This window comes from Salmo trutta, chromosome 1 (assembly GCF_901001165.1).
Source record: "Salmo trutta chromosome 1, fSalTru1.1, whole genome shotgun sequence".
Taxonomy (NCBI): Eukaryota; Metazoa; Chordata; class Actinopteri; order Salmoniformes; family Salmonidae; genus Salmo; species Salmo trutta.
In genome coordinates, this window is record NC_042957.1 from 19,454,213 (window position 1) to 19,515,160 (window position 60,948).

At 42.3% G+C, this 60,948-nt stretch overlaps 2 protein-coding genes across 2 annotated transcripts in view; one reads left to right on the plus strand and one right to left on the minus strand.

Moving 5' to 3' along the window:
* The window catches only part of LOC115177424 (wiskott-Aldrich syndrome protein family member 1), a 132,696-nt gene extending 125,207 nt beyond the window's left edge, over positions 1-7,489 (minus strand). The window contains exon 1 of the mRNA XM_029738214.1: positions 7,092-7,489. The gene's annotated coding sequence lies outside the window, so the exon portion shown is untranslated. The remainder of the gene's footprint in view (positions 1-7,091) is intronic.
* A 6,273-nt stretch (positions 7,490-13,762) lies between these two features.
* On the plus strand, positions 13,763-60,655 carry LOC115177485 (pre-mRNA-processing factor 17). Its single transcript, XM_029738337.1, has 15 exons — positions 13,763-13,969; positions 27,070-27,156; positions 27,290-27,419; positions 27,677-27,766; positions 27,931-28,070; positions 28,218-28,314; positions 31,335-31,474; positions 34,799-34,873; positions 36,995-37,040; positions 40,895-40,996; positions 41,951-42,066; positions 42,633-42,766; positions 54,926-55,002; positions 56,242-56,386; positions 60,116-60,655. The coding sequence occupies exons 1-15, from the start codon at positions 13,787-13,789 to the stop codon at positions 60,291-60,293; spliced, it is 1,740 nt and encodes a 579-aa protein (XP_029594197.1). The 5' UTR covers positions 13,763-13,786; the 3' UTR covers positions 60,294-60,655.
* The last annotated feature ends 293 nt before the right edge of the window (positions 60,656-60,948 follow it).

Below are 60,948 nucleotides of genomic sequence, written 5' to 3' on the forward strand. Positions count from 1 at the left end.
CTCTGTGTCTCTATCTCTCTGTCTCCCCCCCTCTCTGTCTCTCTCTCCCTCTCTGTCTCTCTCTCTCCCCCTCTGTCTCTGTGTCTCTATCTCTCTGTCTCTCTCTCTGTCTCTCTATGCCTTTCTCTCCCTCTCTCTGTCTCTCTCTCCCGCTCTCTGTCTCTCTCTCTCTCCCCCCTCTCTGTCTCTCTCTCTCTCCCCCTCTGTCTCTGTGTCTCTATCTCTCTCTCTCTCTGTCTCTGTCACTCTGTCTCTCTGTCTTTCTCTCTCTCTGTCTCTCTCTCCCCCCCTCTCTGTCTCTCTCTCCCCCCTCTCTTTCTCTCTCTCTGTCTCTCCGTGCCATACATCCCTTGCCTCTCTCCACTTCTTCTACAGGCAGCAGAGAGAGATAGATTCACCAGGCAGGCAGCAGAGAGAGATAGATTCACCAGGCAGGCAGCAGAGAGAGATAGATTCACCAGGCAGGCAGCAGAGAGAGATAGATTCACCAGGCAGGCAGCAGAGAGAGATAGATTCACCAGGCAGGCAGCAGAGAGAGATAGATTCACCAGGCAGGCAGAAGAGAGAGATAGATTCACCAGGCAGGCAGCAGAGAGAGATAGATTCACCAGGCAGGCAGCAGAGAGAGATAGATTCACCAGGCAGGCAGCAGAGAGAGATAGATTCACCAGGCAGGCAGAAGAGAGAGATAGATTCACCAGGCAGGCAGCAGAGAGAGATAGATTCACCAGGCAGGCAGCAGAGAGAGATAGATTCACCAGGCAGGCAGAAGAGAGAGATAGATTCACCAGGCAGGCAGAAGAGAGAGATAGATTCACCAGGCAGGCAGCAGAGAGAGATAGATTCACCAGGCAGGCAGCAGAGAGAGATAGATTCACCAGGCAGGCAGCAGAGAGAGATAGATTCACCAGGCAGGCAGCAGAGAGAGATAGATTCACCAGGCAGGCAGCAGAGAGAGATAGATTCACCAGGCAGGCAGCAGAGAGAGATAGATTCACCAGGCAGGCAGCAGAGAGAGATAGATTCACCAGGCAGGCAGCAGAGAGAGATAGATTCACCAGGCAGGCAGAAGAGAGAGATAGATTCACCAGGCAGGCAGCAGAGAGATATAGATTCACCAGGCAGGCAGCAGAGAGAGATAGATTCACCAGGCAGGCAGCAGAGAGAGATAGATTCACCAGGCAGGCAGCAGAGAGAGATAGATTCACCAGGCAGGCAGCAGAGAGAGATAGATTCACCAGGCAGGCAGCAGAGAAGGCTACAGGCTGGCAACAGATCAAAGCAACCACAACAAACAGAAGAGAGAGGAAAGGAGAGAAGAAAGCCTCTGGATGAGACTGAGTGATGCCAAAGCACTTTTACAAGTGAACATCTCACAAGAGAGGAATAAGAAATGCAGCTATTACTTTATTACTATCCTAACTGAGCAAGACTGCAGACATGACTCTTCTACTGACATTATTTCTATAATATAAAGAATATACTACTGTAATGTTTACAGTAATGTACTGTTAAACCAAAGTATCTTTGGAATTGAAGTTACATACTGTACCTTTTTCTTTACAGTAACAGGTAACTAACTGGCTGTAGTAACTTACCGTAAAAACAGTGTAGGCTTAGGTAGAACTTACACAAAGGGAAGTATAGGGAAAAAAGACCTGGAAGACTGGGCAATAGGCTATTTATGTCCACCTTCTCCTCTCCCCCATCTGATCTGTGATTCTCTCCACTGGGCCTGTTTCGGTTCACAGCAAGTGTGTAAAGGGAAGATAACACAAATCCAGAAGATAACGAAATCCCACTAGGGCGATAAGTCCACACTTCAAAGATAACAAGGACAGACTTCTAAAGTGGTTTGGGACAGGGCCATGGGTGGACTGGACCACAGCTAGCAGAGCGTCTGTAGGTGTGTTTGTATGTGTGTGTGTGTGTGTGTGTGTGTGTGTGTGTGTGTGTGTGTGTGTGTGTGTGTGTGTGTGTGTGTGTGTGTGTGTGTGTGTGTGTGTGTGTGTGTGTGTGTGTGTGTGTGTGTGTGTGTGTGTGTGTGTGTGTGTGACTGAGAGAGAGAGAGAGAGAGAGAGAGAGAGAGAGAGAGAGAGAGAGAGAGAGAGAGAGAGAAAGAAAGAAAGCCCCTACATTTATCTCCTAAATGCTTTAACGGAGTGATTTTGAGTTTATGTGTCCATGTGTGATGGCGTGAAATATGTGTCTGTCCTGTCCCATCTAACTCCTCTACACTACATAGGAACTTAAAAGCCCCATGTATGGCAAATGGCCAGTCATGCAATGTTTTCAATGCCTTTGCTTAGGACTGATAAACTCAACAACTGCAAGACGCCGAGGTCAGCCTAGTTGATGAACCCACTCCAGATATGTTAATGGAGGGTCGCGACGTGTCAGAGTAAATTTATAATTATTTAATGAATTACAGGAATTGATTTGGCCAAGTGCATCTGCGCTCTCTGTTGAGTGCCCTCTCTGTTCAGTGCCCTCTCTGTTCAGTGCTGTTCAGTGCCCTCTCTGTTCAGTGCTGTTCAGTGCCCTCTCTGTTCAGTGCTGTTCAGTGCCCTCTCTGTTCAGTGCTGTTCAGTGCGCTCTGTTCAGTGCCCTCTCTGTTCAGTGCCCTCTCTGTTCAGTGCCCTCTCTGTTCAGTGCCCTCTCTGTTCAGTGCCCTCTCTGTTCAGTGCGCTCTCTGTTCAGTGCCCTCACTGTTCAGTGCTGTTCAGTGCCCTCTCTGTTCAGTGCGCTCTCTGTTCAGTGCACTCTCTGTTCAGTGCCCTCTCTGTTCAGTGCCCTCTCTGTTCAGTGCCCTCTCTGTTCAGTGCCCTCTCTGTTCAGTGTGCTCTCTGTTCAGTGCCCTCTCTGTTCAGTGCCCTCTCTGTTCAGTGCCCCCTCTGTTCAGTGCCCTCTCTGTTCAGTGCCCTCTCTGTTCAGTGCGCTCTCTGTTCAGTGCGCTCTCTGTTCAGTGCCCTCTCTGTTCAGTGCCCTCTCTGTTCAGTGCCCCCTCTGTTCAGTGCCCTCTCTGTTCAGTGCCCCCTCTGTTCAGTGCCCCCTCTGTTCAGTGCCCTCTCTGTTCAGTGTGCTCTGTTTAACAGCGGTATCTCTGCTCATGGCAGCAGCGCGAGTGGGAGGGAAATGCAGATATTTTTTCTGCAGTTTTCTTGAAGATCACTCCGTGGCCCAAATTTTGCAGCGCCGTCGTTCAGCAGATGATGCACTGTCATGCCACGTTCAAAACAACTGGGAACTCGAAAAAATACAAGGTCAAATCATGACGTCAGTGATCTTCAGGTTGGAAAGTCTGAGCTCTAGAGAGAGGCCAGAGTTCCCAGTTGGGTTTGAACGTGGCATCTGCCACTGACCCACTCGCCACCACTCACCGCTGTCATCAAATGGACTCAAGCTGGCCACAAGTTCTGACTGAGTTCAATCATCAAGCAACGAGTTTCTCTCTCTTGGTTTCATACAACCTTAGAGAAATAACGAGGAGCGCCCACAACGTGTTTTGTGCGGAGAAGTGCTTAGTGATTCGTCTCTCAAAATGAAGAAATGTCGACCAAACATCCACAGCATGTAAACCCAGGGTCAGGGAGTTCTTTCAGAACAGGGCAGAATGATTCAGAAAACAATGCTTCGACAGTGGAAAAGTAAGTTGTCATTTTATAACAGGTGATGATGATAAGTAGAAATAAGGAGTACTATCTCTCATAGAAGTAGATGTGAGTTTCTCTTTCAAACAATCCCCTTGTAAACAGCTAATAGCTAGCTAGCTAATGTTAGCCAAAACACACTAGCTAGCTACTGCTAGTGCAGCCCTATGTAACAGTACATATGAGGATGAAAAATGATCAGGCCTACTGTCTATCTTACTGTAGAAATGATTGTTGAAAACTAGTCTAGGTTGGAACTGTTGCTGTTAAAATACAAGTAGTCATTTCTTTCTGAACTGGAATAAACTGAGTTGCTCTTCTGGGTTGCTCATTTACAGCAGGAAGCAGTCTCCTGCATGCCGGAGAAAGCAGTAGATGTTCTGATCCAGTTTGGCACCACATACCTATGTGAGTCAGGGTTCTCAACTCTGGAATACTTAACAACAAGTACAGAAACAGACTGAATGCTGAGCATGACCTCAGTGTTGTACTGTTAAAAACTGATCCCAGAATAGACCTGCTTGTTGAATCTTCAACCAGTCACACACCTCTCATTTGGACTGTGTGTGTGTGTGTGTGTGTGTGTGTGTGTGTGTGTTTTCTGGTCTACATCTGTGTTAGGTGAGCAATCAGTTTATTCCAGTTCAGAATAAAAAAATATGTATTTTTTAACAGCAACAGTTCCGACCTAGACCTTCTATCAACAATAATTTATACAGTAAGATGTACAGTAGGCCTGATCGTTTTTCATCTGTACTGTTACTTAGGGTTGCTCTATCAAAAACTGAGGCTGTGTGTGTGTGTGTGTGTGTGTGTGTGTGTGTGTGTGTGTGTGTGTGTGTGTGTGTGTGTGTGTGTGTGTGTGTGTGTGTGTGTGTGTGTGTGTGTGTGTGTTTTGTTATTCATCTGTGTGATGTGATCAATCAGTTTATTCCAGTTCAGAATGAAAATGATCTATTGTATTTCAACAACAACCTAGACAGATGTGTAAGAGTTTTTAATGGGGAAAAATAAACATGAATTGCTATTTATATGGGTATTTCATTGTTATTGTTTTTATTTACATATAGTTGCATGTTTTCATAAGCTTGGGTCCCAGGCTGAAAAGGTTGAGGACCCCTGCTATAGTAGCTGAGCGTCCTGCCTGACCAACACTGCTACTCATACAAAACAACAATAATGACAACAACACCAACAACAAGGCATATCCATGCAGTGATTCATAGACAGTCTGCTTCTAGAGATAGGATAGACTTTTATGAGATCATTTTTATCAGAAAACCATTAGTCTGCTTCCGGCAATGTACCATAGTACCAGTTTTCTAGCTTAGGGTCGGGTTGCCCAGACTAGATAACCATTGCTATCACGATCTATTATCTAGAGGTTATCTGAACCTAACAGTGGGTTTTGATCAGAGGCGTCTCCTCTTGACAATACTTCGCTCCAAAGCTTTGCTTTGCTTTAGCATAAAGTACAGCAGAACTCAAGTTTACCTTCCGCTCCACTAGGAGGGTTCTAGCCGCTCACCTTCCCACAATCCCCTGCACATTTCTGAGCATTTAAAATAAATGGGGCAGAACTTCTCCTTCTGAATTTGTTGTTGTTTAAAACCCACTGTAAGCAAAGGAAACTTTTCATTTCAGGGGCTTCTTTTCAAAAAGCTAACCAGTGGAAATGTTTGCAATATGGCATATCATGAAAATAGAGGGTTCAGGTATAATCTAACCTTTTACTGTATTATAAACACTAGATTAAGCTTTTCCTTTAAGCATTGACAGATTTGATTGACAGATTTAAATGACAAGCAAGTGCTCGCTGACAAATGCAGGACCTGGCGCTCCTTGCCACCTTGGGGTATACACACAGATGCTGAACAGGCATCAAATAGGACTGTCGTTCTATGTCATGTCATGTTGGCTGATATTATGGTACGAGAGACATAAATAAATGACCTGACAATCCATCATAATAAAAGGCTTATAAATCCTTAAATGTACAGCTTGCCAAAAACCATACATATTTGTATAATTAAAAAAGATATATTATTTAACCTTTATTTAACTAGGCAAGTCATAATAACTTCAAGCGGTAGTTCAGCTCCTTTTCACCTCATTTAACAACTGATTTACTTAACAAAAGGCACATCTCAATAGGTGGTCCAGGTAAGTCATGACATAGTGGGGGTGGGCCTTTCCTCTTTTGTTCTCTATTGTTCCTCAAGCAAGGTAGAAGGCCGATGACATCACGATTCCCTTCAGACCAACTCCTCGAATGCCCTACTCCTAAGTTTGCAGTTGTATCTAAAAAACACTATTTTGCTGAAAACGTTTTTTACCCTTTAGTGTGTGTACTTTACTGTAGTTGTACTTGGGATATCGCTTTTCAACAGTAAAAGTTCAAAAAGCTCTGGAGGTTGTCTTTAAAAACGGTAAGAAAAGAAAAAAAACACCCAAACCACAGCTATCTCATTCTCAAAACTCGAGTTGTGATTCAGGTTCGTGTTTAGTCACTGTAAAATAAAGATGCTTTTTCCACCAAATGAACTCAAGACGATCGAGAAAAACATTCCGATTTCACTAAGCTTCTTGCAAGATGATTTTCCCTGGATGTGGCTTTCCCTTCCCCCATGCCCCATAGACAACTTCATTGGAAACGAATTGAAGCTAGATCGAAGACTACTCCAACCCTTCTTCACCGAAAAGTCAATGCATTCTTCGTGGGGAAATTAAATCACAGCCATGCCCGTGCTTGCTCGCGCACAACCGGTGTTATCGCCGTTATCGTGCTCTTGTTGAAAAAATGGTCCACTAAATTGTCCATTAGCTATCTAGCAAATAAATAAGGACAATGTTAACCTGGGTATGATCCAGATGTAAATACAGGGTTGTGATAATGCATTGACAAGATGCCCGATGTGTATTTTCACCCCAACCCTTCAAAATGACAATGTGGTGTGATAGTTAGCATGCAGCTTGCTAACCATTTCGCCTAATTTACCACGCGAGTTCGTGCAGATGTGAAACCTTGATCCCTTACCCCCGGTCTAATTTCAAAACACGACCATAGACAAGTAACGTTAGCTAGCTAGGTGTTCTTTCTCTGCGGTGTGTACAGTATGCATAATGTCACCAATAAAACCCCATTTGTACAACAAACTGACAAGTTAAAAACACTGAATGATATTTTCCTCACACCTGTCACCTGGCTAGATGGTTACAAATGTTAGTTAGGACAGACATCGATGGTTTATCATGTATTCAATTAGTATTACCACGCAGATAGTCGTTGACCAGCCGTTGCGCATGGACTGTTGCTTATTTTAACAGTTAATTGTGCAAAGTAAATGGTAGCAACTTTACTACATTTCACAATCCTCAAATGTTCTTGTTGTTAGGCATAAGTTTGGAATGAAACAATTCAGTCATGAGAAAATGTCCTACCTTAAATGTTTGTTCAATTCCTCCTATGTTCTTGTCATCTCTACTGCAGTACAGTGCAATTCGCTGTTTCAATCAATTCAAATATCCAGCCTCATTCCACGCTGTGGTTATCATAGCCGGGGCAAAATGAATCCCGTTACAAAGGTAGCAGCGAAGGATCAAGGCACAATTCCCCTTCAAAAAGAGATCCCGGACGCACAATCTAATGCAACGGACAGTACAACGGGCGAAGTTGAGTTGACGATAGGTTTTCAGATGAATTCATCCACACATATTGATCCACACGCGAAGAAACTGTGTTTTATAAATGCAACGTAGAAAAGATCATGTTGACTTCGTAGGGAAATGTACCTATCGTAGAGACCATGATGGTACATACCACTTTCTATTGTTTGAGAGCCAACCCACGCATCTGAGCGAGGAGCCACAAAACTGACCCGGACAAAATCTGACTACCTGATTGGCCCATTTCCTCCAAACCACTCCCGGTCTTGACTGTAATGGCCAATCGATAGCAAGGAGGTGGGTAACAAATTGATTAGTTCTGACTGCCCCTACTGTACTGTTTAAATTGATTCATTTTTTTATTACATGCTTATTATCTAGTTATTACATAACTGTATCACAGTTACACATACAGCTGTTAAGGAGCCTTTTGGTCCTAGACGTGGCGCTCCGGTACCGCTTACCGTGCGGTAGCAGAGAGAACAGTCACACAAGTCATTGATTGTTCTCTCTGCTACCGCAAGTCTAGGACCAAAAGGCTCCTTAACAGCTTCTACCCCCAAGCCATGAGACTGCTGAACAACGAATCAAATGGCCACCCGGACTATCTACACTGCTGCTACTCCCTGTTTATTATCTATGCATAGTCACTACAAATGACCTGGACTAACCTGTACCCCCGCGCATTGACTCGGTACATCCAGTATATAGCCTCGTTACTGTTATCTACTTTTCTTGTGTTACTTTTTTTGTTCGTTTTTGTTTTAGTTTTTCACTTTAGTTTATTTATTCAATATTTCCTTAACTATTTCTTAAACTGCATTGTTGGTTAAGGGCTTGTATGTAAGCATTTCACAGTAATGTTGTATTCCGCACATGTGATTAATACAATTTGATTTGATTTGATAATATATTTATTTCACTGTTCAAAATCAGCTGATTGATATAGGTAACCAATGTAATTAATTTATAAAGGGTTTAATGATTATCAAATAATCATCCTGTGGGTTATAATCATATTGCTCATCCGATTGATTTTCACGCACTCAACACAAGCTAGTCTTATTGGCAAACTGATTTAAATCCCAAAGAATATTGGCCAATCATGGTCTTGCACAACCATGAGAATTCATAGACATTAATGTCAGGCATACACTACACGATTTTGCAACGAATTCGCCAGCTTTTTTGCCGTCCAAGAGAATATTCATGATAGGGGTGAATGCCTATGAACTTGGGCTAGGATCAGTACGTCGGATGACGTTGTCAAGGACCCACAGATGATGGCTGTTGCGTTCTCCAGGGGCGCGCCTTAATTATAGCCTAACTGTTGCATTGTCACAATACATTTCTGACTCTGCCATTTCTGAAAACTCTGCGCATGTACAACAAATATTGACATACAGTTCCAGTCAAAGTTTGGACACACCTACTCATTCAAGGGTTTTTCTTTATTTTACTATTTTCTACATTGTAGAACAAAAGTGAAGACATCAAAACTATGAAATAACACATATGGAAGCATGGAGTACCCAAAAAAGTGTTAACCTGTTGGGGCTAGGGGGCAATATTTGCACGGCCGGATAAAAAACGTACCCGATTTAATCTGGTTACTACTCCTGCCCAGTAACTAGAATATGCATATAATTGTTTGATTTGGATAGAAAACACCCTAAAGTTTCTAAAACTGTTTGAATGGTGTCTGTGAGTATAACAGAACTCATTTGGCAGGCCAAAACCTGAGAAGATTCCAAACAGGAAGCGCTCTCTCTGACCATTTCATGGCCTTATTGATCATCTCTAACAAAAACAGGAGATCTCTGGCATGACGTGACATTTTCTAACGCTCCCATAGGCTCTCAGAAGGCGTCAGAAAGCTGAATCGTGGCTTTGCAGCCCATGGCTGAAAAACAGTAGCGCATTTTGATAGTGGTCGATCTGAGGACAATGGGAGGGGGCGCGCGTGCCCGAGTCGACTCCATGTTTACTTTCTCTCTCTTTGAACGAAAACCACCACTCCCGGTCGGAAAATTATCGCTTTTTTACGAGAAAAATGGCATAAAAATTTATTTTAAACAGCGGTTGACATGCTTCGAAGTACGGTAATGGAATATTTAGATTTTTTTTGTCACGAAACGCGTCGGGCGCGTGACCCTTATTTACCCTTCGGATAGTGTCTTGAAAGCACGAACAAAACGCCGCTATTTGGATATAACTATGGATTATTTGGGACCAAACCAACATTTGTTATTGAAGTAGAAGTCCTGGGAGTGCATTCTGACGAAGAACACCAAAGGTAATCAAACTTTTCTAATAGTAAATCGGAGTTTGGTGAGTACCACACTTGGTTGGTGTCAAAATAGCTAGCCTGTGATGGCTGGGCCATCTACTTAGAATATTGCAAAATGTGCTTTCACCGAAAAGCGGACATAGCGAGTGCATATAGGAGTTCTGTATCTATAAGCGTCCCACCTAGCCCATAGAGGTTAAACAAATCAAAATATATTTTATATTTGAGATTCTTCAAAGTAGCCACCCTTTGCCTAGATGACAGCTTTGCACACTCTTGGCATTCTCTCAACACGCTTCACCTGGAATGCTTTTCCAACAGTCATCGAAGGAGTTCCCACATATGCTGAGCACTTGTTGGCTGCTTTTCCTTCACTCTGCGGTCCAACTCATCCCAAACCATTTCAATTGGGGGTGATTGTGGAGGCCAGGTCATCTGATGCAGCACTCCATCACTCTCCTTCTTGGTCAAATAGCCCTTACACAGCCTGGAGGTTTGTTTTGGGTCATTGTCCTGTTGAAAAACAAATGACAGTCCCACTAAGCGCAAACCAGATGGGATGGCGTATTGCTGCAGAATGCTGTGGTAGCCATGCTGGTTACGTGTGCCTGGAATTCTAAATAAATCACAGACAGTGTCACCAGCAAAGCACCCCCACACCATCACACCTCCTCCTCCGTGCTTCATGGTGGGAACCACACAAGCAGAGATAATCCGTTCACCTACTCTGCGTCTCACAAAGACACGGCGGTTGGAACCAAAATTCTCAATTTTGGACTCATCAGACCAAAGGACAGATTTCCACCGGTCTAATCTCCCTTGCTTGTGTTTCTTGGTCCAATCAAGTCTCTTCTTATTATTGGTGTCCTTTAGTAGTGGTTTCTTTGCAAGAATTCAACCATGAAGGCCTGATTCGCACAGTCTCCTCTGAACAGTTGATGTTGAAATGTGTCTGTTACTTGAACTCTGTGAAGCATTTATTTGGGGTGCAATTTCTGAGGCTGGTAACTCTAATGAACTTATCCTCTGCAGCAGAGGTAACTCTGGTTCTTCCTTTCCTGTGGCGGTCCTCATAAGAGCCAGTTTCATCATATCGCTTGATGGTTTTTGTGACTGCACATTAAAAAACTTTCAAAGTTCTTGAAATTTTCAAGATCGACTGACCTTCATGTTTTAAAGTAATGATGGACTGTCATTTCTCTTTGCTTATTTGAGATGTTCTTGCCATAATATGGACTTGGTCTTTTACTAAATATGACTATCTTATGTATACCAACCCTACATTGTCACAACACAACTGATTGTCTTTAATCCATTAAGGAAATAAATTCCACAAATTAACTTTTAACAAGGCACACCTGTTAATTGAAATTCATTCCAGATGACTACTTTCTGAAGCTGGTTGAGAGAATGCCAAGAGTGTGCAAACCTGTCATCAAGGCAAAGGGTGGCTACTTTGAGGAATTTCAAATATCAAATATATTTTGGATTTGTTTAACACTTTTTGGTTACTACATGATTCCATATGTTATTTCATAGTTTGGATGTCTTCAATATTACTCTACAATATAGAAAATAGTAAAAATAAAGAAAAACCCTTGAATGAGTAGGTGTGTTCAAACTTGACTGGTACTGTATGTTTCCCATTATAAACCAGACCTGTCATAAAACTGTGCACGCGTTAGTTAACAAGCTTTGAAACTCCGCATGGAAAACTCCTCCATTCACATTTCATGGTGAAAATAATGCCCTTATTTGCCATATAAATTGGAACTATTAGCATTATTAGGCTATGGCATGCAAAAGACAAATTGTTGTTCAATATTTAGTTTACCAATAGATTATTGGGTTTATATGCCTTTCCTTGGTATTGGCTTTGAGATCAAATAGGCAATGATGTTGTGCTCCTATCGCACGCACAGCAATACTGTAGCTTACCCATAATGTCAAATATTTTACATAAACTACCGGTCTTTTTAGTGTGTTGGCAAAACGTTTTAATCGTTAGCAGTAATTTATGCTGTATCTGGGAAATGAACAAAAAAACTATGGCAAGTAGTTGTGGACCTGTCAGCAGAACGTTTGAATTCAACAATGTTTTATATAGATTTTCCTCCAACCTAAATATGGACTGCCTGCGAATTCTGAAACATTGTAGGGCAGGCTACTCAAAAAAATGCAATGATAGTACAGTTCTATTTCTCTGGTGCTTTTGTTCTACTTGGCTTTTTTGTTTAGTAGGCCTACTACTAATATTCATTACTGAGTTGGGACAGAGCAAGCAAGAAAGGCATTTCACTGTACTTGTGCACGTGACAATAAAAACTTGAAACTTGATACATAGACCTACTTCAATGTAAAATATCAGTTGTTAAATTCGACTGTATGATATTGCAAAACTTGAAATACATATAACCTGTCTATTTACCAGGCTACTCAGTCCAATTAAATGAGGTATACACATGGTCATTTGTTATATTGCTCCTTTGAGAATATGAATCCATCAAGGCCAGAAAAGGTGAGGAATATATTCTGCAATGGTTATGAAAATAAATTAAATATGAAAAACATTCCTATGTCTAATTATATGATTCCTATGTCTAATTATATGGTTCCAATGTCTAATTATGATTCCTATGTCTAATTCTGATTCCTATGTCTAATTATTTTAGATTGAAAAAATAAAACACAGACGTTCACTCTTCTCACTAATGGCAAATGGTTGCATTCTTGTTAATATGTTTTCGTGATTTTAGTTTTGTATTTATAAGCTTTTCATGATATCCCTAAACAAACTAATTACTTGCCAGCTGGCAATTATTTCAACCACTAGCAGATGTGCATAAGCATGGTCTAAAGTTTGCAGGGAGGTGAGAATATTTTCACGTCAAGTTAAATGTTTGTAAATCTGTCTCGCGTACATTTTGAGGTATACTTTGTATGCACGATTTATAAATGAAGACCCTGACCCCTGTCGGATGTCCAGATAATTTTCTGACATGTCAGACATTTTGGTATGCATCTTGTAGTATGAGCAGTGCTAAAACGCGATTGGGAAAGGACTGCTGCCAATAGCCAATGAGCATTCAGCATGTGAGACCAAAACAATGATGGCGAAGAGGAAAGCAACAACAACACGCGACGTGTGTACGGGGTGATGGAAGACAGATTGATGAAGCTATGGAGAAAAGAAGCGGCCTTTTCAATGGGTTTGTTCGTTTTACATGGCCGGGTGCCCCGGTTGGACGGAGTTTAATTATTTTATACAATTCCATTGGTCTTTAAATGAAATCTACACCCGCCAGGGGCACCTTGGCATACAAAACGAACTCCACCAATCTTACAATGACAGAAACCAAAATTATAATTTAATATTAAGTCTATATTCTGCACCCCTTTTTTTATGTTTATGCACATAATAATGGCATTTCCCCCTATAACAACCAAGAAACTCAGGGCAGTAACAACTAGGGAATAATCGTGTAATATGAGCACCCACGTCCTGGGGTTGAGGATGGACGGAATGAAAGATTTTGGGGCAAGGAAATCACGAAATGTGAGCACGTCCAATTTTTAGAAGTCATGTCTGCCCAGTGAGAATGATATCCTTAAAGGTGCATAAAATGTATTTGTATCCGTTGATCACTCATCTGTTGAAATAATAGTGACTTACATTATGTTATTCCAAATTGTATCATTATAAAATTCAACTAAACGATTAATCTCTCCCAATTTTGATGTTTTGTTATACTTATTTTCACTTTAATGTCAAGACTATATATACACAAAATACTCACTTACACACCACACAAAACCCACACACATTTACACAGGCCTACACTACACTACACACACAAACAAACAAACCGATACAACACACACACTGCTGCTTTGGTCTTTATTTTACTCTTATTATTATATATCCTGATGCCTAGTCATTTTACCCTGCACATTGATCTGGTACTGGTACTCCCTGTATATAGCTCCATTCTTCTATATTTTATTCCTCTTGTGTAATTTTTGTTTTTATTGCATCGTTGGGAAGGGCTCGTAAGCAAGTATTTCACGGTAAAGTATACACCCGTTGTATTCGGCGCATGTTACAAATAAAATGTGATTTGATTTTAAAGTAAATACCTACTTTTAGGATATTTCCGGTTGGGCATTCACAACATCCAAGATGGCTGCCACCGTGGAGTCCCTCGTTTCGTACGGGACCGATTCAGATTCAGATAATGAGACAAAATCTAATGCTAGTCCCGAAAAAGTTGACCCTGATGCCCTAGCACACCTTCAACCGTTGAAATCTGGACAAACAATGTCTTTGGCTCTCCTTAATTCAGCTCCTGAGGTCGCCGTAAAGGTAAGTGGGCTAGCGAGGCAGATTAGCTGGTTGCTAATTAAGCTAGAAATTGTAGCTACTAATGTACGCTAGATAGCTAGCTGGGGATATACGCAACGCTAGCTAGCTACTAGTGCTATCCAGCCAGAGTCGGCTTGTCACCTAGAAAGCAACTTTTGAATGTAATCGCTAACTTTACTTATCTAGCTACACTGACGTTAGGTGGATAGTGAAAGCACATATATAACCATTACAGATCCTATTACATTCCTAATTATATGGCTAGAACAATGAGTTAAGTTACTTTCACCAAATATTTGTATAGCTAAGTAGCTAAAACAGGAAGTTTCAATAGAAATGTAATGTGCTTGCTTAGCAGGCTGGAAGTATTAATAATTTTAGTGGAAGAAGTTTACATAATGAGAAGTTAGGACTATCTTTGAGATCTTCCACTAAGACCAATGAAAAATACATATTTGGTGACCATTGAAACCAATGTTCCAATGTTGATTAATGCAACTTTAAATATTTACATTTTAAAAATTATAGTCTAACAGTGCAGAACAGTAACTAAGGTAAGAAAAAGTGTGTTTGGACGTTTACCTTAAAAAGATTAGTGACGAGTTTAACCGTCCTTGAACGCACCTGCCTTATTATCACACCTGGCGTCACCATAACTACACACGCAGGCTTGACGACTCGTCCATAAACGGAGTTAACAGTACAGATCACCCCATAGAAAATTATTTAGCTGGATATTATCGGGCTCCAATTTGCTTCTGCTAAACATTGGCGCACAGCACTAAAACATGTCCAAAGACCATTTTACTAATTTGATGTCACCTCACGGTGCGTGTCTACTCCAACCAACAGAAACTTTGCACCAATATATAGCGGAACAGTAATGGGAGTATTCGGAGCACTTGTCAAGAGGAGTGGGTAAATTAGCCATTCCACGTTCAATAATAAAAAAAAATAGGCGCAAATAGACACTTATTTGATCATAAGAGGTACACCATTGTTCGGATATAATCCTCATACCACCAGTAGTCTACATATCCTTAAAAAATATGTGGCAGTAGGCCTAGTTTATTCTCGCCTTACTAAATTGTGTAAACATGCAAGATATTCCCTAAAACATCGAATGACCAATGTTGCATACATCGTTCGCCTCCGCTCTGTGCCAATTACTAATGAAATCCAGCAACCGTACACGTCTTTGCAAGGGTATACGATTAAATAGGAGAATATCTTAAACGTCGTAGGCTATACTATAGATTACCCTAAAAACTAGTGGCACCTCGTCCTACGGACGGTCAAATCATTGGATTTCATTGCTATAATTCAGTGTTGCTAGGTAGTGAAATATTTTATTCAATTGGGCCATTTTTACAATGGCACTGTCACAAAGTGGGAAAGCAGGCAGTGGTAGTGAACAACGCTCAAAATATGTAATTCTAAGAATAGCCCACAGAAAGTGTTTCCTAAGCCCAGTATCAGACATTTCTCCCACTGTCCCATTCATCCTGTCTAGACTGTCACATTGGATCATTGGTATGTGCACATCGCTGTCTTGACAGGTTCAAACAACCATGTTTGTTTGTCCGTTACACAATGATCCTGCAATGTATTTATTTTTATAGGGTGTCCATCCAGGCACAGGCTCATAGTGAGAACTTCTGGTATAAAATAAATACGACCCTTCAATTTCTTAGTTGCTCAGTGCGGTGTTTTTTTATTTTTTACAAATCATCAACATTAAGGCAATTTCAAAAATCGGATTTTGTAACGCAATACATCCTACAACAAAGCACCGAGCTGTTGACAGCGGTGCAGCTTCCTCGCATGAACTTTTATGTTGCAATCGTCCACTTAAAAAAAGAAAAAAATGCGGGTCACAAAAGTACAATTAGGATAACAGGAGCTGAAGTATGCAGGCTTTGAATTGAAGCTCTGAGATTAGCGTTGCACATTTTGGGGAATATTCAGAGGTGGAAACCTTCTGTGGGAATATATGGGAATTAACGGCAATATATGCAAATGAATATTAATACCATTTAAATCTGATGTTTTTTGCATTGGATATATTTACCATATCCTATGGAGACAGAAACATAAACCTTTTACCTCATAAGTAGATATAATTGCAAATGATTAAATCCTTCCAAAAGAAATTAAACAATTTAGTTATGAATTGAACTTTAATTAAATGAGTTGACTCTTCACATGGGATAATTTCACTGAACAACAAAAGGGAATATTAAATGATCCCCAATGATCCATCGCATCTCCCAAAAACGTTTTCAACATCTGTAAAATTATAGTCTAGAAACTGAAGCTCTGGTTGTCTTCCTCTCAAGCTTCCATGTCTTCTCCCTGGACCTCCTCAATTTTCAACCTCTTGAACATCAGACTTTGAGGCCTCATTTTCGCTGTCAATTTCCAACCTTGTTCAGGATGGCTCGTTATCAGGCTCAAAAAGTCTCAAATTTACCTGGATGGCCACCAATTTTTCAATCCTTGTATTGGTCAGCCTGTTGCGTGCTTTAGTGTGTGTGTTCCAAAACAAGGACCAGTTGCGCTCTGAGGCGGCTGATGTTAGTGAGATTTGGAGGATGATGGAGGCAACAGGGGAAAGAGCCTCAGATCCACAAAGTCCCTTCCACCAGGTGGCTGATGAGATATGTTGGCATGACAACCATATTGCATCTCCATCCCAAAGCCCTTGCTTGGAAGCGTACCTCGCCAGACTGCCAAGAACCTTTCCCTCATCCAGGCCTAGGTGGCGAGATACAGTAGTGATGGCACCATAGGCCTTGTTGATCTCTGCCCCAGACAGGATGCTCTTGCCAGCATACTTGGGGTCCAACATGTACGCTGTGGTGTGTATGGGCTTCAGGCAGAAGTCTTCACGCTTTTTGATGTATTTCAGAACTGCAGTTTCCTCTGCTTGGAGCAACAGTGAAGTGGTCAGGGCAGTACGGATTTCTTCTCTTACATCTGCAAGCAGAGTCTGAACATCAGACTGGATGGCATTGTATCCCTCAATCTGTGCAATGGCTACTGCTATAGGTTTCAGGAGTTTCAGGCTGCTTACCACTCTCTCCCATAATACATCATCCAGGAGGATCCTCTTGATGGGGCTGTCCATATCGGCAGACTAATATGGCCATTTGTTGGAGAGACTCCTTCCCCACCAGGAGACTGTCAATTATGATGACAACACCACCCCAACGGGTGTTGCTGGGCAGGTTCAATGTGGTGCTCTTATTCTTCTCACTTTGCTTGGTGAGGCAGATTTCTGCTATAACTTGATGACTTCACATACCTAACCATTTCCTTGGCTCTCTTGTGGAGTGTATCCATCGTTTTCAGTGCCATGATGTCCTTGAGGAGCAGATTCAATGCATGAGCAGCACAGCCAATGGGTGTGATGTGAGGGTAGGACTCCTCCACTTTAGACCAAGCAGCCTTCATGTTCGTATCATTGTCTGTCACCAGTGCAAATACCTTCTGTGGTCCAAGGTCATTGATGACTGCCTTCAGCCTATCTGCAGTGTAGAGACCGGTGTTTGTGTTGCCCTTGTGTCTGTGCTCTTGTAGAATACTGGTTGAGGGGTGGAAAAGATGTAGTTAATTATTCCTTGCCCACAAACTTTCGACCACCCATCAGAGATGATTGCAATACAGTCTGCTTTCTCTATGATTTGCTTGACTTTCACTTGAACTCTGCATCCAGCAAATGAGTAGATAAAGCATGTCTGGTTGGAGGGGTGTATGCTGGGCAAAGAACATTCAGAAATCTCTTCCAATACACATTGCCTGTGAGCATCAGAGGTGAACCAGTTGCATACACAGATCGAGCAAGACATTCATCAGCATTTCTCTGACTACGTTCCTCCATTGAGTCAAAAATAACTTCTGATTCCAGAAGGACCATGAGCTGTTTCTATCGATAAGGTGTCTGAGTCATAATTTTTACCTCCAATAGAAGTAGAGAGACTTTTGACAGAGGTTGCTTGTTGTGAGTGCTGAGGGAACTTTATGCACTTGGCCAGATAATTCTGCATCTTTGTTGCATTCTTCACATATGATTTGGCACAGTATTTGCAAATGTGCACAGCTTTTCTTTCTACATTAGCTGCAGTGAAATGTCTCCACACATCAGATCATGGCTGTGGCATTTTCCTGTAAAGATTAGAATTTTTTTGGTAAAAAAACCCCAAATACAATTCCATGTACAGCTAAATAGTTAAGCAGTTAGATTAAACAAGTCCTTTGTAAGATAACTGTTTTAAAATTAAACATGTATGGAAACAGGTGAATTAACACTCCTCAGTTAGCAGGCTCAAGCAAGCTAAAACCCACATGGTAGCAAAAACGAACTAGCAGAAATTAAGTTAGAAATGATTTAAACACACTTTGCTGTAGGCTACTATTTACTAGTTAACAAGAAATCATGTATGACATATAAAATATATGCACCCCCACCCAGTATTGTAATCAGAATTTACCAGAAAGCATGTAGTCCTTGGCTCAGACAGTATTAGTGTGGGCTCAATAGCATCTCATTAGTGTGCAAGATCTTGAGAATCAGCTGTACATGTGATGGAAGAATGCACTGTGCATGCAGAGGGTTGCAATTTCATTGAATTGGGGATTGTTACGTTCTAATTCTGAGTAAAAAAACTCAACGGACACTATAAAAGCTTAACCAAGTTTATTCTTCCCAGAGGGTCAATACAGCTGCATTCAGACAAAGACATTTTCGCACAAGCACTGATATTTAACCATTTCTCCTAGACTGAGTCTCCTCCTACACATCTGAACAGCCAATGCATTTCTTTTGCTAGACAGAGCCTTAGTGATATCTGTTCTTCCTCACTTCATCTGACCTGACCTCTACCACAAAGTGCTCACTCCTCCCCATCTCACGGCTGTCATGGTGCCTGGTACCAGACTGTGTCTCTTCTCAGCCCAGAGGATCCTTCCCATAGGATCCCTGATGGCTAACAATAACATATCCTGACATAATCTAAACGTTATACATTACCCTCGCTCCCTCAGTGACATGAATAAGTATATTTCAAATTCTCAGAACCCAATTGTATAGTTTATCCAAAATATGCAACAAGACCAAGAATTACCATGTGTATCCCACAAAAAAGGTTCAATGTTATAAGCTAACTTTTTATGAATTTAAGCAAAATTCCCCTTTAACTTCCCATGGAAAATGTATGGAAATTTACCAGAAAGTTTCCGACCCTTTGCAACCCTAGTTGAGATGTTACAAAACTACACTTGTTTGGTGAGTAATCATCAAAAATTGTATTTAACATTGACTATGAAAGCATACATCAAAAACTGAAAATGCTACGTATCATGCTATGTCACATATCAAAATAGATAGCTATCTTAACTCAATGTGCTGTATGTCCTGCGGATTTTGGGTAGAGAGGTGAATAGTAGGCTTCAACGCGAATATCAGCATTTCAGCTGGACTACAAATAAAATGAGACCGTGTGGCATATAAGGAAAATGCTTGAGGTGAATTACAGCTGCTCATGTTATAGTTAAAGGATAGCCTATACGGCCTAATCAATTATAAATATTGCTTTCCAATTATTCAATTTACACACAACGGCAAGATAGCCTACATGTACTGTATAGGCTATAGTTTGATGACTAGGCAGCAGGTAGCCTAGCGGTTAACCTCTATGGGCTAGGTGGGACGTCCCACCTACTCAACAGCCAGTGTAATCCTGTGGCGCGATATTCAAATACCTTAGAAATGCTATTACTTCAATTTCTCAAACATATGACTATTTTACACCATTTTAAAGACAAGACTCTCGATAATCTAACCACACTGTCCGATTTCAAAAAGGCTTTACAACGAAAGCAAAACATTAGATTATGTCAGCAGAGTACCCAGCCAGAAATAATCAGACACCCATTTTTCAAGCTAGCATATAATGTCACATAAACCCAAACCACAGCTAAATGCAGCACTAACCTTTGATGATCTTCATCAGATGACACACCTAGGACATTATGTTATACAATACATGCATGTTTTGTTCAATCAAGTTCATATTTATATCAAAAAACAGCTTTTTACATTAGCATGTGACTAGCATGTGGCTAGCATTCCCACCGAACACTTCCGGTGAATTTACTAAATTACTCACGATAAACGTTCACAAAAAACATAACAATTATTTTAAGAATTATAGATACAGAACTCCTATATGCACTCGCTATGTCCGATTTTAAAATAGCTTTTTGGTGAAAGCACATTTTGCAATATTCTAAGTAGATAGCCCGGCATCACAGGGCTAGCTATTTAGACACCCACCAAGTTTAGCCCTCACCAAAGTCAGATTTACTATAAGAAAAATGTTATTACCTTTGCTGTTCTTCGTCAGAATGCACTCCCAGGACTTCTACTTCAATAACAAATGTTGGTTTGGTCCCAAATAATCCATAGTTATATCCAAATAGCAGCATTTTGTTCGTGGGTTCAAGACACTATCCGAAGGGTAAATAAGGGTGACGCGCCCGACGCGTTTCGTGACAAAACATTTTTAAATATTCCATTACCGTACTTCGAAGCATGTCAACCGCTGTTTAAAATCAATTTTTATGCCATTTTTCTCGTAAAAAAGCGATAATATTCCGACCGGGAGTGGTGGTTTTCGTTCAAAGAGAGAGAAAGTAAACATGGAGTCGACTCGGGCACACGCGCCCCGTCCCATTGTCCTCAGATCGACCACTATCAAAATGCGCTACTGTTTTTCAGCCATGGGCTGCAAAGCCACGATTCAGCTTTCTGGCGCCTTCTGAGAGCCTATGGGAGCGTTAGAAAATGTCACGTCATGCCAGAGATCCCCTGTTTTTGTTAGAGATGATCAATAAGGCCATGAAATGGTCAGAGAGAGCGCTTCCTGTTTGGAATCTTCTCAGGTTTTGGCCTGCCAAATGAGTTCTGTTATACTCACAGACACCATTCAAACAGTTTTAGAAACTTTAGGGTGTTTTCTATCCAAATCAAACACTTATATGCATATTCTAGTTACTGGGCAGGAGTAGTAACCAGATTAAATCGGGTACGTTTTTTTATCCGGCCGTGCAAATACTGCCCCCTAGCCCCAACAGGTTCGGGCCAGTAACCGAAAAGTTGCTGGTTCGAATCCCTGAGCCAACTAGGTGAAAAATTTGTCAGTGCCCTTGAGCAAGGCCCTGAACCCTAATTGCTCCTGTAAGTAAGGTGACCAGATTTCTGAAATGAAAACTGGGGACATTTCCAGTTCGGCGGTCAATATATAATTAAAATATCCAATGTTATTATCTATGAAATAAAAAGGGGGACAATTCCGGTTTCATGTATTTAGTCTAACATACACACTGTGATAGAGAAAACAACTATATTAGAGAAAACAACTGTATTACAGAAACACTACAGACAAGACAGAACTGTCCAATCTGAACAGCCATTCAGTGGTCCAGGTAGAATAAGATCAGAAGAGAACATGAGCAAAATTGAAAAAACAAGACAATAGTATATGTGAAATAATTAACAACATAATAAAGAAATAAGATGCTGATGAAATCGGTAACTACATAATATACTTATACCAACCTAATCTGTATATTTCTCAGAAGAATGTATCTTCTTCAGGATTGCTCTGTCTTTGGCCAGCTTCTCCATTAACTCCTGGCAGGGGAGGTTGAAGTTTGTCTTCACAATAAGCATGGCCTTGATGGTAGGAACAGTGAACCTACTACTTGCTGCTGTCCATAGATCATTCATTTGGCAGAACACTCTCTCGACTGGTGCATTACTTCCAGGTAAGCACATGACAACAGACGCTAATCTAGCCAGGTTAGTGTGTGGGATGTTGTTCTCTTTGAAGTGGGTAACCACCGTGCTCCATTTCGTCACACAATGCATCCTCATTGATGGTCACATTGGGGCATTGTTCCTGCAGTGTGCCTGCTGCCTTCTGGATCTCTTCACGCTGAGGTTGCCTTTTTAAAAGGAGACAATGTAAACCTTTTAGATTATCTGTGTGCTTTCCCCATGCTTGCAACAGCCATAGTGAAGAATGATTGGGATGTTTTGAGAAAGCTCTCTTTAGACATGGCTCTATTTTCCTCTAGCTCTCTCAGAAGTTCTCTGACCAAAACTGGAATGAAGTTGTCATCACGTCTTGCAGTCAATTTTGCCTCAACGTTTCTCAGAATTGCAGCGGACTCCACAGCACAGCGGTCCTGGCCTCCAAGTATCTTGATCGTGTCACTGAATACGGTCAGGTTTCCATGGACAAAGGCCAGCCAAAGTTCAGTCAGTGGATCTTCGAACATTGTTCACAGGACAACAGGGCATTTGTCTTCAGAAATAAAAAAGGATTTCAATGGCATATACATTTTCAGCACTCTTTCTAGAGCAGGGAGCATGGATATCCAGCGAACATTGCTGTGTCCTAAAATGTTATGGTACTCCTGGCCAACAAACTCACAAAAGCCCTTCAGTCTTTCTACTCTGACGGTGAAAATATGAACATATCCGAATATCTTTGTGAGCAGGTACTCAACATCATATCCAAAGCTGTTCTGGCCGTGTTATGAATGATGCGGGCAGGACAACCTAAGCCAATCCCCTCCCACTGCAGAGCATTTTTAACTTAAGAATGGACATTGACCCTGCCCAGCCTATTCAGTCCTCCAAAGTTGGCATTTGTTGTCGACAGAATGTTTTCCAGGTTACATTTTTGGATGACCACCAGGACCTCAGCTGCAATTTCCTCTGCTGTTTCTCTGTTCAATTCAACAAAACCAAGCAGTTTTGTTTCCACAGATGTGCTGCCATCATATATCTTACATATCTGACTACTATTGGCAGCAGCTTTACATGTCCATGATTGGACGCATCAATGGACAGGGACACAAATTCAACCTGGTCTAGGTCTGTGTTACCAAAGTAGTTGCCCATGTTGCTAACACGTTACTCACTATGGCGTCACATTTTGTCCTAGCACATGTAAACTTTGGCTCATAAAGCTTCCGTGTCAGTTGTGCTGTGCAGTCCATAGATCTGTAACTATGATTGTGTCGCATAGTGTGGTATGCGAAGACACCCTCCTGCACAGCTAAATCATATTCTTCTTGGGAAGGCTCTACCTTCTTGAAGAATGTGGTGACAGAGGGCATACCAACACGGGCAACCAGAGAGGCTTTATGCTTTTTCGTCTGCTGATGTTCTACCACTGCCATTCTTCTCCGGCTGCCAATTGAAAGAGAGGAATTACAAAGGGTGCAGTGAACCATTCTATCGTCTTGACCTGAGCGTATAAATGGAAATTCTCTCATGTTTTTCATAAAGGGTGCATTTCCGTTTCTTGGAGTCATTGTATCTCCTCTGTCTGTTCTTCTTCACTCTCCTTGTGTCACTCTTCTTACTCTCAACTTTATCTTCTCCTCCAATCTTTCTCTTCTTTTCTTCACTCGTCTTCCTTTCCTTCACCTTTCCACCTCACTCTTCTACACTCTCCTTGCTTCACTCTTTTTACTCCCTTCATTTTTCCTTCTCCTTCCTTTCCAATCTGTATTAATAAATAGCATACTATTAGATAAAATACTTTGGTTAACAGATTCCCGTTGCTTGCCTCCTTTTTGTATTTTATCTCAACATTGTTTGGAATAATAAATTGGCAGGCTCTGTAACCATATCTTCACCTTTCCTCCTGTCTCCTTCACTCTTCTTCCTATCCACTCTTCCTCCTTCCTCTCCACTGCTAATGTTATCCATGAACATTTCTAAATATATTTTCACACTACTTATTATAATGCCAAACCATTAAAATTGTAATCTACAAAAATATTCTCAGAATTAATTGTGCATTCATTTAATATAATCATGTTTTCAAAATAGCCTGTCCACTGCATGTTTACATGTGAACGTTTTTTAACCTAGCTACCATAACAGTAGCTAGCTAACTAGTCTACATAGGTTATGCTAGCTAATGTTAGCTATTTAAAACCTTATAGAACAGATCAAAAATCTATATAATAAACTGTGACATAACATCACTAGCTAGTATCTCAAACGATTGTAACTTACCTGGCTTGAAAAGACGTTTGTGGTGATGATGTGGATTCACTTGATTCTTGCTAGCTTCTGGACGAGTTTTTTCCACAGCATTTTTCTCTAAAACTATCGCGAGCAAGTAGTTAGTAGTAGAAGAAGAAGAGTGAATGAAGCTGCTATAGCGAGCAGCCCCCTCTGTTGGCCTAAACAAGCATAACGCGACTGAGACGTCAACCGGCAGGCTCTGCTGCCTGGTCTTTCTTGCCAAGTAAAATATTTCACTTTGTGGTCTGTTTTTAACACACAGACTTTTTAACGGACTGTTAAAAATGGGGACATTTCCGGGGACAGGCCACCAGAAATGGGGAATGTCCCCGGAAAATGGGTACGTCTGGTCACCCTTACCTGTAAGTCGCTCCGGATAAAAGCATCTGCTAAATCACTCAAATGTAAAATGACTTACAATGCCATGCTTGTCACAAAGCTTAGGCTACAAATTGTGTTTACGAGAAGCATTTTTTTGCCTGTAGCGACTGCTTTTTTATCTGGCATCTCTGTTGATTTTGTTCCCATAATGTTGGTAATTCTACAGGGGAAAACAACTAACTTTGGATTGTATACGGTTTTGACCATTGGTTTTCTGAAATGATTATCTACTCCGTGAACATATTCCACCCACACCCCTTGGTCCCCCAAAATAATTTTGATTGGACCCTACTTTTTACGTTGAATGTGATCGGTGATTGCCATCGAGTAGGCCTTCAGTAAATAGACTCGAGACTGCGTTTACAGAAAAAGGTAAGTGAAATGATATAAGGAAATACATGTATCCTTGGCAACTGTAAGACTACACCAACGTGGCAGGCCTAATCGTGGTAATGACTTGGGGTTGCGAGTGATAATGTATAGGTAGTGTATTTATTGACCTGGATGCAAATGTTAAAAAACGTGACTGGTTCGTTACAGCGCTTGGAGAATCGCAGGTTTAATTTGGTGCCACTGTAGACTTGTCGAGTGGATAGATTGAGATAGACACCTCAGATCCTGGTTAAATGTGTTGCCTACAACTAACTATGGTCATTTTATTAGTAAAAAAATACTATATTTCAATGGACACAATGGACATCTTCATGTCAGTAGCATAGCCATGAATTTGTTCGTGGGTGGGACTGTGGAATATTGGGATGGGCCAGAACTGAAGCACTTCAACTAATCCACACTCTAAAACGCAAATTATGCATGTTGACACAGACTACTGTACCCAAACACATAGCCAACGCAACCTTCGTTCAGCGGTTGTGCGAGTCAGCATAGGTCTTTGGCGGTCTTGGAATTTGAGGTTACGGTAATTGGCCATGCTAATGTACAAGGTCACCAACATAACTGTTCAGGGGGAGAGGTCAAAAAGGGGAGGTCACAATTATGTTTGTACACTTGTTTACATGAATATGCTTAATAAAACCTATTTGAAACAAGCCATTACAGTTTGTTATTATCGTGGCATTTCATTATTATTATTCAGGTTATTACTTTTAAATATGAATCAACAAAGTAGTAAATGCCTGGTTGGAGAGGACAGCATTAACGTAGTCAAATCAAGATGTATGCCTTCTCCTTGTCTGTTGGCTTTCTGCATCTAAAAAAATAAAATATGGATCCTATTTCGACACACAAAACCATTCACGCTAATTCAGATGGGTTTCCTCCCACTTTTCCTGAAATAGTCGCTTGACATCACAAACCCCGCTGCTGTGGTCATTTGATGGCAGTGGCGTTGGCATATGTTCTTCAAAGAGAGGATGCAGTAAGGAGAGAGATAATGTAGCCTAAACTACTGGAAACAGACCTTTTACAAGATTACATCAGGACAGGAGCGTTTGATTCCTGTTAAAGAGATGAAGTCCAGACAGACTACTTTAGGAAACATTCTGAATGGACAGATAAGCCTATAGAGAGAATCAGTGAACTCACACCCCCATAAAAGCACCCGTCAATCAAAGCCACTAGCGTATGTCAGACACAAGCATATATTTCTCCTTCCCATAAAAGTATAAAAAAATGTAGGCCTACCTTAGGCTTTCCGAAAGTAGGCTATAAGATAATGAATTGACAATGAAAGTGTGAAGGAGACAAGTATGCTATAGTATAAAGATGAAATTGACAATCATTAAAATAGAAACAAATACACGTAACATGTCCATAGCCTATTTATCTGCGACGCTGATTATCGAGGCGGAGAGTGTTGAAAAGAATTTTCAAAAACTATGAGGAACAATTTGAATGGATGAACAAAAAAAAGCATCTTACTCCGAATTGTCCCAGTATCCCAACTGTTACACTGAAAAGATTAAACGACTGCTAATGGAACAATTCAGAGTACAACGCATTTCTCATCGCTGGATTGAGGTACGTTCTCCTAGACCTATCTCGCGCTGCCTCTGCAGTGTCTTAATCTGCATAAGAAGGCTGTCCAACCATAGTGCAGCTGTAAACAAGCAGGTTGGAAAATGAATAACAAGCTAACTAGATATATTGGATCAAGCTGGCTGATTTGTTAGCAAGATAGGTAAAGAGTTTCTATTTAAAATCAACCTGGGCTGCCCTTAACAGAACACAATGGTATGCAGTTTGATTCATTGGAAACAGTACTGTTCTGAACGACAAGTTGAAGAACATTGTGACTATCGCGGCCCGGAGGGCGATTGTGTACGGTGGGCCGCATGAGATTTAGCTTATTTTTTTTATTATTATTATATTTTTTTATGCTCATACCCACATTAATCAGGCTACACCCACCAAACGGAAGCAAACACACCTCAGACTGGTGAAGAACAGCGCACTACGTTTGGAGGAAACATGTTGTTCAGTACACAGCCATCGCGCAACTTAGCAAAACGTTTAATGAACTGAACGCACCCCAGGATAGGTGTGTGACAACATCAAGCCCCTTTAACTCAAGTGCCTTCATAGCCTGATGACTGACCAAAATGATGAGCAGTAGAAAACCTGTCAAGTTTCTTCTCCCCAACAGGAGGCTGTGGAGACTGGTGTGCATCTGGACCCCTCTCTCAAAGAGGTCACCTACAACCCCACATATGAAACCATGTTTGCACCAGAGGTAAAATGTTTCATAGTAACATTTTACTCAAGAAAACTGCTGTACATCATTCGAATGAATGTACCTACCTAACTGTACCTACATAACATCTATTTTGCACTGTGTTCACTCTTACATGCTTCTTTTCTCCTAGTTTGGTCCTGTCAACCCATATAGAAGTCAACAGATGGCTGCTCCCAGGAATATGCTGTCTGGCTATGCAGAGCCTGCTCACGTCAATGACTTCATGTTTGAACAGCAGAGGAGGACCTTCTCCACCTTTGGTAAGTTAGTGTAGGAGTATCTGGGACTGTAGCCTATGTGACCAGTATAGACCTGATTCACACCACGGCCATTGTCTATGATTGAATGTTCCATTGTCTATGATTGAATGTTCCATTGTCTATGATAGAATGTTCAGCTGTGAATAAGGAAGGTCTAGTGAAGAGTTTAACCTTCCTTTCACCTTGAATCTAACATTTTGGGGCTTTAAGGTCATTTAGCATCTTGTTTTTTTTATTCACTTGTCTTTTGCTTTCAGGCTATGCTCTGGATCCGTCTGTGGACACAACAAGCCAGAATTCCTCCAATAGCTACATCGGTGCAGTGGATGAGGCAGAGAAAAAGAAAGGTAATGCTTCATTTCCTACTCTGTGTTTTGCTTGGTGTGCATTGCTAGCCTGTAAGAGGGATGTTTTGAAACTTAATGGAAAGCTGTTGTAGTCATTGTTCTCCATAAAACTTTGAAAGAAAGAGCATAGTGTAACAGTTTCTCTTGTGATTCTCCTCTCGTAGGGTTGACTGTGTTTGAGGTTGGCCCAAAAAAACATGACAAGAGGAAAAAGGTGCAAGGAGGTGAATCGGATGACATTGACAATTACCTCGGGCCCTGGGCGAAATACGTGGACGAAAAGGACGGGGCCAAACCATCAGAGGTAATCAATCAATAATTCAATATTGTGTGAAGTTCCTCAAAGCAATATGGATGCTTGTATTACATAGGAGCGTGTTTTAGACTTAACTGTTTTTCCTCCTGTAAAGAGATGGTTCTAACTAATTGTTGTCTGCTGATTGGTCTGTAGGAGGAACAGAAGGAGCTGGATGAGATCACAGCCAAGAGGCAGAAGAAGGGAAGGAACGAGGAAGAGGCTCCGGCGGAGGAGAAGACCATTCTCCATGGTAACTAACACACTCATCTCAACCGTTACTAATTACATAACTGAACTGTTCAGCATTCACTCAGATGAGAAGACCATTCTCCATGGTAACTAACACTCATCTCAACCGTTACTAATTACATAACTGAACTGTTCAGCATTCACTCAGATGAGAAGACCATTCTCCATGGTAACTAACACACTCATCTCAACCGTTACTAATTACATAACTGAACTGTTCAGCATTCACTCAGAGGAGAAGACCATTCTCCATGGTAACTAACACACTCATCTCAACCGTTACTAATTACATAACTGAACTGTTCAGCATTCACTCAGATGAGAAGACCATTCTCCATGGTAACTAACACACTCATCTCAACCGTTACTAATTACATAACTGAACTGTTCAGCATTCACTCAGATGAGAAGACCATTCTCCATGGTAACTAACACACTCATCTCAACCGTTACTAATTACATAACTGAACTGTTCAGCATTCACTCAGATGAGAAGACCATTCTCCATGGTAACTAACACACTCATCTCAACCGTTACTAATTACATAACTGAACTGTTCAGCATTCACTCAGATGAGAAGACCATTCTCCATGGTAACTAACACACTCATCTCAACCGTTACTAATTACATAACTGAACTGTTCAGCATTCACTCAGATGAGAAGACCATTCTCCATGGTAACTAACACACTCATCTCAACCGTTACTAATTACATAACTGAACTGTTCAGCATTCACTCAGATGAGAAGACCATTCTCCATGGTAACTAACACACTCATCTCAACCGTTACTAATTACATAACTGAACTGTTCAGCATTCACTCAGATGAGAAGACCATTCTCCATGGTAACTAACACACTCATCTCAACCGTTACTAATTACATAACTGAACTGTTCAGCATTCACTCAGATGAGAAGACCATTCTCCATGGTAACTAACACTCATCTCAACCGTTACTAATTACATAACTGAACTGTTCAGCATTCACTCAGATGAGAAGACCATTCTCCATGGTAACTAACACACTCATCTCAACCGTTACTAATTACATAACTGAACTGTTCAGCATTCACTCAGATGAGAAGACCATTCTCCATGGTAACTAACACACTCATCTCAACCGTTACTAATTACATAACTGAACTGTTCAGCATTCACTCAGATGAGAAGACCATTCTCCATGGTAACTAACACACTCATCTCAACCGTTACTAATTACATAACTGAACTGTTCAGCATTCACTCAGATGAGAAGACCATTCTCCATGGTAACTAACACACTCATCTCAACCGTTACTAATTACATAACTGAACTGTTCAGCATTCACTCAGATGAGAAGACCATTCTCCATGGTAACTAACACTCATCTCAACCGTTACTAATTACATAACTGAACTGTTCAGCATTCACTCAGATGAGAAGACCATTCTCCATGGTAACTAACACACTCATCTCAACCGTTACTAATTACATAACTGAACTGTTCAGCATTCACTCAGAGGAGAAGACCATTCTCCATGGTAACTAACACACTCATCTCAACCGTTACTAATTACATAACTGAACTGTTCAGCATTCACTCAGATGAGAAGACCATTCTCCATGGTAACTAACACACTCATCTCAACCGTTACTAATTACATAACTGAACTGTTCAGCATTCACTCAGATGAGAAGACCATTCTCCATGGTAACTAACACACTCATCTCAACCGTTACTAATTACATAACTGAACTGTTCAGCATTCACTCAGATGAGAAGACCATTCTCCATGGTAACTAACACACTCATCTCAACCGTTACTAATTACATAACTGAACTGTTCAGCATTCACTCAGATGAGAAGACCATTCTCCATGGTAACTAACACACTCATCTCAACCGTTACTAATTACATAACTGAACTGTTCAGCATTCACTCAGATGAGAAGACCATTCTCCATGGTAACTAACACACTCATCTCAACCGTTACTAATTACATAACTGAACTGTTCAGCATTCACTCAGATGAGAAGACCATTCTCCATGGTAACTAACACACTCATCTCAACCGTTACTAATTACATAACTGAACTGTTCAGCATTCACTCAGATGAGAAGACCATTCTCCATGGTAACTAACACACTCATCTCAACCGTTACTAATTACATAACTGAACTGTTCAGCATTCACTCAGATGAGAAGACCATTCTCCATGGTAACTAACACTCATCTCAACCGTTACTAATTACATAACTGAACTGTTCAGCATTCACTCAGATGAGAAGACCATTCTCCATGGTAACTAACACACTCATCTCAACCGTTACTAATTACATAACTGAACTGTTCAGCATTCACTCAGATGAGAAGACCATTCTCCATGGTAACTAACACACTCATCTCAACCGTTACTAATTACATAACTGAACTGTTCAGCATTCACTCAGATGAGAAGACCATTCTCCATGGTAACTAACACACTCATCTCAACCGTTACTAATTACATAACTGAACTGTTCAGCATTCACTCAGATGAGAAGACCATTCTCCATGGTAACTAACACACTCATCTCAACCGTTACTAATTACATAACTGAACTGTTCAGCATTCACTCAGATGAGAAGACCATTCTCCATGGTAACTAACACTCATCTCAACCGTTACTAATTACATAACTGAACTGTTCAGCATTCACTCAGATGAGAAGACCATTCTCCATGGTAACTAACACTCATCTCAACCGTTACTAATTACATAACTGAACTGTTCAGCATTCACTCAGATGAGAAGACCATTCTCCATGGTAACTAACACACTCATCTCAACCGTTACTAATTACATAACTGAACTGTTCAGCATTCACTCAGATGAGAAGACCATTCTCCATGGTAACTAACACTCATCTCAACCGTTACTAATTACATAACTGAACTGTTCAGCATTCACTCAGATGAGAAGAACATTTGCTGTAACCCTGTATGTAGGAAGTCCTCAGTCTTACTGTATACACTATCTCCTCTGTGTCTCCAGTTAAAGACGCGTATGACTACCAAGGGAGGTCTTACCTCCACGTACCCCAAGACGTGGGTATTAACCTGCGTACTGCAGACATACCAGACAAGTGTTACCTGCCCAAGAAACAGATCCACGTCTGGACTGGACACACCAAGGTGAGTTGTCAGTGGACACCTTCGGACTCCAGTGTTTGCCCTAGGATTTACCCTAAGAGTTACAGTCGGAAGTTTACATACACTTAGGTTGGAATCATTAAAACTCGTTTTTCAACCACTCCACAAATTTCTTGTTAACAAACTATAGTTTTGGCAAGTCAGTTAGGACATCTACTTTGTGCATGACACAAGTAATTTTTGAAGCAACATCTCAAGACATCAGCCAGGAAGTTAAAGCTTGGTCGCAAATGGGTCTTCCAAATGGACAATGACTCCAAGCATATTTCCAAAGTTGTGGCAAAATGGCTTAAGGACAGCAAAGGAAAGGTATTGGAGTGGCCATCACAAAGCCCTGACCTCAATCCTATAGAAAATTTGTGGGCAGAACTGAAAAAGCGTGTGTGTGCAAGGAGGCCTACAAGCCTGACTCAGTTACACCAGCTCTGTCAGGAGGAATGGGCCAAAATTCACCCAACTTATTGTGGGAAGCTTGTGGAAGGCTACCTGAAACGTTTGACCCAAGTTAAACAATTTAAAGGCAACGCTACCAAATACTAATTGAGTGTATGTAAACTTCTGACCCACTGGGAATGTGATGAAAGAAATAAAAGCTGAAATAAATGTCTCATTCTTAAAATAAAGTGGTGATCCTAACTGACCTAAGATAGGGAATTTTTACTAGGATTAAACGTCAGGAATTGTGAAAACTGAGTTTAAATGTATTTGACTAAGGTGTATGTAAACTTCTGACTTCAACTGTAAGTGGGGGGGGGGGGGGATCTTCCTGGGGCATATATCTATACATCTACATAATTTTTATTTAAATGCAGTGGCAGCCGCAATTTAGCAAATGCATATAGGGGAAACATTGGACTCGTGAGTGAGGGAACACTCATCATCGGTCACGCTGGGTTAGCTATTGGATGACTGATACACACTTTACAGTGTCCGTCATCTTTACATGAGGGAGATGTGTGTGAGTGAAAGATGGAGAGGAAGAAAGTGCTGGTTCAACAGACGGAGTGTGGAGAAGATGTGATCAGGCCTTTGGTTCTGTCTGTCTGCAGTAGTGAGAGAGGGGAGAATTGGCCTAAAGTGAACAGGGCTTCCATCCCACTCCATACTGGAACAGTTGCATACCAAGAGCCTAATTGAAAAGCTGGAGGGATGATTAAAAAAAGAAACATGCTTGTGGATGGAGAGGCTGGTAGATGGTTTGATAGTTTAGAGACGTGTTCTGTTAACATCATTGGGATTTGAGGAATATCCTGCACGGTGGATGCCATGAGCAATGTCTTGGTACAAATGCCTGTGCTGCAAGGCATGAAAGCCTGATATCTGCCTCTATAGAATTAGCATTCAAAGAGGATGTCTTACTGCTGCGCTGCTAGCCATAGGGCAGGCTAAGTGTAATCTCTCTCACTCACTCACACACACACACACACACACACACACACACACTCTGAACTGTCGATGGGTAGGGGATCAGTGCTGTCCAAGACAAGTTGTTAGTGGGTATTATCACATGCCCACACACGCAGTGTGTCAGTGAGGTGTTGATATTGCCAGAGGGGTGATTGTGCCCTTGATGAAACGTTAACAAACTCCCAAAGACGAAGGGATAATTATGACCAGAGGCAAATATTAAAGACACACACACACAGCGGTCTGCTGCTCATTAAGTGGTGTCGAACTGCGCTGTACCTAGACAACCTGCTGTTTCTGAAAATGGATAATAATAAGGATTGTTCTGGCTCTGTGGGAATACAGACGAGATATGACGCCACATTAAGCATAGGTGTTGTACTCATTCTATAGGGGGCCTAGTGTCTGCAGGTTGCTGTTTCTTGCCTTCAATTAACACCTAGACAATCAGGTGAGGGGAGTTCCTTACTAATTACTGACCTTAATTAGTCAATCAAGGTCAAGGAAGGCGTGAAAACCCTCAGCCACTCGGCACTCTGTGTAATGAGTTTGACACCTGTGCTGTTTAACGTGGTACTGACAGCGTTAACTACTTTGCAGATATGAAACAAACAGACAATCATAATATCAGCCAAAAATATCAAATTCCCAGTATATGCTACAAAACCAACTTTATAAGAGGTTTTAAAAATAGGTTCTATTTGACTCAACGTTCCATGACGTACACTAAGGCATTGTTGTCTGAATAGATGGATGCAGTTCAATGCATGATTCATATAATTCACCAATACATTTCTTTGGAGTCCAAAAACTATTCCTATCAGGTTGTAAACTACAGCTGGTCTGCTACATTGTTTGCTGCCGCCATTCAGGTTGCACTGTTCCAGTTTCAATTACTCAATATTCTGGACGAACGGACACTTTAGCCAGTTAGCTCGGGTGCGTGGTTGGGACAAGCATGCATTGGCAGGCAAGTTGCAGAAGGACGAATAGGCTACAACTCCCCATCGTTTATCAGTGCAATTGTGATGGCCAACTAGCTGAAAACTTTTGCTGGCTAGCATTAGTTGTTGTTCTTGTTGATGTGCATAACTGAGGTAGAGAGAGCCTACCTTACCATGGTTGTTTGATCAATAGGACTGTACACTTCCCAAATGTAAGAGGACTCCCGTGGTCTTCAGATATTTGCAGAAATCATTCAGGTGAATTTAGTGTCTTTTGGTGAATGGTTTCCAATGGTCTAAAGTCGTGCTGTTGCTACTGCCTGTAAACACACAGTAAGGTTCAAAGTGAATGATGGCAGGCCCGTGTGGCAAATGACTTGTTTGTATAAAGGCCTACTGTAGCTCTGATTTGCTATAGCGCACTGGTCGGTGTAGACTGGTACTGGACGAACAAGATGTTTTATTCACTGCCAAGTCTATTAATTGTCCAAATGCACCGCCACTTTCTATATTGCTATGAAATGTTCACAAATGCCTTAGTATACGTATTTCCCAAACATTCTAAGAATTTATGAAAAGGTGAAAATTACCATAACGAAGTGCTCGCTTGTCAGATTTTTTTCTAAAAAGGTGTCACATTCTTTCTGGGGGTGTATATGAATAGATTTATAAAGATTTCATGTTGCTAAAATGCTTTCAGTTCCACTTTAAGAGCTCTATAAGATGGTATAGGGTTATGTTACTATGGTATAATACTACTGCTGTGCTGAATGCTCCTTACCTTGCTCTCATCTCCTTATCTAATTCCTTGAGACAATTAGCCTTCTATATAAGAGGATTTATAGCAATACCATACACACCTGTGAGCTCATAGACAGATTATTCTATTATGTCCACTCATTAACCCTCCCCTCTCTCTCTCTCTCTCTCTCTCTCTCTCTCTCTCTCTCTGCAGGGGGTCAGTGCTATCCGTCTGTTTCCTGTGTCAGGTCACCTGCTGCTCTCCTGCTCTATGGACTGTAAGATCAAGGTAAGGAACACTCCTGCCACGCTGACACCAGACCTGCCAGCATGCACGCATTTTGCGTACCAACTACGCAATTCTCTGTCAATGTACGCAGGTACGAGATCCGAGTTAAAAGTACGCAGAAATGAATAGGGCCTGATTTTTTTTTTAAATAAAAAAAATTAAAAACTTTAGTAAACACATGGACAAATCTCTTTTTGTATGTTGTGGAAAGGTAAACACTAATTGTTTCAAGCTAACGTTAGCGAACATAAGATGGACATTCAGTGGGCTCTAAAGTGCCAGCAGTTCACTCACACAACCCCGGTTATTTAGCCTTCCCTGTAGCTCAGTTGGTAGAGCATGGTGTTTGCAACACCAGGGTTGTGATTTCGATTCCCACGGGGGGCCAGCACAGGAAAAAAATGTATGAAATGTATGCATTCACTACTGTAAGTCGCTCTGGATAAGAGCGTCTGCTAAATGACTAAAATGTAAAATGTATTTGCTAGTGAAAGAAATGAAACGCAAATACGAAAAATAACTGGTCGCATTTGTGCGAGTGTGATATACATTTAATTCTGCGTCCCATTAGTTGTATTTTCCACGTAACATTACGAGGATCACGCAACCTGATAGACTGTAACTGTAATTATGATCCACGTCACAAAAGTATTACAAAAGTATAATCACAAATAAATATAAACATCTTTGCATTAAATGTAGTGGGGAGTTTAGAAGACTGTGATGGAGAATGAATGAGTGTCTGGTATCAGCTATAGAGGCAATGCTTCTAACATGCCTTGGCACTAGATTTGAGATTTTATCAATTCTAAAATCTGAAATGATGTATGCTCTGCAAAGAAATCCAATAGGCACATTATGTAGGCTGAAACAGCGGACTCTTCTAATGAACAGTGGTCAGATTCCCTTTGCGGTAGACTACTGAACAGCGGTCAGATTCCCTTTGCGGTAGACTACTTACTGAACAGCGGTCAGATTCCCTTTGCGGTAGACTACTGAACAGCGGTCAGATTCCCTTTGCGGTAGACTACTGAACAGCGGTCAGATTCCCTTTGCGGTAGCCTCCTGAACAGCGGTCAGATTCCCTTTGCGGTAGACTACTTACTGAACAGCGGTCAGATTCCCTTTGCGGTAGACTACTGAACAGCGGTCAGATTCCCTTTGCGGTAGACTACTTACTGAACAGCGGTCAGATTCCCTTTGCGGTAGACTACTGAACAGCAGTCAGATTCCCTTTGCGGTAGCCTACTGAACAGCGGTCAGATTCCCTTTGCGGTAGACTACTGAACAGCGGTCAGATTCCCTTTGCGGTAGACTACTGAACAGAGGTCAGATTCCCTTTGCGGTAGACTACTGAACAGCGGTCAGATTCCCTTTGCGGTAGACTACTGAAGCTTTGTGTAACCAGTTTGCGGTATGCGTTGATAAGATCGTTTGTTTTGACGCACTCCTGCCACGCGCTCCTGCCACGCGCTCTTGACACGCTGCTGCCACGCGCTCTTGACACGCTGCTGCCACGCGCTCTTGACACGCTGCTGCCACGCGCTCTTGACACGCTGCTGCCACGCGCTCTTGACACGCTGCTGCCACGCGCTCTTGACACGCTCCTGCCACGCTGCCACGCGCTCCTGCCACGCGCTCCTGCCCCTGCAGGATTTAGTACTGGGTTATTTAGATCTTCTATAGCTCTTGTCATTTCCCCTTTCCTCAGCATGATATTTTTTTCATATTAAGTTAAACAATCTCTCTCTGCTCCATCCCTCTTTTCTCCCGCCTTGACTGAGACAAACTAACTTGTGTTTTGAAGAAGGAGCCTCTTCTCTTTCCCTCTGTTCCTTCTCTTTATCTTTCCATTTCTCTCTCCTTGGCTTAGCTGAGAGTGATTCTATCCTGTGGACTTCTCTTCCTCTCTGCGTGTTCCTGGTAGAACCAGGGGCCTACTGGTTTTTAATTAGGACTTAACTGTCTCAGATGAGCCCTGTGCTGGTTTCTGATGAGACCCTCACTGTTTACCAGTGGGACTGGTGCTTGAGACACTGACCCGTGCTGGTCAAAGCCAGTCAAAGGGTCAGTGTTTTTGGCAGAATCTGTTTTAATCTTCTCTCGTTCCTTTCTCCTTAGTTATGGGAGGTGTATAATGAGAGGAGGTGCGTACGGACGTTTATCGGTAAGTGGACTAAGTCTGTTTCCTGTTTCGCACTCTGTTTCTGTTATTCATGTGTTGTGCTACAAGGATTACAATGCCCATTGGATTAAGAGGATAAGACCTTAGCTGAAACCACTAACAAGTCTTAAGTGTTGTCATCTCTTAAGGGTATACAAAACCAATTGCGTTTCTTAATCAATCAAGCGCATGACTTCAATATTCAATCTATCCACCAGTACAGCTTAGATTCCAATCCATCATACTCCTTTCCCTTGGCAGATCTGATTACACTGTTTCTGCCTATAGCGGCATTCTCTAAATGAAGATTGAACACTAATTCAACGCTGAGTGAACGTGAGGCTGGACATTGTGAGGCAGGCTGGACATTGTGAGGCAGGCTGGACATTGTGAGGCAGGCTGGACATTGTGAGGCAGGCTGGACATTGTGAGGCAGGCAGGCTGGACATTGTGAGGCAGGCAGGCTGGACATTGTGAGGCAGGCAGGCTGGACATTGTGAGGCAGGCAGGCTGGACATTGTGAGGCAGGCAGGCTGGACATTGTGAGGCAGGCTGGCAGGCTGGACATTGTGAGGCAGGCTGGAAGGCTGGACATTGGGAGGCAGGCTGGACATTGGGAGGCAGGCTGGACATTGGGAGACAGGCTGGACATTGGGAGGCAGGCTGGACATTGGGAGGCAGGCTGGACATTGGGAGGCAGGCTGGACATTGGGAGGCAGGCTGGACATTGGGAGGCAGGCTGGACATTGGGAGGCAGGCTGGACATTGGGAGGCAGGCTGGACATTGGGAGGCAGGCTGGACATTGGGAGGCAGGCTGGACATTGGGAGGCAGGGCAGGCTGGACATTGGGAGGCAGGCTGGACATTGTGAGGCAGGCTGGAAGGCTGGACATTGGGAGGCAGGCTGGACATTGGGAGGCAGGCTGGACATTGGGAGGCAGGCTGGAAGGCTGGACATTGGGAGGCAGGCTGGAAGGCTGGACATTGGGAGGCAGGCTGGACATTGGGAGGCAGGCTGGACATTGGGAGGCAGGCTGGACATTGGGAGGCAGGCTGGACATTGGGAGGCAGGCTGGACATTGGGAGGCAGGCTGGACATTGGGAGGCAGGCTGGACATTGGGAGGCAGGCTGGACATTGGGAGGCAGGCTGGACATTGGGAGGCAGGCTGGACATTGGGAGGCAGGCTGGACATTGGGAGGCAGGGCAGGCTGGACATTGGGAGGCAGGCTGGACATTGGGAGGCAGGCTGGACATTGGGAGGCAGGGCAGGCTGGACATTGGGAGGCAGGCTGGACATTGGGAGGCAGGGCAGGCTGGACATTGGGAGGCAGGCTGGACATTGGGAGGCAGGCTGGACATTGGGAGGCAGGCTGGACATAGTGTAGCTGTAAGATGGTGTCAGAGCATGCGCTGGACATCCCATTACCCTGTTTCCAACTATTCCTCAACTCTTGATGTTGAGTCCGAACGTTAATTCAGCATTAATAGAACATTAATGGAACGTGAGCTGACATGTTTGGGGTGGAGGGGAGTTTAAGACATGGAGTAGATTTAAAATGGCATCAGACTTCTGGGGAAACGTTCTGGATGGAAATGGAACGTTAATGGGATACTTCAGGATTTTGGCAATGAAGCCCTTTATCTACTTCCCCAGAGCCAGATTAACTCGTAGATACCATTTGTATGTCTCTGTGTCCAGTGTGAAGGAAGTTGGAGGTAGTTTCGGGAGCCAATGCTAACTAGCATTAGTGCAATGACTGTAAGTCTATGGGTATCTTATAGCATGTAGATAAAGGGCCTCAAAATCCTGAAGTATCCCTTTTAATTTACTGCTATGTTAATGGAATCTGAAGGTTCCGCTGAGTGTTGAGAATAGGATTACACTAGACAGTGGCATCCCTCCCTCCCTCCAGGCTGGGTGTTGGGAGCCTCCCTCCCTCCCTCTCTCCCTCCAGGCTGGGAGTTGGGAGCCTCCCTCCCTCCCTCTCTCCCTCCAGGCTGGGTGTTGGGAGCCCTCCCTCCCTCCAGGCTGGGTGTTGGGAGCCTCCCTCCCTCCAGGCTGGGTATTGGGAACCCTCCCTCCAGGCTGGGTGTTGGGAGCCTCCCTCCCTCCCTTCAGGCTGGGTATTGGGAACCCTCCCTCCCTCCAGGCTGGGTGTTGGGAACCCTCCCTCCCTCCAGGCTGGGTATTGGGAACCCTCCCTCCCTCCAGGCTGGGTATTGGGAACCCTCCCTCCCTCCAGGCTGGGTGTTGGGAACCCTCCCTCCCTCCAGGCTGGGTGTTGGGAACCCTCCCTCCCTCCCTCCAGGCTGGGTATTGGGAACCCTCCCTCCAGGCTGGGTATTGGGAACCCTCCCTCCAGGCTGGGTATTGGGAACCCTCCCTCCAGGCTGGGTATTGGGAACCCTCCCTCCAGGCTGGGTATTGGGAACCCTCCCTCCAGGCTGGGTATTGGGAACCCTCCCTCCAGGCTGGGTATTGGGAACCCTCCCTCCAGGCTGGGTATTGGGAACCCTCCCTCCAGGCTGGGTATTGGGAACCCTCCCTCCAGGCTGGGTATTGGGAACCCTCCCTCCCTCCAGGCTGGGTATTGGGAACCCTCCCTCCCTCCAGGCTGGGTATTGGGAACCCTCCCTCCCTCCAGGCTGGGTATTGGGGAGCCTCCCTCCCTCCCTCCAGGCTGGGTGTTGGGAGCCTCCCTCCCTCCCTCCAGGCTGGGTGTTGGGAGCCTCCCTCCCTCCAGGCTGGGTGTTGGGAGCCTCCCTCCCTCCCTCCAGGCTGGGTGTTGGGAGCCTCCCTCCCTCCCTCCAGGCTGGGTGTTGGGAGCCTCCCTCCCTCCAGGATGAGCTGTCAGAGGAGATTGTTTTCCCTCAGTCGGGGTTCTGCCTGTCAGTTCCCTCAAACCCCATGTATAATTCAACAGCCTTGGGATGTAGAGGGAGGGAATAGAGGGTGAGAAAGAGTTGAAATAGAGGTATGGAGAGTGCGTGTGTTTTAGGAATGGAGCCTGTGTGAGTGCCAGGTCTGTACAGTGCCTGTGGGGTTTAGACTAGGAGTCTGCTGTCACAATACTGAATCAGGCCCATTATCAACATGCTGCCCAATATACTCTTTACTTATTTAATACATCAACAAGGGACTACGCTCTTTCTCTCTCTCTTTCAGTCCATCACTTCTCTCTCTTTCCCTCTTTTTTTCTCTCATTGATTTCAAGGGGGGACATTTTTAATGTTGCCCTTTATTGCAAAATCGAAACCCAATTCACTGTGCCTGCCCTTGTCTAATCTTACTCACTGTCATCTCAATAAAGCAGCATAATGAAAAACACAGCCTTTTAACATCGTTGGGATTTGTGCCACAGTCACTAAAACTCTTGAGAGCGGGATAGGAGGGAGGTGTGTGTGCTCGAGCCAGGCAGCTCGAGCCATGGAAAGGCCTGGGTAGAGCTGGTTAGCCTCGACAGACCATGTTATCGCCACGGTAACAGTGTAGCGCTGATAAAAGGCGGTCTTAAAGGGTCACCTCGAACACATGAAGGGGAGGGAATGAGAGAGAGGGATAGAGGTAGGAATAGGTGGAGACCACGGGGAAGAGAGGAGTTGTAGAGAGAGGGATGGAGAGGATAGAGGGGCCTGTATCATCATCTTCCTTGATCCTCCCTCTCTTCCCCTCTTCGCCACCTTGGCTTGCTCTCTTTCTTCCCCTTTATTTTTTCCATCTGTGATTTTAATATTCCAACAATGAATGTGATATGACGGGCAGTGGGATCAGGGGGCTATGACAGAATAACAGAACAGGAAGAATATGTGCATATGTAATGTGTAAGTGTTTCTCTCTTGTCTCTCTCCCTTCAGGCCACAGTAAAGCAGTGCGGGATATCTGCTTCAACAACACTGGGACTCAGTACATGAGTGCAGCCTACGACCGCTACCTCAAACTCTGGGACACAGAGACAGGTCGGTCCAGCCGCGATTGTGGTGACAAGGATAGAAATGCCACGAACGTTCCACAACGTTGCCCCCTTCTGAACGCAGCCCAGGCCTGGGGACTGTCACTGAACAACACAGTCGTGGCCATGATAGAAATGCCAGAAATAGAGCCGTCACAATTACTTGCTCAGAGAAGCATGCCAGCTGTTGTGCCTTACTGAAGGTGGCCAGCATTGTTGTGTAGATGTTGGTTCTACCATAAGGACCATGGAGGGTCTCTGCTCCCCCAGGAGATAGAAATGTGTTGTGTAGATGTTGGTTCTACCATAAGGACCATGGAGGGTCTCTTCTCCCCCAGGAGATAGAAATGTGTTGTGTAGATGTTGGTTCTACCATAAGGACCATGGAGGGTCTCTGCTCCCCCAGGAGATAGAAATGTGTTGCGGATGTCAGTGGAGGCTGCTAAGGGGAGGATGGCTCATACAAATATCTGGAATGGAGTCAGTGAACAGCACATATGTGATGTGTTTGATACCATTTCATTGACTCCATTCCAGACATTATTATGAGCCGTCCTCCCCTCAGCAGCCTCCACTGTTGTAGAACCAACATATACAAGGAGCAGGGAGGGTCTCTTCCCCCCCCAGCAGAGGGCAGTACAGAAACTAAACCTCTACTTGTTGTCATAGCACCTTGTTTACTAGTCACTGAGCTGTAGGGTTAGGGCCCATTCCATTTACATGTAGTCAACTTGTATTGACCTATTGTAATGAGGATTCTTGATATCGTCAATTGCATTGACAGAGTTGGATTCGACAAATCTGATTGGATTGACAGAATGGCACACCAGCAAGTTATGGCTGGCTGCTGGTGGTTGTCCTGCCATAGAGATTCTATTCATGAATATGTCATTCTATGGTTTCTGTACTATAATGAAAACAGTGTGGGTTGTTCTGAAACGTGGAAAGTCTCCCTCCACAGGCCAGTGCATCTCCCGCTTCACCAACCGGAAGGTGCCGTACTGCGTCAAGTTCAACCCAGATGAGGACAAGCAGAACCTTTTCGTGGCCGGCATGTCTGATAAGAAGATCGTTCAGGTACTGTCATTACACACACACACACACACACACACACTACCTAGAGGCTGATCAATATGAGACAGGAGTGTATTTCATGCTCCGTGGGCTCCAGTGTAGCGAGTGTGAGACCGGAGCAGCAGGCAACAGGACTAGAGCAACTTATTGATCTTGGGAAATGTAGAGAGCGAGGACAGGGCAGAGAAAGACAGAGAGATCTGTGAAAGACAACCCACTGAGACCAGTCCCTTCGCTGGAAAAGCAATTAAAAACTGCTCCTGGAATAAATGAATGGGTCTGTAAACGGGCAGTCATCTGCCCCCTAATTACATTATATACATTACACTGTACATTTGTTGTGTGTGTTCTAGTGTTTGTCTGTGACAGGAGTGTGTGTTGTGTAATTATTATTCCCATAGCTAATCTACCTGTGTGTGTGTGTGTGTGTGTGTGTGTGTGTGTGTGTGTGTGTGTGTGTGTGTGTGTGTGTGTGTGTGTGTGTGTGTGTGTGTGTGTGTGTGTGTAACCTGATTCAATTTGTATTCATTTACTTATTTACTCTTTCTTTCTCACCCCCCCTCTCTCAGTGGGACGCAAGGACCGGGGAGGTTGTTCAGGAGTATGACCGTCACCTGGGCGCAGTCAACACCATCACGTTCGTGGATGAGAACCGCCGTTTTGTCAGCACGTCAGACGACAAGTCCCTCCGCGTGTGGGAGTGGTGAGTGACAGAGACTGCTGAGCTTTTTACCTGCACCCTACCACTGTGTTGGCCTGAATCAGCACAGTTATGAAATGAGGATTATTCAACAGCGTTGTTGGTGAGTTGCATCAAGCATCACTCCTGGTATTATGCTTCATTTCCATAATATACTGTATCTCTGGCTTGTACATTACAGCCAACAGCTTGTCCTGACAGTCTTCTAGATACCTCTGCAAACTGAACTCATTGCCAAAGAGTGTTTAACAAGTGATGAAGTGCAAATGAGAGTGGTGGAGGAATGTGTTTGGTGACTGGGTTGGGGTGCTCTGGGTGGGCAGGTCATGGGAAGTTTAAGTACCGTTGATTTCGATGAAAAGTCCTCGTCTTCTAGCTTGTCATTTCAGGGACTTACCTAGCAGCTCTTATTCCTCTGTCATATTTATTTATTCGCTTATGGCTTGTTTAGCTAGATTATTTTGTCAGGAAAAATAAGTATTTTCAATCCCCAAGCCCGGCGAGAATGACTTGCAAATTAGCTTGGTTCCCATGGCGATTAACAAATACTGTTGTTTTCCTCGCTAACTCGATACATATTTAAGACCCGGTGACTAAGGACAGAAGTTTCACAGGGATTCTTAGAGGGACTGTTTTATTAGAAGAGCACAAATTAAATGAAATGCCCTCCTTTTCCCATCATTTGTGTTCCTTTCAGTAATATCCGGTTGGTGTGTGTTTAAGCAGTAGGATTGACTGGTAAGGAGTGGGTGCCAGGGATACCAGCTGTGGCTTTAGTAGTGTAGTCTGGAGAGGGCCTGGTCGGTGAGAAGGGAGCGTTGTGCATTCTTGCTAGTCTGCCTAATATGGCTATATGTGAGTGAAGGGGTTGAATGCACCGCCATCTGTTACATCTCTGTTGCAGTTTTTACAGTTTATTTAGAGACACTGTACTTGTTAGTGTTGTCACAATACCAGAATTTTTACTTCCATGCCAGGTTTAGTATCACGAGACTCAATACCAAAACGATACCACATCAAAAACAAAGAAGGCCTATTAGCCAAAGTCCCAGAATGGCACTGGGTCCAGACATATAAACTCAGCTACTGCTGTGTTCACTGGATCCAGACATATAAACTCAGCTACTGCTGTGTTCACTGGGTCCAGACATATAAACTCAGCTACTGCTGTGTTCACTGGGTCCAGACATATAAACTCAGCTACTGCTGTGTTCACTGGATCCAGACATATAAACTCAGCTACTGCTGTGTTCACTGGGTCCAGACATATAAACTCAGCTACTGCTGTGTTCACTGGGTCCAGACATATAAACTCAGCTACTGCTGTGTTCACGGTCCAGACATATAAACTCAGCTACTGCTGTGTTCACGGTCCAGACATATAAACTCAGCTACTGCTGTGTTCACTGGATCCAGACATATAAACTCAGCTACTGCTGTGTTCACGGTCCAGACATATAAACTCAGCTACTGCTGTGTTCACTGGGTCCAGACATATAAACTCAGCTACTGCTGTGTTCACTGGGTCCAGACATATAAACTCAGCTACTGCTGTGTTCACTGGATCCAGACATATAAACTCAGCTACTGCTGTGTTCACTGGATCCAGACATATAAACTCAGCTACTGCTGTGTTCACTGGATCCAGACATATAAACTCAGCTACTGCTGTGTTCACTGGATCCAGACATATAAACTCAGCTACTGCTGTGTTCACTGGATCCAGACATATAAACTCAGCTACTGCTGTGTTCACTGGGTCCAGACATATAAACTCAGCTACTGCTGTGTTCACTGGGTCCAGACATATAAACTCAGCTACTGCTGTGTTCAATCGTTGGCCATCTTTTGAGTTCAATGTCATTATTACATTTGAGAATGTGTTTACATTTTTTTTTGAGACCACCGTGTATGCAATAATAAATCAATTATACCATCATACAAGCAAGTTGACTTTGGTAAAAGCAATCTAACTACAAAACAACAATGGTAATCATTTATCTGAATGGTGAATCTTTATGATTAACAAGATGTAGGTCTATTCACAATACAGGTGAATGCATATTATTCAATAGGAGTGTCTGCATGCATTGAGTTATTGAGCTTGTTTTAGTTGGTTTCTTGGGGCTACAGATGACAAACAATCCCTCTCATTTTGGACTTATTTTGCTGGCAACTGCTGGGATTCTTTTATTGTACTGATTAACAACATTTGCATAGAAGAAGCAATCTCTTTTCTAAAAGTGTGTGCTGTCTCTAAGAAAGTAATGACGTCATTCACTGAGGCAGAACATGGCGGTGTAATCTGACTTTGGCTATGGAATCTAGTGGAAACCAGACTGGAGGCGAGGGAGACGAATAAGTGAATTTGTTTTTGGTGGCGAGGGAGACTAAGTGAATTAATACATTTTGGGTGACAATCAGCTTTGAAATCTGCATTTTTTGCGTGATAGTTAGCATAAACAGTTTCAATATTTCTACATGCCATGTTGCATTATTCAAGTGTGTTAACCCTGTCAGTCCCAAGCCCTCAGCAAAAATCGGCTTTTCATTTATCTGACTATAATTTATCTGCTTTTCCAGCCCTTATATTTAGCCTCACAATGAAGTAGTTTACCGTGTTCTTTTCAGGACAACCAGGGCTACAAGTAGAACACAACACTATTTGACATAAACAGTTTTATTGATAAATGTCAATAATAAAAAGAACCCCTTCTAACGATTCTTGTGTAGCTTGTGAGGGTCATAGAGCAAAACATGTTACCTGTGCGTGTTTGTGAGAGTCTCAGCTTTTCATAGATGGCTTTTAATCATTTGTAGCTCTACAGATGTTTATGTAAAAATAAAAGACCCGGCCCCGGGCCCCTTCTGAATCCATCTCACAAACACCTCTTTAGCTCAGCCTCCGTTAATCACACAGACTAGAGGATGCAGAAGAAATAGATTCATCCAATGGTACAACCCAGAAGTCTGTAGCTCAAACACACAATGTTTAAAATGCGGCAGGTTGCCAAGCGTTTGGGCCAGTAACCGAAAGGTCGCTGGTTCGAATCTCTGAGCCGACTAGGTAAAAGATCTGTCAATGTGCCCTTGAGCAAAGCACTTAACCCCAATTGCGTCTGCTAAATGACTAAAATGTAAAATGGGTTAGTCTTAAATCACGCTGTTGCAATGTGGCAAAGAAAATATATTTTTGTCCTGAAAATAAAGCATTATGTTTGGTGCAAATCCAGCACAACACATCATTGAGTACCACTCTTCATATTTTCAAGCATGGTGGTGCTGCATCATGTTATGGGTATGCTTGTCATCGGCTAGGGAGTTTTTGGGGGATTTACATTTTACACTGTAGTCATTTAGCAGTCGCTCTTATCCAGAGTGACTTACAGTAGTGAGTGCATACATTTTCATACTGGTCCCCTGTGGGAATCGAACCCACAACCCTGGCGTTGCAAGTGCCATGCACTACCAAGTGAGCTACCCGAGACTAGGATAAAAAGAAAAATGTATAATGTATAAAATAAATACATAATAGAGCTAAGCTCAGGCAAAATCCTAAGGAAAACTTGGTTGTCTGCTGTCCAACACCTTTCAGCAGGACAATCACCTAAAAAGCAAGGCTAAATATACATGTTCCTGAGTTGCCTAGTTACAGTTTTGACTTAAATCGTCTTGAAAATATATGGCTGACTTAATTCGGCTTGAAAATATATGGCAAGACTTAGAAATGGCTGTCTAGCAATGATCAACAATCAACTTGACAGACTTGAATCATTTTAAATAGAATAATGGGCAAATATTGTACTATCCAAATGTGCAAAGCTCTTAGACTTACCCTGAAAGACGCACAGCTGTAATTGCTGCCAAAAGTTGGGGGTTGAATACTTATCTAATCAAGATATATTAGTGTTTTATTTTCAATTTGAAGAAAAGTTTTAATTTTTCCTCCACTTTGACGTTAGAGTATTTTGTTGATTTTTGACAAAAAAATTACAATTAGCTACATTTTAATCCCACTTTGTAACGCAACAAAATGTAGAAAAAGTAAAGGGGTGTGAATACTTTCTGAAGGCACTGCATCTGATGTTCGAGAAGCTTCCGTTGAAGAACACTGGGTTTTATTGGATAAATCCCACCATGTGATAGCAGGTGATGTCATAGCAAGTGAGTTTCTTCAATACAATTTATGATCAATGACATCAAAGGCTGCACTGAAATCTAACAATACAGCTCCAACTATCATCTTATCCATTTCATTTAACCAATAATTTGTCATCGAAGTCGGTGCTGAGTGCCCTTCTCTATGTGCATGGTGAACGTCAGTAGTTAACTTGTTCTCTGAACAATAGCATTATATTTGGTCAAATTCAATTCTCTCCATCGTTTTGACTAAGAACAGGCAGCGAACTGATTGGGCGGCTCATAGAGCCAGCAGAGAGGGCTTTACTATTTTTAGGCAGAGGAATTACTTGAGCTTCCTTCCATGCCTGTGGACACACTCCTTTAGGCTTTGGTTAAATATATAGCAAATAGGGGTGGCAATACAGTCTGCTACCATTCTCAATAGTTTCCTATAAAGGGTGTCTATATCTGGTGGGTTATCAATATTGAAGGATAACAATAGTTTCCTATAAAGGGTGTCTATATCTGGCAGGTTATCAATATTGATGGATAACAATAGTTTCCTATAAAGGTTGTATATGTGGTGGGTTATCAATATTGATGGATAACAATAGTTTCCTATAAAGGGTGTATATGTGGTGGGTTATCAGTATTGATGGATAACAATAGTTTCCTATAAAGGGTGTCTATATCTGGCAGGTTATCAATATTGATGGATAACAATAGTTTCCTATAAAGGTTGTATATGTGGTGGGTTATCAATATTGATTGATAACAATAGTTTCCTATAAAGGTTGTATATGTGGTGGGTTATCAGTATTGATGGATAACAATAGTTTCCTATAAAGGGTGTCTATCTGGTGGGTTATCAATATTGAAGGATAACAATAGTTTCCTATAAAGGTTGTATATGTGGTGGGTTATCATTATTGATGGATAACAATAGTTCCTTTATAAAGGTTGTATATGTGGTGGGTTATCAGTATTGATGGATAACAATAGTTTCCTATAAAGGGTGTCTATATCTGGCAGGTTATCAATATTGATGGATAACAATAGTTTCCTATAAAGGTTGTATATGTGGTGGGTTATCAATATTGATGGATAACAATAGTTTCCTATAAAGGGTGTATATGTGGTGGGTTATCAGTATTGATGGATAACAATAGTTTCCTATAAAGGTTGTATATGTGGTGGGTTATCAGTATTGATGGATAACAATAGTTTCCTATAAAGGGTGTCTATCTGGTGGGTTATCAATATTGAAGGATAACAATAGTTTCCTATAAAGGTTGTATATGTGGTGGGTTATCATTATTGATGGATAACAATAGTTCCTTTATAAAGGTTGTATATGTGGTGGGTTATCAGTATTGATGGATAACAATAGTTTCCTATAAAGGTTGTATATGTGGTGGGTTATCAGTATTGATGGATAACAATAGTTTCCTATAAAGGGTGTATATGTGGTGGGTTATCAGTATTGATGGATAACAATAGTTTCCTATAAAGGGTGTCTATGTGGTGGGTTATCAGTATTGATGGATAACAATAGTTTCCTATAAAGGGTGTATATGTGGTGGGTTATCAGTATTGATGGATAACAATAGTTTCCTATAAAGGGTGTATATGTGGTGGGTTATCAGTATTGATGGATAACAATAGTTTCCTATAAAGGGTGTATATGTGGTGGGTTATCAGTATTGATGGATAACAATAGTTTCCTATAAAGGGTGTATATGTGGTGGGTTATCAGTATTGATGGATAACAATAGTTTCCTATAAAGGGTGTATATGTGGTGGGTTATCAGTATTGATGGATAACAATAGTTTCCTATAAAGGGTGTATATGTGGTGGGTTATCAGTATTGATGGATAACAATAGTTTCCTATAAAGGGTGTATATGTGGTGGGTTATCAGTATTGATGGATAACAATAGTTTCCTATAAAGGGTGTCTATATCTGGTGGGTTATCAGTATTGATGGATAACAATAGTTTTTCCATCTCTCCCACACTAATGACTAAATTCAAAACTGATCTCTTTTTTTCTCTCTTTTATACAGAAATATATGTTCCCTGTTCAATGTTGTCATTTTACTGATCTCTCAGATATAGGACAGACACTTCAGAACAAACTTCCTTTAGATTTTTTGGGGGGGGTTTATGTAGTGAATCTGTTATGCAATGTGTTTGTATGGGCTAATAGCAGTAAAGGCCATTTTTTTCCTCAACATTATTTGTATATTTTTTGATATGCCAATGCTCTGCAATGCTCTGCAGCATTGGTGAAGATATGATCAATACAAGTGGATGTCACAGACATGATATAAATAATGACTGTTAGCACTTGGTGGCCTATAGCAGCACCCCAATAGAAGAGGCTTTAGATGAGGCAGGTGAACTTGCAACCACAACACTTCAACAACATTTAACATGAGATCCTCTAAGCTTTACAAGAATATGGCTCTGAACATATACAGTAACACCTCCCCCATAGGCATTCCTGTCTTTTCTGTAGATGTTATATCCTTGTATTGCTACTGCTGAATCATTTTTATTGCTACTGCTGAATTATCGAAGTGAGTTTCAGAGATGACCTATATATGAATGTTATCTGATGTTAGCAAGTTATTGATTTCATGAACCATATTTCTAAGGCTACATACACTAGGTGTACAAAACATTAAGGACACATGCTCTTTCCATGAGCCTGACCAGGTGAAAAGCTATAATCCCTTATTGATGTCACTTGTTAAATCCACGTAGATGAAGGGGAGGAGACGGGTTAAAGAAAGATTTTTAAGTCTTGAGACATGGATTGTGTATGTTTGCTATTCAGTGGGTGAATGGCAAAGGCAAACGATATAAGTGCCTTTTGAAGGGGTATGGTAGTAGGTGGCAGGCGCACCGGTTTGTGTCAAGAACTGCAACACTGTTGGGTCTTTCATGCTTAACAGTTTCCCGTGTGTATCAAGAATGGTCCACCACCCAAAGGACATCCAGCCAACTTGACACAACTGTGGGAATCATTGGCGTCAACATGGGCTATCCTTGTAGAGTCATGCCCTGATGAATTGAGGCTGTTCTGAGTGCAAGGGGAGGGGGGTGCAACTCAATATAAGGAAGGTGTTCATAATGTTCGGTATACTCAGTGTATATTAATATGGGCTATTCTTAGCCCTTTCCTGGGTAGCTTATCAAAGATAGACATACTATGTAGGAAACAATAAGTCATGTTATTCCTCCTGGATTATTCCTCTAGATCAGGGATCATCGACTAGATTCATCCGGTGGGATGATTTTTCTTTCTTGATGGAATGACCAGGGGGTCAGAAAATAATTACAAATCATTTGTAGACTGCACAGGAGGTTGGTGTCACCATTGGGGAGAACAGGCAGGCTCGTGGTAATGGCTGGAGCGGAACCGGTGGAATAGTATCAAATACATCAAACACATGGAAGCCATGTGTTTGATGCCTTTTCATTCGCTCTGTTCCAGCCATTATTGTGAGCCTTCCTCTCCTGAGCAGCCTCCACTGGTAGATTCCAAATTGATCACAAGAAGCCCAAACAGATATAACGTTTGACTAAAACATAATAATTTCAAACCTTGCTTACATTTGTATATGATCACATATATCTCTCCTTTATAAGCGGGAATACTTTGGAACAGATTTCCAAAATTAAAATCATTTGGAGCTGATTTGCTGGTGTTTTTACAGTCTTATAGCCAACTATAAAAAAATATAATAATTGTTTTTTGCTCAGAGAACTTTGGGGACCAAATAAAATCATCCGTGGGCTGAATGGCCGCCAGTTAGGGAACCTTACACTAGTCAGTTTTCCCAGTCATCTGTAATAATGATTCACAGACAGTGCTGATGTCATCTTCCGTGGACTTAGTTTGTTGTCATCTTGCTGCAAGTCTCTTTCAGGACATCCACCTCTCCCTGGGAGAACTGCAAACTGTTCTTTATGTCTTGGACCTCTGATCAGATCGTCCATTCTTTTGTTAGTTGAGTCCACCAGTATTTTGACAAAGCTCTTTAAGCCATTTTCCTGTTGCTGTAACAATAGCTTGTAGACATCTTTTTGTTGATTCCAGCCAGCACAGCTCATAGGACCAATGAAAACAGCAACCTACAGCAGGGATTTAAACAGCCATAAGCCAGGGGCTATCTGCAGTCCCAGCCACAAGGGCTAAACGCGTCGTGGGCTGTGTTCAAACTGTCAAGGGAATCTGGCTATTAGGCAGGTTGCTTCGCCAAGCAGCAGCTCTTCAGACTTTAAGGGTTTGGCAGTGTCCCAGCAACTTAGGCTAACCATGTTGCGGGACCCAAAAGAAACGAGTAAACTAGTAAATACTTTTTTTCAAGAAACTTTAAAAAACAACCGACCGAGCTCTCCCTCGTTCCGCATTCAACATACGTCGCGCTATGAAGCATGATTGTTCACGTGAGTGGAGAGCTAACAATGCTGCCCAGACAGTTCTAGCAATGAATTGATGGCCGAGATCCTTTTAACGCGTACATGTTCATATCCGCACTTGCTTCGCCCTTATGTTGGTGTTAGCAAGCAGTCTATATAGTGCTAGGTATCAATAGCCAATCCAGTTGGGGCTGGAAACTATAGTGAGCTTCGATTGGTCAATAGCAACTCGATGCCACGGTGTACACGACAAAAGTTCAGCTTTCCCAAACCTTTGTCCCGCCCTGTTCACGCTCCCTCGCCCATACTCACATTGAAAATGAATGGGGCTCCGTTGTTTAATCTTCCCAACGTGCTCAATGGATTTCCAGTGTAAGGGACACAGGGAAGACATTTTGCGCTTAGGGCTATGAAGTGACTGCGCTGATAGACGGAGTTGATCCTCTCTCTCATGTGAGACACTTTTGACAGAACTATCGAACATGACACAAGTTCTGGTACCAAACTGTTTTTTGGGGGGTATAAAAAAAGTACAAAAGTTTCAGTATACTGTACAACACTAGTTAGGGTAGAGGAGAACTAGGACACTCTTGGCGTTGAGTATTTGAGTGGATTGCACACTCATTAGGAGTTTGTTATGGTGGAGAGAAGACGCTGGGCCAACGAGAGGCTTTACTGCCCCCCCCCCCTGTGACAGCTCAGATGGTAGGATTAGGGAGAGCTCAACCACCAATCTCAGCTGAATTAGGCAGAAATAAACATGGAGTCACATCACTGACACAGAGATGGAGAGGGAGGGTAAGCGGAGGGATTTGGAACTACAGACGGACTCCTTGTTAGTGACACACAAACACAGCACAAACACTCCTTTGTGGCCCTTTTGTGCGCACACACGTTTACCCAGATTGAAGAGCTCTCTAGGTGGCTGGCTGTCAGTAGCTGAGGTATATTAGTTGCGGATGTAGAGACTGAGTGTATGGGCTGTGCTGGGCACGGTTTAGAATCAATACAGTGTACCTCACTGTGCCAGCAAACGCACGCACACACACACACACAGAGCCAGACAGACAGACGAGAGAGAGTTAGTGCTAACCTTCCCCTGGTGGCTACAGGCTCTGCACCCCCTTATGGATCCGTTAGACAAGACACTGGTGAGGGTAAGATAAAAACCAGGCACAATTTCATTAGTGTACACTGTAGCAAAACATTTTGCAATGGCAAATGAGCAGTTCTCATTGGACAAATCCACATAGTCCCTTCCTGTTTCAACCCGTTTTCTTACGTTTGATGCGTAAATGAATACGACCCAGGCCTGGTGAATCAGGACTGACTGGGACAGGTAAAGGTATTCAGAAACAACTGCAGCTTCATTATGGGCTTCATTAACATACTGGGAGGAAAGAACAGAAGTCCACTCCAAACTATCTGCTTTGTTCTCTCTTTCCCAGCCACGTACACACATTGAGTTATTTTTAGAGTTATGAGAGGAGATTTGATGCATTTTGTTTGTGTTTAGAGAGTTAGTTTGGCCTGACTGCTCTGCTGTGGACGTCAGGCAGGGCTTGCTCAGGGGCCCTTTTGGTGTGTGTGTTTGTGTGTTTAATCCTACGACTGTTGGATTAGTTGTTTCCTGTAATTCACTCTGGTTTAGGGATGGAGGGTGTCCTTTTCCTTCTGGCCCTGGTTAGGTATGTCTAGCTGGTGTTTATGGGATAGAGCTGTGTAGCGTGGCTCTAAACAAGTCCAGCTGTGTGCTATCTGAGAAAGGAAGAGTGGAGGGAGAGATGGCCTCAGTCCAGATAGCCTCCCACTGAGAGCGACAACAACGTTATTCACAGTCATACACAATCTTCAGCCTGTCGCTGATGTCTCTGTCACGAACACTCATCCTGTTAGATCTGCCAGCTGCTCTGTTCACGACCGTGTGTGAGAAGACCATAGAGTTGGATGATGCCATGAAGACCCTACAACAAAATGCATGATTGACCTCCATTTCACTCTCAAACTCAGAGAGGGCAGGGTTGAGAAAGTAGGGAGAGGGGAAAAAGAGAATGCAGAAAGGGAGAGAGTGGATTTAATTGGATGCTCTTGGCACAGTGTTTAAGCGAACATGGTATTTACATATACTGTGCCTTCAGAAAGTATTCAGACCCCTTGACTTTGACTTTAAAATCTAGTCCACTGTAACTAGGCCACTCAGGAACATGCAACGTCGTCTTTTTAAGCAACTCCAGTATATGTTTGGCGTTTTAGGTTGTTGTCCTGCTGAAAGGTGAATTCATCTTCCAGTGTCTGGTGAAAGTAAGCTGAACCAGGTTTACCTCTAGGTTTTGTTCTGTTTCTTACTTTAGTGCCTTATTGCAAACTAAAATATTCCATGTTTTGGAATATTTTTATTCTGTACAGGCTTGCTTTTCACATTTGTCAATTAGGTTAGTATTGTGGAGTAACTACAATGATGATCCATCCTCAGTTTTCTCCTATCACAGCCATTACTGGGTGTATTGATTCACCATCCTCAGTTTTCTCCTATCACAGCCATTACTGGGTGTATTGATACACCATCCTCAGTTTTCTCCTATCACAGCCATTACTGGGTGTATTGATACACCATCCTCAGTTTTCTCCTATCACAGCCATTACTGGGTGTATTGATATACCATCCTCAGTTTTCTCCTATCACAGCCATTACTGGGTGTATTGATACACCATCCTCAGTTTTCTCCTATCACAGCCATTACTGGGTGTATTGATACACCATCCTCAGTTTTCTCCTATCACAGCCATTACTGGGTGTATTGATACACCATCCAAAGTGTAATTCATAAATTCACCAGGCTCAAAGGAATATTCAGTGTCTACTTTTGTTTTAACCCTCTACCAGTAGGTGCCTTTCTTTGCGAGGCATTGGATAACCTTCCTGGTCTTTGTGGTTGAATCTGTGTTTGAAATTCAGTGTTTGCCTGTGGGATCTTACAGACAATTGTATGTGTGGAGTACAGAGATGAGGTAGTCATTCAAAAATCATGTTTAACACTATTATTGCACACAGTGTGAGTCCATGCAAATTATTTATGTGATGTGTTAAGCACATTTTTACTCCTGAACTTATTTAGAAAATGGCTGCCTAACAAAGGGCTTGCATACTTACTGACTCAAGACATTTCAGCGTTTCATTTGTAATTAATTTGTAAACATTATTCCACTTTGACATTATGGGGTATTGTGTGTAGATCAGTGACAAAAATGTCTACATTTCACCCATTTGAAATTCAGACTGTAACACAATGTGGAATAAGTCTTGGGGTGTGAATACTTTCTGAAGGCACTGTATCTGTAATGACAAGAGTGTCTGGATCTTAACTGTTTGGTCAACAGTATAGCTTTGATCCTCAGCTAGAATCACATCCTTCCAAGGCACAAGCGCCAGCTGCACTGCATGACTTTCAATGTTTCCAATGTGAGAGCATTAATGCTAGTAGTCAATACTGATAGCAGTAGTGTCATGGCTGACCTGTGGACTATTCCCGACCGCACTCTGACCGCACTCTGACCGCACTCTGACCGCACTCTGACCGCTTTGTGACCGTGCTGCGTTTGTGTTTTACAGGGACATTCCCGTGGACTTCAAATACATCGCAGAGCCCAGTATGCACTCTATGCCTGCTGTAACGCTTTCACCCAATGGTGAGTGGACACACACACACACACACACACACACACACACACACACACACACACGTGGACACACACACACAGATTTTTAATTGACCCATTCCCCTCCTTCATACCCTTCCCCTCCATCCCTCTCCCCCATTCTCTCTTCCCCATATTTCCCTCTGAGCTGTGTTCATATATTTGTCCTGACATGGATTGTTTGTCATTAGTCTAAATAACAGATGAACTCTCACTGGGAGAGCAGCCCACTCCACTCTGTCCCCCACAGCTCCACTCCTAAAGGGTAGCCACGCAGCAGCTCTAGCTGGGACTGCTGCGTATGGAGCCTTTCTTCCACTCGCCTCCTTATTTTCGCTCCAGTTTAACAAAAGAGAGCCCAGTTGTATTTATCCGTTTCTCGTCCACCTACAGCGGTTGGCATTTTGAGATAATGGCATCCCTTTATGTGGGATTGTTTGGGAGGCACTCGGAAAGGGAGGACACACATGCACACACACAGTGGAGCGGGTGCACACACACAGTGGAGCGGGTGCACACACACAGTGGAGCGGGTGCACACACACAGTGGAGCGGGTGCACACACACAGTGGAGCGGGTGCACACTGTTACTGAGTCCTAGTGTCTGCGTAGAGAGACAGGCGGGTTGCTAGCTAACAGAACGTCTGTGAAGCTAACATCAAAGTTGCATCCCAAATTGCACCCTATTGAACATGGCCCAAAATAGTGCACTATATATAGGGAAAAGGGTGCCACTTGGGACCTAGCCCAAGTAAGCATTCGGTCATCAAAAGTATTTTCATTCTTTCCAAAGTGATTGGCCTCATCTTTCCCTCTCAGGCGGTTACAGAGATCTGCTAGTGTCTACTGGGGTGGTCCACTCCTACGGGCCTGAATGAGCCGGGACAGAATAATACAGGCCTGAATAACACAGACCATAATACCTAGCTTTCCGTTTAGCTCAACCAACCTGGCTTGTTTCACACGCTCAATCTGTTTTACATTTTATCATTTATTTCTAGTTTTATCCCAAGCCCCTTGATGATGCATTGGCTGCTTTTCACACTGTGAAAAGGTTGATCAGAAAGGTGTTGTTTTGAAATAACTTGGTCCAGGCCCACTGCTCACTGGAGTCCTGACCTGGGGGGTCAACCCCTAACATCAGCATGCTCTAACTAAAACTCAGAACTCAAAATAACAAAGAAATGTAAAAAGAAAATTGAAATGTTATTGTATTTTCTCCCACTGTAGGTAAGTGGCTGGCCTGCCAGTCCATGGACAATCAGATCCTGATATTTGGAGCCCAGAACCGTTTCCGTCTGAACAAGAAGAAGATCTTCAAGGGCCACATGGTGGCTGGCTACGCCTGCCAGGTGGACTTCTCCCCAGACATGAGGTAAGACAAATCCATCCTATACATTAGTACAAACGGTAGCAAAATGGTTTGCAACGGAAACAAGGTGTTATTTTATTATTCATTTAAACAAATGACCTTAGAAACCATACATAGACAGAATGCAATAGATAGACGCACACAAAGTCCAACAAACATCAATGACATCACACCTGCTCAAACTCACATGTTCCCACCACATCCATACCCGTTACGTTTCTCACTCCAACATTCCCTCTCATTCTTCATACCTTGGGCGTTCCCAGTGCATGTAACACTATGTCATATGGCCTCAAATTGTGCTATTCTATTTCTCTCTGTAGCCCAAATTTGTTCAATATTTAAGTAATAATACCTTTGATTCATCCACTGTCTTAACGATGGAGGATCATTTGATTTCCAGTTTTTAAGTAGAATTTTTTTTAAACTGATTGATGAGAAAAGTATGGTCCAACCCATCGGGTATCTCACTGTACCCTCGTATGCCATGTCTTGAAATATGCAGATGGACGGATTAAAAGTAATCTTAAATTGTAAAACTTCTGACAGCCAACTTCCCTCAACATTGCTCTGATGTCAAAGAATATTTCAAATATACATTTCATGATATGAAACTTAAGTTGCATGTATTTGAAAATATCTAAATTGGTCAGTCCAAAATCATTTTTTAATTCTGTCATGGAAATTATATTTTCTATTACCAAGTCAATTCCGGTTTCTATTACTTTAGTTTTCCACGTGGACCAATTTATTGGTGAATTCAGAAAAGCTACCCATGGATTGTTCCATAGGGGTGTGTTTTTTGGGAGTGAAATTGGTTCTTGTAGAATCCCTTAGATTTTCTTCCATATTGTTCTAGTGTTCTTAACTAAGAAGTTGTTAATGTTCTTAGCTTTATCCTTAGAAAATAGAAAAGATTTTTGGGTTGAGCATGCGCATCTTCAATATGAATCCATTGTTCCTCTTTTGTACATTTAACAATTTGTCTCAAGTAAAAGTCTTGGGTGTTGAGTTGATACAATTCCAAGTCTGGAAGGTTAAAACCACCCTCAGACTTCAAGAGATGAGTTTTATTTGCCCATATAAAGTCATTTATGAGTGTATTTTTTTTGAATGACTTCGGTGGGGTAATTGGTGTTACCGAGAATACATGTAAAAACTTATGAGGCCTGCCATTCTGAAGAGGTTTATTCAGTGCTGTGAAAAAATATTTGCCCACATTCAAATATGTTTGATACTGAATGTTATCAGATCTTCAACCAAAACCTGATATTAGATAAAGGGAACCCGAGTAAACAAATAACACCACTATTACATACTTATTTCATAAACAAAGTTATGCAACACCCAATGCCCTGTGTGAAAAAGTATTTGCCCATTACACTCAATGATTGGTTGTGCCACCTTTAGCTGGAGTGACTCCAGCCAAACACCTGTAGTTGTTCATCTGTCTGTCACATCGCTGTGGAGGAATTTTGTCCCACTCTTCCGTACAGAACTGCTTTAACTCAGAGACATCTGTAGGTTTTCAAGCATGAACTGTTCTTTTCAAGTCCTGCTGCAACATCTCAGTGGGGATTAGGTCTGGACTTTGACTAGGTCCTTCCAAAACTTCAAATGTGTTGCATTTTACCTATTTTCATGTAGACTTGATTGTGTTTTGGATCATTGTCTTGCTGCATGACCCAGCTGTGGACTGATAGCCTGGCATTCTCCTGTATAATTATTTGATACAGAGCAGATTAAGCATGCTAAGTATAAAATATTTTTGGGGGGTCCACTTAAAATTATTGCTTTAGATCATGAGCTATTCTTTTTTTTTTCTTCCAATTGACATTATTTCTGTTTTTCCACAAAGTTTATATCCTGAGATTTTAGAGTATTCAGAAAATATTTTTAACAAGGGGGGGATTGAGTTTGCAATATTGGTCATTTAAAGTGCCTTCAGAAAGTATTCACACCCCTTGACTTTTTCCACATTTTGTTGTGTTACGGCCTGAATTTAAAATGGATACAATTTAGATTTTGTCACACAATACCCCATAATGTCAAAGTGGAATTATGTTTTTAGAAATGTTACAAATTCATTAAAAATGAAACCCTGAAATGTCTTGAGTCAATACGTATTCAACCCCTTTGTTAGGGCAAGCCTAAATAAGTGCGGGAGTAAAAATGTGCTTAACAAGTTGCATGGACTCACTCTGTGTGCAATAGTAGTGTTTAGCCTGATTTTTGAATGACTCCCTCATTTATTTTTTTACATTTTAGTCATTTAGCAGACGCTCTTATCCAGAGCGACTTACAGTAGTGAATGCATACATTTCATTTCATGCATTTAAAAAAACAAAAACAATTTGTACTGGCCCCCCGTGGGAATCGAACCCACAACCCTGGCGTTGCACACACCATGCTGGCGTTGCAAACACCATGCTCTACCAACAGAGCCACAGGGAAGACATCTCTGTACCCTACACATACGGCAAAATGGAAGAAAAATTCGAACATTTGTTAAAAATAAATTGTTTAATATATATATATATATATATATATATATATATATATATATATATATATATATATATATATATATATATATATATAAAACAAATCTTTTTTTTTTTTTTTTTTTACAAATGTTCGAATTTTTCTTCCATTTTGCCATTTCACAGTATTTTATGTAGGTCGTTGCCGAAAAAAAGACAAATCAATTTTAATCCCACCTTGTAACACAACAAAATGTGGAAAATGTTCTGGGGTGTGAATACTTTCTGAAGGCACGATCAGGAGATCGTCGGCAAATACGTTTTTTTTTTTATTCATGTTTACCAATACTGATACCTTTTACGTTTGGGTCCTGTCTAATTCTTTCTGCAGTAGGTTCAATTGCCAGAGCAAACTGGAGGGGGTAGAGAAGACATCCCTGTCTTGTGCCCATTTGTAATGCAATTTCACCAGATATATTATTTGTGTATATTTTTGCTTTAGGATATTTATATAATATTTTTATGAGATGTATCATTTCAGCTGGAAAGTTGAAGGCTTCCAAAGTTTTCAATAGAAAAGCAAAGATGTTCTTATTGGACAAATGCAGGTAGTCCCTTCCTGTTTTCTTCCGTTTGGTTTCTAGTGAATACGACCTAGGGCTTCAGGGATCGGTTTCTCAGGGACATGACCCCTTAGGGGTTCACCTGGTGTTTGTCTGAATAGGATGTATGATACAGTAATGGTACAAGCCTTTCAAGCAGAAGATGCACCCTTTAATTTTCCAATTTAAAATGTACCTACTGGATTCAACCCAGGGGTTTATGTTAGCAAAGGGTTTTGAGGAAGACATTTTGGAAACTTCAGGGGGAGAGGGAAGGGGTGCGAGAAGTCACATCCCCCAAGCAGGTAATATTGTGTATATCTACAAACTGACTCGTCTCTACTTCCTTCTGAAACCAGTCCTTCAGTCAGTTAGTGTTTCTGAAGACGTCCTGTACGTAGAGCACTAACCAGGCCATTTACAGGCACTAATTTTAGCTCATACCCCAATTAAGAGCCCACTCACCCCTATCAGCAGGTGCCTTCACTTCTCTCTTAGTAACCATGGCAACAGCAAGTAACCCCTCCTTTGAGCAGAGACCCAAATTCACACCACCTCATGTGAAATGGAACATGAGTCATTTTTAGCAGGGAGCCTAACCCCTCTCTCTCTCTCCTCCCATCTCTCCATCCCGCTCTCTCCTGTAGCTATGTGGTGTCTGGTGATGCGGATGGGAAGCTGAATATCTGGGACTGGAAGACCACCAAGCTGTACCACCGGATCAAGGCACACGATAAGGTGTGCATCAGTGCCTTGTGGCACCCCCATGAGACCTCCAAGGTCATCACCTGTGGCTGGGACGGACTGATCAAGCTCTGGGACTAGAGACATGGGGGTGGGGGCTGCAAAGGGACTCCCTCTTTTTAGGGGGAGAGGTGGTCTTTCTGGTATGTACTTTCCCTAATTTAGTGGCAGGCTAAAAGCCATAGGGCTGGTATCTAGTCCTTTTGTAACAGTGTATATTTCTACCCCATCTGAAGAGAGGACAGCGATGTATACCTAGAAAGATCAACATTTTCTCCGTGTGTTAGTGTTTAGAGGGTTTCTCAGCTTTTCATTTCATGTCTTCTGTTTTAATCAGTGATGTCCGTATTGTTCACACAATTTTTTTTTATCCTGGAAAATATTCTGTTTTCCAATGTATGTCCCTTTGTGAAATTAAACATTTTATAAATTTTGCCTGTCAAGAAATTGGTTTCCTTTGGTCAAGTCGTCTTCTACTTCCTTCTTTTGCCGTTGGTCAGATATTTCGTCAAGTTTATTAGGATTTCTTCTCTTTAGTAACGGTTCCCTTCTCACCGTTAAATCCACACAAACCCCTCTGAAGAGAAGTGTAGCCAAGTTGCTATTTCTCTTAGTGTCTTTATAGACTTATCAAAAGATCAGGGGTATACATTTTTAATTTCAAGAGTTTTCAGAATGCATTAATCCTTAAAATGTAAGCCTGAACCGAGTCTAGCTTTGTGTAATAAATTTGGTG

Bases quoted from the DNA above. Each gene is read 5' to 3' on its own strand.
- LOC115177485 (XM_029738337.1), top strand. From the start codon at position 13,787: ATGGCTGCCACCGTGGAGTCCCTCGTTTCGTACGGGACCGATTCAGAT. The intron at 27,157-27,289 runs GTAAAATGTTTC...CTTTTCTCCTAG, and splicing joins AAACCATGTTTGCACCAGAG to TTTGGTCCTGTCAACCCATA. The intron at 55,003-56,241 runs GTGAGTGGACAC...CTCCCACTGTAG, and splicing joins TGTAACGCTTTCACCCAATG to GTAAGTGGCTGGCCTGCCAG.